Below are 67,267 nucleotides of genomic sequence, written 5' to 3'. Positions count from 1 at the left end.
TATGCATATCACAAAGATATTCATGAAAATTTGTACGTAGGGGTGCTTATATGATGGTTCGATTGGATATATATTTGCGTTCAATAATTCGACTTATCGATTATCAATTTATATATATTAATTCGAAATGAATTTAGCGAAGATAGCTTGAGTATCACGCATATTGAGATAATTAATTAAGTGAGCATCAATTTCAAAATATTTTTGTTAGAGTTTAGAAGCAGACTAACAATGATCCAATGGAGGTGACTAGTGCGGGGATTTTCATATACTACTTGGGTTAATGGTCAAATTAATATTAAAAAAAATGAGCAATATGTACCTTGCTTCGTTAAGTCGTTAATTATAACCTTATACCAATAAAACTAATTTGTAGTTGGCTTATCAATTACAGAGTAGTTTTGAACAAACATATTTATATATAATGTTCACTGATATACACAACATACAACGTGATATACACATTGCAGAAATATATGTCTTTTTACTTGAAACAAGTCCAAACCACTTTTAATGTTTCTCAAAATAATATACTCTCATCTAAGTGTTTCCAACCATATTTGTGCAATCAAGACCCTTCAATGAGTGATTCATAATTTTCCTCCTTGTGTCGAATTCAAAATGATATATTTGTGTTGGAGTTATTCAAAGGGTGATACACAATCTCTTTTGTTGACTTATCTTCAATAGAACTCTCTGCTTTCAATGTTTGGTTAAAATATTTGATGCATAATTTTTTTTGAAGGGTGTATGTTCTAACTCATGTAATAAGACGAGAATACTGAGTTTCCTATACTTAGATTATAATTGAAGATGACTATACAAACCAATTAAGTTATTATCTTCAAAACCACAACACTTAAATGATCATTAGATTCATTATATCCATTTTTAATTTATGGATCATAAGTTTCAAAATTTCTCTATTTTTTTAATTTCTTAAATTGTATGTCTAATTAAACTGAAACACATAAAATAAAAGGAAGAATGGTATAATAGTGTTATTTTCAAAAAATTGCTTACTTTCTTCGCACTATATCTTGGATTTATTTAGTAGTGTTCTGCTCCGCTCTACGTAAATTTTGTATCGCTGTTTTAAATATTTGCCTCATTATCATTATCATCACTTATCCAGACCCACGTTGTGGGATTTCACTGGGTTGTTATTGTTGTTGTATCATTATCATCACTGGGTTCAATCTTCCAAATTCAGAATATTAATGACAACGAAGTAGGTCGTATTAATAAAATATGGCATCATGAGGTCATAATATTATCTAATATTAAAAATTCCCTAACAAGTCCAAGCAGACTTTCCTATAGATATGAACTACAGATGGAAAAATAAATCGAAACCACGAGACCCATAAATTTGGAGCGGCGCTATGAAAGACGAACCTTGGATCCAATTATTTTGACTTTCGTGTCAAAGAGGTGTTACTACAAAAGGTACTACTATCATTATAGTTTTTTTTTTTGTTTTTTCACTAGGTGTTTGGAATCTACGTTGGAGTCCTGAGTTAATCTGAATCACGCATTGCAAGACTCATTCGGGGTGACAATTCCAACATATTTTTCTCCATACCCAGAACTCAAACTCGAGACATCTGGTTATGGGTGAAGCAGTCCCACACCATAACCCATATTGGTACTATCATTATAGTTATATCAACATATTGTTGTTGTTGTTGTTGCTGTAAAACAGTTATATAAATCAAGAAGCATAGTATGGCTAATCAAAATTTGTTTGGGATTGAGATATATTTCGCTCTCCGCATCGGTTGATGATGGAATGATTGTTTTCATACTTATCTTTTGAATTACTTTTTGAGATTGAATTAATTTTAGGGGGAAAACTTAGCTATACAATTTAGCCTCCCAAATTACTCATATATAATAGTAGTTTGACATTACTAACATAACAATAGAATATTTACCTAATAGAATAAAATTTTAAAACAAATCGGTAATTCCAAAATAAATAACGCACAATTCATTATTGAATTGAATTTAAATTTTTTGATTTTCTCCATTCAGCTATTTACCTTCCACAAATATCTCAATCATTATTCAACTCTTCTCTTTCATAACCTCAAAAGAACGTATTGTAATCAAAAGTAAACTCTGTATCTCCTGTTAAACTATTTTCAATGACTAAAAGCAGTAATGTGTCAATTTTAATTCAGCACGACGGAAGATGATGTAACAGGTATGTATCAGTTTTTAAATTACTTTCGAGTTTTTTTTATAAAATATAGTGTTATGTCTTCATCCCTTTAGTTATAAACTCTTTCTAGGAGTATAATCCATAGAATTTTTTTACTCATACTGGATTTTTCGAAGAAGCAAACACAAATATTTTGTTTAGTTAGAGATGAATTTTAAGGAAAAAAAAGAATGAAAATAAACAAAACCAAAGTTATTACCAGAAAAATGTGGGATGAATAGCTTCTTCCGTCTTGAAACTAATGTTTAATGTAGGAATTGATGAAAATCAACTAAATGGTCTTCCTTTCTTGAAAAGGAAAAAAAGAGAGAGAAAAGATGATCTTTAATAAAAAAATGTTTTCAAAGATAATTGTGATTTAAATTTCAAAAAGTAAACAAAATAAATCTTGACTCGCACAAAATCACAACACTAAGCCAAAAAATAGGTATAAAAACATGTATAACAGTGTAGTTTTATTAAGTTTTCGTATTTGTAATTAAAAACACAATGTTATAAATAAAAAGGAGTACATTTATATAATGTAAATTAATGTCTTAATCTTAATTTCTAGTAAATTTTTTAAATTTTATTATTTCCTTTTTCGATTATGGTATTAGGGTCAAACTCCATCTCATTTCCTTGTTTATTTCATATCGAAAACGCAAACACAACTTTTTTGTCTGATTAGAGATGAATTTGAAGAAAAAAAGAATGAAAAGAAATAAACCAAAGTTATTACCAGAAAAATGTGGGATGAATGTCTTCTTCCGCTTTGAAACTAACGTTTAATTTTGGAATTGATGAAGACCAATTAAATGGTCTTGGTTTCTTGAAAAGGAAAATAAGAGAGAGAAAATGAGATCTTTAATAAAGAAACGTATCCAAATATAATTGTGATTGAAATTCCAAAAGTAAGCAAGAGAAATTTTGACTTCCACAAAAACAGCACACTAAGCCAAAAAATAGGTATACAAATATGTATTACCTTGTAGGTTAAGCGAAAAAATAGGTATAGAAATATGTATAACCTGTTAGAGAAAATTACAAGATTACAGATTACAACTGAAAAAATTAAATGAAGAAAATAAATTATCTTTAGGCTGAAGCGCAGATATCTTGCTCTCGGAGACTCAAGCCCACTGCAACAAATCTTTTCACCTGTCCAGCAGTAGTCCTCTTGACTTGTCCCCTCCAGGACACAACAGCCTTATCACAAAGTGTAACTCAACAAACTCTAGACAAGAGTTGAGTCTAAAGCTCCACAACAAGAACACTTCCCTTCAACTAATAAGAACACTTTCCTTAATACACTATATATTTTCTTCCATTTCAAAACAAAGAAGACCTCTCTATTTATAGGAGAGGAAGGCATTAAAAACAAAAAAATAAATGGAATGCCACCATTAATATTTAGTGCACCACTTACTAGTGATAGTTAGGTTTAAAAAAACAAAATGGAATGAGTAACATATGCACTAACTCCAAATGAAGTAATGCAACACTTTGACCCAAAACTAATGCATATTAATACTATTGAAAATTAATATTAAAATGCTATAGACCAACAATGTTCCACTCATTTTAATATTATTTTAAGAGAGTCTATCAGCTGAAGAAAGATTACTATGCATAATGAAGGTATGCTCGGCATGGAACCTCCACTTAGTGAAACAATAATTTTTACTCCAGAGTCGTAGTGGCCTCAGACTTGAACTATGACTGCTTAAGAGATATAATATATTACTACTCACACATAGTAATCAAGGTGTTGACATGAGCTTTAATAACCAGCACATTACGGCCATGTGTTATCCTAGTTATATGAGTGCTTTTGAGAATAAGGTCAATTCTCATAGGAAGCGACTTACTTCCACACTCACATATGTGCAATCTTTCGAGACTGCTCCTGTAAGTTAAACACTCCACCCATATAGACTACAGATTTTCATTAAGAGTTTTGTAAACTCAACATCCACAAATCACTACAGGAAATAATGCATTCACATCATAGGGAGGGATTGAAAAATGGTGCATTTTTTTTCACAACAAGTCATCATATGATTCGTTTTTCCATTGAACTTGGTTATAGGATCTCTAGTCCCCAGATTGGGTTTTCTCATATATGACTCATGGATTTATAGGCTTCAGTCTCATCCTCCTCGATGTGCTCCAGACTTTTTCTCTTGTTAAGGCCTTAGTAAGAAGATCTGCAAGATTATCACCAGATTTGACATAATCAACATTAATTGTACCACTTGTCAAATACTATCTTAAACTACTGTGTTTTCTCCTTATAGGTATGGATTTACCGTTGTAATGACGATTTTGAACTCTATCAATTGCTTCGATTCTATCACAATGAACTAAAATAGGAGAAATTGGTTTTTCAAAATAAGGTATTTGAAATAATAAATCTCTTAACCAATTCGCTTCCTCACTAGCTGAAGCTAAAACAATTAGTTCAATCTCCATGGTAGAGTTAGCAATTATAGTTTGGTTTTTTGATTTTCAACAAACAACACCACCACCCAATATAAAAATATAACCAGTGGTAGGACAGGAATCATCTGTTAGAGACTTAGAGTGTTCCAATCTGCATCAGAAAAGCCTTCAAGAACAACAAGATATTTTTTATAGAATAAACCATAAAGTTTTGTTCCAATTAAATATCTCATATCTCTTATTATAGCATGCCAATGTTCATTACCTAGCTTACTTGTAAACCTGCTAAATACTCCTACTGTATATTCAATATCATACCTAGTGCAATCAGTCACATATCTCAAACTTCTAATTAAGCTAGCATTTTTCTTTTGATTTATCGCATCATTTTCACTTTGAACAGAAAACAAGTGTACACTTGAATCAAAAGGAGTTAAAACATGCTTGCAATCAAAAAATTTATATTTTTTCAAAATTTTCTCACCAAGATCTTTCATATCAAAATTACTTCTAAGAATATTCTTAGTATCATCAATAACATTCATATTAGAGCCAAAGATCAATAAATCATCAACATATAAGCAAATAATAACATGTGTATTATTTCAAGACTTATGATATATGCACTTATCACACTTATTTGTTTTAAAATCATGTTCAATCATGTAGGAATCAAACTTATCATACCATTGTCTTAGTGCCTGTTTCAAGCCATATAGGGATTAGTAAACTTACATACTCTGCTTTCTTGACCTGCTTCAACAGAACCCTCGGGTTGTTTCATATAAATTTCTTCATTTAGGTCTTCATTTAAAAAAGTAGTTTTAACATCTATTTAATGAATATGCAAATCAAAAATTACAGTCATAGTAATTAAAAGTCTAATGGATGTTATTTTAGTTACAGGTGAAAAAGTATCAAAAAAATTTTAGGCCTTCTAGTTGTTTAAAATCTTTAGCAACTAGTGTAGCCTTATATATATCAATAGATCCATTTGATTTTAATTTTTTTCGCAAGACCCACTTGCAACTAATTATTTTACAACCTGGTGGTAAATCAACTAACTTCCAAATTTTATTAGAAATTAGTGATTCCATTTCATCATTTACAGTCTCTTTTCAAAAAAAAGAATCATGTGAAGATAAAACTTCTTGTAAAGTGATAGGGTCATCTCCAAGATTAAAAACATAAAAATCAAGACCAAAATCTTTTTCTACTCTAGCTCTTTTACTTCTTCTTAATTCAAAATCATCAATTTCTTTATTTTTAAAGTAGAAGTAGAAGAACTAGGTAGTGACAAAATATTTTGTTCAATCCTTTGACCCCCACTATTTTTAGTATCAAAAGAAAATTTATTTTCATGAAAAATAGCATCACCTGATTCCATTATAATATTGTCTTCAAGATTAAAAAATCTATAGGTTGTACTATTTGAAGCATAACCAAGAAAAGCATAAATAGTAACTTTTTTATCCAACTTTATAATTTTGGAATCCATTAGCCTCACAAAGGCAAGACAATCTCAACTCTTAGATATCCCAAATTTGGCTTGAGACCTTTCCACAACTCAAAAGGTGTCAACTTAGTCTTTTTATGAGGCACACGATTTAACACATAACACGCACTCAAAATAGCTTCACCCCAAAAATTTAGAGGTGCATTAGTCAATAAGCATGACATTAGTTAATTCAATAAAAATTTTATTTTTCCGTTCCACTACACTATTAGACGAAGGAGAATAAGGAGGAGTAGTTTCATGAATTATTCTCAATGATCTAACAAAAGAATTAAACTCATTAAAAAGACTCATATTCACGGCTTCTATCACGTATATTTCTTTTTATTTTCTTTCCAAACTAATTTTCAACCTCATGGAGAATTTTTTAAATTTTTTTAAAAACATCACTTTTATTTTTCATTAAGTAAACATATGTAAACTTAGAAAAATCATCAATGAAAGTGATAAAATATTTATTTCCTCCATGAGTTAAAATTTCTCCAAGTTCACAAATATCAGTGTGAACTAATTCTAATAAATCTGTTTTTCTTTCAACTGAAAAATGAGGCCTTTTAGTGATTTTCTCTTTACTACAAGCCTCACACTTTTCAAAAAAAAATTTAATCACTGGGATTAATCCTAAATTACTCATGATTCCAACATAACGATTATTAATATGACACAAATGAGTATGCCAAAAATTAGTAGAAGAGAGCATGTAAACAGAAGTAGAAACTTTATTCATTTCAACATTCAACTTAAACATCCCATCACAAGCATACCCCTTTCCCATAAAAAGTACATTTTTTCACAATTACATATTGATCAGATTTAATAATTTGTTTGAAGCCTGCTTTATTAAGAAGAAAACTAGACATTAAATTTTTTCTCATGGAAGGAGTATAAAGTACATCTTTTAAAGTTAACATCCTTCCAGAGGTAAAACACAATTTCATGTCTCCCGTTTCAAGCATTTGAGTAGTATGAGAATCATCAATAATGATGGCTTTGGGATCCTTAAAAGGAGTATATTTTTTAAATCAATCTTTGTCATAACAAACATGACATTTTGCACCAGAATCAACCCACCATCCATCAACATTCTCAATCATGTTTTGTCTGTAATCATTACCACGGAAGGCTCTTCGGTAACGTTTGCATGAGGTGTAGGACCACGTTTTTGATATCTGTAAAATTGAGCAATATGCCCACTCTTTTCACAGACAAAGCACGATCCCTTATCTTGAACTTGTTGATTTTGTGCTTGGTTATTTTCACCATTATTTTTCTTGGGAGGTCTATCATTATTTTTCTTGAACTTTTTCTTCTTAGGCTTTAAAGAGGTATTTTTATTAGATTCAGGAGTAGCATTATTTGAAGTAACTAAATTTACCTTTGTTGTGATGTTGCTCTCTTCTTTTTGTAAAAGTGCATCATGGCCCCTTGCTTCCTCTTCCATGTGTATTTTCATTATCAACGTCTCAAGAGAGGTTTTCTTTTGTTTGTGGCGCATAGTTTTTTAAAACTCCTTCCAAGAAGGTGGAAGTTTATCTACTATGCCACAAACAATAAGATTATTACCAATTTTGACTTCCTCAAACCTGAGCTCTCCAACGATCATTATAAAGTCTTGAGCTTGGTCTATCACTGATTTGTCATCCATCATTTGGAAACAAAAAAATTGGCCAGTAGCATATTTTTTCGCTCCATCTTCTTCGGTATCATACTTACTCTGCAATGTTTTCCAAATTTTCTTTACACTAGAGTAAATTCTATCATAATAATTATAAAAAATTATCTGATAGATAATTAAGAATATAATACCGACACTTGTAGGAATCATTATTGTACTTTCCACTTTCTCTTGATAAGAAATAAGTTCATCATTATCAATGGAAAGGATGTCAATTTTATTAGGATTCTTCTCAATTAACACATATGAAACATTGAGAAGACTTAAGTTGAAAAATACTTTATCCTTTCATCTCTTGAAATGATTACCATTGAACCGAAATGACTTGTTAAGATCTCCTATCTTGTTATCCGTGGATTTTTCAATTGTAGCCATTTGAATCTCCTTAAAATTGTTAGAGAAAATTACAAGATTACAGATTACAACTGAAAAAAATAAATGAAGAAAATAAATTCTTTTTATGCTGAAGCGCAGATATTTCGCTCTCTTTAAGAAGATTCAAGCTCACTGCAACAAATCTTTTCACCGGTCCAACAGTAGTCCTCTTGATTTGTCCTTTTAGGATACAACAGCCTTATCACAAAGTGTAACTCAACAAACTCTAAACAAGGGTTGAGTCTAAAGCTCCACAACAAGAACACTTCCCTTCAACTAATAAGAACTCTCTTTTTTGACATACTTAATACAGTCTATATTTTCTTCCACTTCAAAACAAAGAAGACCTCCCTATTTATAGGAGAGGAAGACATTCAAAAGAAACAAAAAAACATAATGAAATGCCATTAACATTTAATGCACAATTATCATTTAGTGCACCAATTATTAGTGATAATTAGATTTAAAAAAAAACATAATGGAATGAGTAACTCCAGATGGAGTAATGCAGCACTTTGATCCAAAATTAATGCATATTAATACTATTCAAAGTTAATATTAAAATGCTAAAGACCAACATATCCGTGTAGGTTTATTAAGTTGTCATATTTGTAATTAAAAACTTAATGTTGTAAATAAAAAAGAATACATTTATATTATGTAAATTCATGTCTTAAACTCAATATTCTAGTATTTTTTTTAAAATTTTACTATTTATTTTTTTTGATTATGATATCAGAGTCAAACTTCATCTCATTTTCTTGTTTATTCAATAGCTAAGAAGCAAACACAAATTCTTTATCTGGTTAGAAATGAATTTGAAAAAAAGAAGAAAATGAAAACAAACAAATGATTACCAAGTAAATGTGGAATGAATGCCTTCTTGAGTATTTTTGTGTGTATAGATTACACAAAGGGCCTTAATTCCCATGCGATGACCGTCTATTTTTGTGCTTGTTGAGTATCCCCACTGAAAGCTCTTATTACTTCTATTATTATTGACATTTCTACCTAAAAAGCAATTACGTGTTTAAAATCAATATTGATGACATGACATTACTAAACTTCAGGAAGAACTAAGGAAGGTATATTTGTCCTATGATACTTTAAGAAGTCTCATTCTGACACGAAATAAAACGAAAAAGACTATATCTTTCATTTAGTACTACTTGTGTGCAGATAATTAAGTGACTACACTGAATCTCAGTTTGATAACTCACATGCCATGGAGATATCACAAAGTTATTGCAGCAAAATTAGTCCTGATGATTCTAGTCCTCAGCTCCATAGCTCACACTCCTTGGAGATTTCACAAGGTTCGTTGAATCAAAACTCATCTTATGTTTTGTTTGGGACCTTAGATTAATTTCAATCCACAGGCAACTTTTTCCCCAAAATTTGAATTCAGAGAATTCAGATCAAGGACGGAAGCATATTACTATGTTCCAGCTACAACCTTTACTTTGAAAAAATAAAATAATGATAGTACCTGTAGCAGTTTGCATGCACCTTGACTAATTTTACTAGTACAGCTCACCATTCTTTTGATGTTCATCAAAATGCTTAACATAGGACATTTTCCTGCTAAGTAAGTCAAATTGTTTTGTTGATGAATGATGAAGTTACATGGACTTCAGACTCATATAGTCATATTTTTTCCCCCTTGAAATCTGTGACGATGGTGAGCAGGAGAAAGAGTCCATCTTCTAGCAGTGGAAATGAATGTTATTAAAGGTGAGGCAGAAAGTAAGATTGAGGTTAGGGGACTGAACAAGGTATCAGATAAGGGTGATTCTATACTGAAGAGCGTTAGAATTGACATACCAAGAGGAGTAATTATGGGGATTATTGGCCCCAGTGGTAGCGGAAAATCAACACTTCTACGAGCAATAAATCGATTGTGGGAACCCCCTAAGAACACAGTTTTTCTTGATGGTACTGATATTTGTGATTTGGATGTGCTCTGTCTTCGTCGTAAGGTTGGCATGCTGTTCCAGCTTCCAGTTCTCTTTGAAGGTATGGTTGTTAAATTGGACTTAATATTGGTACTAGTCCATAAAGATCAAAGTAAAAACCCAGCTAATGATGCTTGATTGATGAATCTGTAGGTACAGTGGCAGATAATATACGGTACGGGCCAAAACTAAAGGGAAAGAAACTAAGTGATAATGAGGTTTACAAGTTGCTGACTTTAGCTGATCTAGACTCATCTTTCTTCAACAAGTCTGGTGGGGAACTATCTGTTGGCCAAGCACAGAGAGTTGCACTTGCTAGGACCTTAGCTAATGAACCAGAGGTGAATGAAACACAACTATAACTCTGCATATGTTTGAGATTAAATTGTTTTTTAAAGGCATAATATATATGACCCTTAACTTGGCTTCAACTGGCAATTATAACCTCTAATTTTACTAATGCACAAGTAGACACTTTAACTAGTTTTGAACAAATAGACACATTCGTCCTACATGGCAATTCTGTGTCTTACATGGCGTCCTACGTGTATTGTGACATGTGTGTCTATTTGTTCAATTTAATACAAGTTTAAGTGTTCAGCACACCCAAAGTTGGAGGTCATAAATATAAAATGAGGCAAGTTAAAGGACATTTTTATGTATTATGCCTTATTTAAAACTGGAAAGAGGACTCTGTTTAACCTTCTGTTCCAACTTTATAAGGTTCTGCTACTGGATGAGCCAACTAGTGCATTAGATCCAATATCAACACAGAATATCGAGGACGTTCTCGTAAAGCTGAAGAAGGATCAGAAGATGACAATTGTGATAGTTTCTCATAGCATCAAGCAAATGCAGAGAATAGTTGATGTAGTATGCCTGCTTGTTGATGGAGAGATTGTAGAAATTATAAAGCCCGATCAACTCTTTGAAGCTAAGCATCCCATGGCACTAAGATTTCTTCAACTCAGCTCCTAGTGTTTTTTACTCGAAAAGTTAACTCAGGGACAAGGAAAATATAGTTGTAGCAGGTAACAACTATATATTAAAGGGGTTGTCGAATACTTCATGGCACGAACTAGCGGAGAAGCATGATAATGGGTAGCAAATGAGATTCAAGTTCACCAAAATATGAAAGAATCTCAACCCATTCGAGTGACGCAGTGTCAACTCAGGTTAATTTAGCTACTTAAACTACGTGTATAAATACATTTTAATGAATAAGTATTTCAAATTGCAAAGACCACCACCTCCCACTACATTCTTTCCGATGGCTCAACCAAGAAAAACGGAGCAAATTCTTGTAAAGGTTTTAAATAGAAATATGAATTAATATCACCACGGATGATATTCTCTAAACTTCAACATGTACACGAATCAGCCAAGCAAAACAAGAATAAGCAGAAACAAGTTACAAAAAAAGAAAAAGGCAACCCTAGTGCTGGGGTGCAACTCAGTTGGAGAGCTGCACATACCTTCACCCTAAAAGTGGGATGAAATTTAAATCTGTCAACTCTGGTATCTCATTTACAAAGTCAGCTATCTCCTACACTTTGATGTAGACTACGCACAAATTTATGTCACTTTGGGCTTTTATTTTCTGTTTTATATTTTTGAAGCTCTTCCTGGGCACGCTCGAGCCTACATGTCAAGGAAACAGACGTTTCAAGACCACTAGTTATAATTTCCGAAATAAACATGCAAAGATTAATGTATAATCATAATACCTCGACCGTAAATCAGCAATTTCACGATGTAAATCCTTTTCCCTGTCAAGAGCTGCCTCCAACTACGGAGAAAGAGAGAAGGATGTCATATAGTATGTTGGATCCCCCAAAAATGAAGAAACGAGAGAAACTATAAAACAGTAATTCCTGGTTATGGTTGAATTTGAGGAGGATGTCGCAACAAGATTAGTAGAAATCCATACCAGTGATTTCTCTACTCCAGCTGAATTTGATGGAATACATCCTGCATCCATGGCAAGGTTAGCTGAACAGATGAAGTTAGACCTTTTGATAAGATACACATAAATTCAAGAGGCATTAATTGCTGCACCTGTGGAGTCAGTCACTTGCCTCATTGCACTAAGAATACTCTCCTGTTAGATGAAAATCAGTTTAACAAAGTTTCTAAGCAGGACAGAAAATCTTAGAAAGTCATAATTTTAGATCCATTCTTACTCTTCCAATAATAGTTGCCTGTAAAGCGTTTTGCAACACAGGAAATATGGACTGGGAAGAATGATTTGCTGGTGTAGGATCAGGTGGCAATGGTTGAGTAGCAGTCAGATTTTCTGGAGTCGCCTGCATAATCCATAAATTCTTTTGATAAATACAATTAAAAAATGGAAAAAAAAGAAACTGAAGATAAGATCAGTGGTTTACTGGACTTTAGGAATTAGCAACTTGGTTTACATTTATAGCCCTTTACCTATCTGTTTCTGATTCATCATACATTACCAAACAATTTGCATACCCTACCACTGCATTAATAACTCAATCCCAAAGCGAAAATTCCAAAATATTAAACAATTTGATGCAATGAGATTAATTAAACAGCCCTGAAGAATGAATTAAATGTTATAATATCAGTGGAAATTCGTGAAGAGACATAGTTGTCACTGATGAGAATGACATGCATACTCCAGAGCTCGAATGATATGCTTAAAACTTAATCTAGCAACACAGTCCTTATCAATGATGAGAACAACATTAGCCACTGCAAAACTAAAGAGATTCTTGAATACTTCAAACATCGACTAAAGCAGAGATACCAAATGAGATACTTATATCATATCTGTTTACCAGCTAAGAAAACTACTTCTTAGAGAGAGAACAAAAGACAGAGGGGGAGAGGGTCCAGGGGGAGGGAATGAGGTAAAAAACCACCTCCATGCTGTTGCTCTTTTGGAAATGAATTACCTGCAGAAACATGTAAGAAACGATTCCCCAGTTCAAGGGAGATTCAGCATTATTATTAAAGATAAAAGTTAAGTGCTATACATTCACCTTTTCCAAGTCAACATTCTCAGAGGTAACTTTAAATCGTCCTCTCTGCTGAACAACTTGATACTTAGTCTTCTCCTCAAAATCTTCACTGCTACCGGCTAAATACAGTCTTTATTTAGCAAGCAAAAATTAAACCAATAAACGCCAGAATGTACTAAGATGAAAGTGTGTTTATAAGATCAATAAAACATGCTGTATCATTATAACTTGCCTGAAGTTCTTGAATGTTTACTTAATACTTCAGCTGGCAAATCATCTGCTGTTTGAGGAAAAGTCACATTGCAACTGGATACATTTTGGGATGAACTTTTATCACTAAATACAGAAAACAAAAGACAATTTTAGAAACTCTGCAGAAAAAAAGTGGTACCACAGAAAATGGTTGCTTATCAAACTAAAGAAATAAGCACATAGAAAATGACTTCAAGTAAAGGGAATTAAGAAATCAATGTACTTAATTTGTATACTAACAAGAATTTCGCAGTTCACAAAAGCATATCAAAATAAATTGATTAAAGAAAATTGTAAACAAATTGTCCCAGGCATTTCACTCTTTTACCTATTTAATTTCCTAAAAATCGGTAATTTCGCAAAGAAACTAGCTTTAATCCAATGAAAATCACTCTGGAAAGTAGTCCGAGTTTCATTCTAACAAGTGAAGACAATTTCAACTGAAAATTTTCTAATCATTTAAGCGTTTGGTAATGGCCTCCAATTTGCTACCTAATCATTACAGAAGTAGATAAATAATTGGTATAACCTTCTTTTTCATTATTCACAATATCCAAGGCTTGATGATGTTAGAGACTTAGATGTGCTCGAGGCTCACAAGCATTACAAAGAGTTGGTGGTAAGACATTGTTGCAAGAGGGATATGCAACGTGGTACGAAATCCACAAGTCAGCCATACACTGAAGACTTTCCCGATGTTGGAGAAAGCAATTTGGAAACCATATTTTATTTCCTTATCTAACAGGGAATGGAAACCCAATAGTCACTTGTATCCTCTTTTACAAAAATTGAGTCAGGGTACAATATCCCTGTCAATTTAAATGTATTAAGAAGAGAGCAGAATCCCAGTCAAAGTATTCACTTTTGGAGAAACAAAGAGCTGATACTTAATAAGTCAAGAAATATAAAATGCTGAAGATAATAGATGCTACAACGTAAGGTTTAAAATTTCACATGGAAAATGTTTAGCATCCTCGAACAGGAGATAGACCACCTAGGAGAAATAGTCAAGGGAGTTTTGAAATGATTAATGTCATACCTATGACAAGAATTTATGGGAATTCCCTCAAATGTTTCTGCATGAGTCCCTTCTTCACCTTTTCCCACAAAATTCATCTCCTCTTGGCATGGAGAAGAATTTTGTGAAATTTGAGCTTCATGGAATGAACTAGCAATGCTTAAATCATCATCAAACTTCTCATTTTTAGGTCTGAAAAGTAGAAACAGGTATAGTTGAGCATCTCAAAAGTAATAACGCGACCGTATAATATAAATTTGGTAGGTCCTTTGAATTAGGAAAAAACATGACACAAGAGCAGCTGGTTAGAGTCTCAACATAAGATTGTTTACCTGCTATAATCCATGGTGCGGTCGGCAGGCGAAGGAGGAGCAGATGGATTGTTACCATCCTGTTAGGAGATGTATAATTAGGAGGAGAGACCCAAAATTGCTCCCTATCATATAAAACCAAAGGGAACATCTACATACAAATCCTGTAACATCTGAATTTTGACTTCCAAAGGAGACTTGATGCTGAAGCTTTGGAAGTTTTAGCGAAGATAACTGATATTGAAGCCGGTTTCCTTGGTTGTCAAGCCCTGGGAGCGCATCTGAACTCCCACCATGGTCATTCTCACCAATAATTTCCTCATCTGGAATCTAAAAGTAAAAAGGGGGACAAAAGATATTGGTTGCAAACTTGCATTCATATCCCTTGCTTTTAGGGAAAAATCCAAAAAGGATAATCCATATGTGAAATCGTCTTGTAGCAAGTTGAGAAGGTGAACCATTAATTTTTAAAAGACTGACAAATTTATGCTTGAGAAAACCTGAGCACCACTATGCCCTCTTCACATCACATGCATTTCTCATCGAAAATCAAAGGCTAAAGCACATGTATAAAAAATTTATTGGTACAAGTGCAATAAAATATAGGTTCAACTACCAAGTTAGCCTGTGCCTTCAAATCTTCAACGTTAAAGCTCCAGCAGCTAATCCCACGTTTATATTCATTCTGCACATGTTGTTGAAGCAGAGTAAAGTTCAAATTATTATGTTAAAAGGGACTTTCAAATCATTTACCTTAACTATAGGCCAGAAAACGAGAAAAATGGCAGGGAACAATTACAGTTTAAGTTCGTTTCTTTGCTTTGCTTTTAAGCATAATTCTTCATATTTCTTGTATCAGAGATAGTTAAGTTCATTTCTATTTTACTATCAACTAGAAGTTGTATTCTTAGAGCTATAATCTGTCTGGGTTGAATTATCAAACAGTAACCTCCAAGTTAAGAAAAGGCTTTTCCTGTAAGTGGCAATCCTAAAATTCTCATGAAGATTTTTGCTGGGAAAACATAGGTGCGGTATTGTTTAAATTCCTAGAAGTACATCTACTGGAGCTGTGTGGAAAATGATGTCATATTAGGTATAAAGCATAGCAAAATAATATGTATGCCAAACTAAATAAAATCCCTCGATCTCTTTTCCCAGCAAACTGCCAGTATCCTGTTTTAAGTCTAAGCCACTAAAAAGTAGTATTACATAATATTCATCTGCTATATCAAATCTCCTTTTACTGTTTCTGTTACATATTTGCTAGTATTAAGAACTTTAAATTGAAAAGGAACCATCTACTTGTCAAATGCAAGCCTAGCATATATATATACATATATGTGGGTGTGTATAAAAACAAGCAGGATACTGAATACCACACCTATATTATTGCTCATGCATGTCTAAGAATCCTTATGATTATTCTAATATATTATATCATAGTATACATATATCAAACCATCAGAGCCTTCAACTAGTGATGTGGCTATGGTTATGGGGCACCAACCTGTGACATTTCTTCTTTCTGGCCATCTGGTATCTTCTTTTGTGCTAGCATTTCTTCTTCTTTTCTCTACAATTAAGAAAAGGTTTTGTTTCCATAGAAATACTGAGGCTATGTTGTCATCTAGAAGGAACATATATGTCCTCAAAAAGAAGGGAATTATGAATCTTATTGTGGAATGGCAACAGACCTTCAATTCTTTCATGCAATCACCAAGAGGTGGCAAGCCTTCCAACAATGTTCTTGCTACATAATCATTAGACCTAGCTTTTTTAAAGAAAGAACGCTTCAACAACTTTTTGGCTGAAGGCCTTTTTGAAGGATCTTTTACCAAGCAACTAGCAATCATTTCCCTAAAGGACTGAGAAGGAAAAAAGAATTGCATAGATGTTAATAAAATAATTGAAGGATAAACAATAATAGTTTGATATATACCTTCGAGAACTTCTTGTCCCTCTCAGAATCAAGGCGTGGAGGTTCATTTTTCAATGTCATTAACAACACCTGCAAAGTGAAAAATATGAAATGCCTTTGTGGTCAGAAAGGTTCCACAAGGAAAGGATATACAGGGTGTGACTTTCAGTACCTTCATTGGAGGGTATTTTGAGAAAGGAGCATGTCCATGAGCAAGCTCTAAAGCAGTTATGCCAAAAGACCAAATATCAGCTCTGTGGGGAACCATTGCAAAATATATATTTTTTTAGAACAAAATATTTCCAATATATAAAGTAAACATATAGGAAAATCAGAATATTCAAATACACAGAAATAATACTTGAAATCATAACCATGCACTTGCTCCATGACCTCCGGTGCCATCCTGTAAAAGAAATCTAAAATTATGGAGAAACAACATGTATTTTGAATCTGAACTTATCAATATTTTTAATGTCTAAGTTTCTGAATGTGCACAATGTAAACACATCTATTGCAACATATCCTCATTGTTATGTATAAACAAACCAATGTTCAATGCTTATCAACTATTATATGCATTACATAAGCTAAAATGGAGAAAAAGACAGAAGCAATCTCTGAATTAAAGCATACCAACAAGGAGTTCCAGCAAATGTATTCCGCATATGCTGCCTGTCACCTGAATCAAACATGTAGGCCGATACACCAAAATCTCCCAACTTTATTCCACCACGTGAATCAATGAGAATATTTCCAGCCTACAATAACCATACAAGTATGGCGACCTCAAGTTCCAAATGTTCCAGAAAAGCTATCGTCCTGAACAGCTTAGTGATGTTAAACTGTCCATGTGGTTGCTAAACTACCACCAGTGGTAAAGAATTTGTCCTTTTTTATATTTGCATGAGATGTAAAACTCAACAGGCATCCTAAATATTCTTCTTTGATTCCATATCCAAACTCCAAAGAGATCCTCAAATGAAATTAATTAACAAGTTGCAATAGAAGTCCAATAGACACCCTATGTAATGCAGCAGAAGAATTCTAACACTGAAACCTCATGCTTGAAGATGTAATCTCATCAAACTCTTAAAAACAGCTGATGAAAAGAAACTAGTAATGAATTTATGTAACAGATGGACTTACTTTGACATCCCGATGAATGTAGCCATGATCATGAAGGTATTCCAAACCCTTTAGCACTTCACGTAGAATTGTTGCAATGACGACCTCTCCAAAACCATCTGGATAAGCAGACTTCAGTATGTGGAGACAGGAACCTTGAGCCATGTAAGGCATGACAACCCATAGATTGTAATCACAGACAAAGGAGCAGTATGATTTAAGAACATTGGGATGATCAACTAGGACCATTATTTGTGCTTCCCGTGAGACAGAGTTCTGGATATAAATGTGAAAAATGAATTCAACCAATTTGTTTCATCATATAATCAAATTATCCTTAAACCATAATGCAAACAACTAATAATAACTATTTGATAAGATTATTCATCCAAAGATAAAAGAAAATACATTACATTCAATCTTGAGAACTCTATAATTTTAGATTCACAAGCTTGGATTCACATGAAAACGCAAAAATCAAGGAGATCTTATCCAAGGTGATAATTTCAAAACAGAGTTTTTTGATAGCACAACTTATTCCTTAGCATTGGTCTCCATACTAACTAAGGCAGACCTCTTCCTTAGCTGCTTCTACTAGGTAGGATAAGTCATAAGTCCTGCCTCATCAATCCTTCTTTTGAAAAGCAAAAACACTATTTTGTAGTAATTCAATGGAAAAGCTTATATGCCTCCAAACCATTAATATAATAAGACCTTTATGAGTAGCTATTTCAGTATTGAAAACACCGGCTGCCAAAGCTCAGTAAAACTTCAGAAATCAAAAGACTGCTTTTAATTTGTCCATCCATAGACTGATAGACAATTTCAAGGTGCATCTGAAATGTTGTGATCAAAGTATTCTGGACATAAAAAATGGAACTTGGTGACCGAATTATAAGAAAAAGTAACACGCATCCCAGTACTTCATATTGAGGCAATAAGTAGACCAAAAAAAAAGCTGAAAATTTGTACCAGATCACATTTATCGCGCTCGAAATCCAGTATTTTGATGGCAACGATCTCATTGAGAGGAATACAAAGAGCGCGATGAACCAAAGCGCTAACTCCTTTCCCTATTTCCTCAAAGACTGTATACTGGTCGGATCCAATCGGATATTGTGTTCGCTTTTCGCTTGGTATCTTCGGTAGATTTGCTTTCTTCTCCATTATTCAAAAACTCTGTTCTTCACTTGACCTATTGTACGTCAAAAACACAAAATTACAGCTTGCATGAAATGCACAAATCCCAGATTCTACGTATATAAAAGAGCTTCAAATCCAATGCAGAGAAATTGAACTTTCAAGCACTACAAGTAATCAAAATCGAATACATAATGAGGAAAAAAAGTTGCGGCGTTTTGGTTCATATCAGTAGACTCCATTATATATTATCCTCTGCGCCCCAATTTTTGCTTAAGGTTTCTCCGTATACGTGTTGTGTGTATGATGTATCCCATCTCAATAGGTATAGTTTTTAATATTTTTTTAAAAAAAAATCAAGTAAATATAATTAAGGAAAAGGGTACAGTATATCACTCGTTATGAAAGTGACTCATATATATTCTTATTATTACACAAATGACATTTAATATATTGCCACTTAATTAGTAGTACAATAAGTTATCCCTCCCTTTGGATGATATAGTAATCCTAGGATAAAATAGGTAAAAAGACTAAAATATCTCTTTAAATCTTTTTTATATATCACTTGTCATATTCATGTATATTCACACTATTTTTAATATCATGTGTAATAACATTTACAACCTTTACTACTCATTTTTTGTATTAAAAAAAATTATACTATGTAAGAATAATTTTTATTTATGAATTTATTTGACTAATTTTTATGTTTATTTATATTTTGATTTCGCTACTACTAAATTATATATTTTCAATCATATATTCTTTTAGTCACTTTAAAGCTTGTATTTTATATATTGATTAAAATGAAAACTTTAACATTTTATAATTTAAAAGTGAGATGTGCTTAAATGAAGTGATATAAGTAATACATCTCTTTTACTTTACCAAATTTAAGATGGAAGTTTTATTTTTAAGCTAAATAAGATGAAAGTTTTATTTTTAATATGGTACCATCATGGGGAATGCATACACAAAAATATTTAATCTAAATAAAATGAAAATTTTATTTTTAAAAATGAATAACTAAAGCTTGCAAAGAAAATATTTTTAAAAAAGACTAAATAAAGTAAAGTGTATTTTTTGTACTTAAACAATTTGTTCTTAAAATTTATCGAATACATGTTATTTTGAATACAAAAAAATAAATAGTCATTACAAAATAATCTCAAACCCATCATAACTAATTTCAACATAACGTATCACCTCATAATTAATCACATCATAACTTGTATTCAAACCAAACGATTTCTAAGTGTATCATTTAACTTGATCTTACCTGCAGGGTCGTCTCGACCAAAAGACCACTAAAGCAATCGCTTGGGGCCCCCATTTTCTCCCAAATATGTATTTATCTATCTATCTATCTATCTATCTATATCTCTCTCTCTCTCTCTCTATATATATATATATATGTATGTATATATATTGTTAAACAAATCTCATAAAATAGCCTAAAACCCCTCAATCTATACCCGAAATTCCAATTACACACTCCAACTACACGGGTGTCCTATCACCCCCATGAACATTTTTTTTTATCTATTTTATACACCCCTAAAATGTCATAACCAGTTAGGTATCTTGGGGTGTAATACACACGCACGCCACGTCAACACCACGTCATGCCACATCAGCGCCACATAATAAATAAAAAAAATTATAATTATTTTTACTACGTTTTTCTCTTTTCTTTTATTTTATATCCATTACAAAACCTCTATTATAAAAAGTCATCATCATCTCCAAATTCAACCCATAAAACTCGTGAGATTGAGGGATGATGTGTCCACCGACGGTGGCGGTGGCTGTGTCATAGTTCCGGCCACCAACGTTGTTGTCGTAACGGTGGTGAAAATAGGTGGTCCGAGTAGAAGTGGGGGTTCCATGTGAATCTATAAAGTGAAGAAAGGAGAAGGAGAGATAAATTGAAAGGTGAAACCCATTGAAGAAGAAAGGGTATAAATACATAGATGAGAGAGATATTACCGTTATAAGTCAAGTGTGATGCCATATCAGATTAAAAACAACTTCTATGCGCCTCAGACTGGTAAAAAGTGTCAACATGACACATCAGACCCTTACATAAGATGTCTAAAATGAACATTTCCTGATTTAGGTGTCTAAGTGAAAGTTGATGCCAACTTTAAGGGGTCACCGATGGGTTTCGCCTAAATTGAAAAGATGATTTTTTTAGGTTCTATTTTGAAGATACCCAATTTATGGTTAAGAAATTTAAGAATGAGACATATTTTCTGGTGCATAATCACAAGTTGAGCTTTAGAATTTAGAAATTATTAGTGAACCCAATTAGTAAAATTAATAATGCTTGCTCATCTGATTATATTACTTTTGGATCTTGATTTGTATTTTGTTTTAGAACTTTAATTGAAAAATAAAAATTAAATAGTTTAAGTGTTACAATTGATGAAGAAATTTTGCAGAGGAATGTGAAGAAGAAAAAGATGAAATGTGGGGTGGGTTTGGGGGAGGGGGGGGGATTATTTATATTTAATTAAAGAGAGGTAAAAAAAATAAGGAGAAGAGAGATTATTAAAATAAAGTTTTAATATTTAATTTTGGTGTTCACTCTCTCAAAGAGAATGAAATACACTCACTTCGCCAATAAGCATTAGGGTGAAATTAATTACAATTTTAAATAGTTCAGGGGGTTATAGGACACTCGTATAATTGGAGTGTGTAGCTAGAATTTCGGGTATAGATTGAAGGGCTATTTGGCTATTTTCTCTCTCATGTATTGATAACTTTGAAAAAAAAAATTTAGTAGAAAATATAATAATTTTTTACCTCATTTAACATAGGAATCGTTGTAATAATTGAGAAATGGAATAGTGTTTAGTTAATTGTAGCATCCTTTCTTATGTGATCGACTATCTATTTTGTTACCACATTTATATTCTGACGATTACCATGAACCAACATTATTATTCTTATATATTTTTATTTCCCTTTCACTATTTTTATTCTATTATTACTGAATATATATTCTAAAGTTTCTCAAACGGTCAAACCTTAAATATTATTCAAAATCTATTGTTGTGTGTTTATAAAAAGATCAAATTTGGTATCTCTTTTAAATTTCAAGCACTAAAACTAATCAAAATATTTTAACACCATTATATCAACATATCAAATTCAGCGCAACACTATTTTGATAATATTTATTAACTTTTTAAATTTTTGAGTCAAGTTTTATTATTCTAACTTTATATTATATATTTCTCATTGAAAATTTACATTGTTTACATTCTTACTTCATAATATTCGTGTATACCCTACCTCTCTAGAGCTCATTTATAGTATTATACTGAATATGTTATAATTATTTAATTTATATATGTCAATTAAAAAAAATTGAGGCATCTCTATGAAGTTTGACTTTAGATCCCCAAACTTGTTGAGACTGCCCTGTTTACCTGATATTTATTTGGGTGTATACAAGTATGCACTTAAACTTGTATAAAATTGAATAAACAAAAACCCATGCATCCTACATGGCAATTCGCGTCTGACATGGTATTGTATATATTACATGTATTATGCCACATAAATACATGTGTCTTGTTCAACTTTATACAAGTGTTTATTTGTGCACAACTAAAATTGAAGGACATATATATTAGTTTAAGCCAAGTTAAGAGCACATCTATATATTATGCTTAATTAAAAATTGTGTTTTATATGGAAAAATTTAAGTACTAGAGAAGATTATTGTCAACTTTTATATAGCCAACTCAATAAAGGAAGAAATACTATCTAGTAATAAGTCCTCAATAATCTCGGACGATATATTCAACTTTAAATATGTTCTAGTTTTATAATTTATTAACTTAAAATGTGTTCAAGTTTTATAAAAGGAAAAAAATTGTTTCCTCCTATGCAGACTCATTTATGAAGGTGAATTTGTCCCAACTGAGAACTCGAATATAAGATCTTTGATTAAAAATGATGAATTTGATAATTTTATTACAATCCATATTGGTAAGCTTTATAATTTATTACTTCAGTATCATAAAAAATTGCCTATCATCTCAAATAGTTATTATAAATGATAATTACCTATTATATAGCTATATATCGCGAATAAGGCTCAAACTGTAATCATCTTTGAAAATTTTTTTTAATTGTACTATCAAGTATTTCTTTTTGTGAACAGTTAAAAAAAGGCATAACAAAAAGTAAGACATTTATTCCATCCATTTCAATTTATATATCTTAATTTGACAAAGCATGAACTGAATTTATTAAACAACATATAGAGGAAGAAGGAAGGAGATTTCTTATCAAAATTTATCATATTTCTATTGACACTAGATATGGAACCCGTGCCAGCACAGGCCTTATATATGCTAGTTCCTCTGTTCCATATTATTTGTTCATTTTTTATTTTGTACGGAACTTAAGAAATTATATATAAGAAGATGATTTTACTAATTCACTCTTTAAAAAACTTGGAAATTTTACAAATATGTGAACACTTTTTCAAAAAATTAATTGTAAAGGTAATATAGAAAAAAATTAATTAATACTTTCTTGATTTAGTAAGGTGGACAACTAATATGTGACAACTATTTTTAGCATAATGATCAACTAATATGAGACCGAGAGAGTATTTTGTTGGCTCAATTAATGTGATACAAATGTAACTTCAGAAGTTATTCAAATTTTAACGGACCCAATAGCTATTACTCTCTCCATCCCTTTTTAGTTGTCATAATAAGATTTTTTGTACAACCCTTAAGAAAACATTAATAACTAAATTAATGATTTTAGATTTCCTACATCAAAATATATTTGTAAAGTTATTATTCTCTACTATTTTCACTTGTATAAATAAATATTAGTGTTTTGATTATTATTAATAAAATTAATTTTTCTCATTATGCTAATTTACTTCTTTATAAAATATCATTAGCTTCAATACTTAATTAGTATTTTTTACTTTTTTCGTCCAAAAGATAATGTTTATGATTTTATGAAAAAATTGTTATATGAATTAAAAAAAATGAAAATATCATGATTTTTAAGGAAGTACAAAAAGTTGATAATAAAAGAATATAATAGATATTTTATAGATTTAATTAGGATAAAGGAGGAGTTTGATTATTATTCAAAATTGAGGGGGGAGTTTGATTTTAAAAGCGAAATTGAGAGCAAAAATAATTTTCATCCTTTTTTTAATTTACAAAAGTTAAATTGTGAATATGGAGTTTATAAAGAGAAAGAAAAAATATATGCATGAATATGAATAAGGACGTGAGACCAAATAAAAAAAAGGACTTGGCCGGCATACTCTCTCACATCACTACTTTTGCCTCTCTAAATAGAATCATCATCTAATTTTTTAACTTTTACAAAAATACCTTCGGGCAACTATGTAATAAAGATTAAAATCAAGACAAAATTGAAACGACAATTCATGGGCGCCTATTAGAATTAAGCAAAAAGCAATCGAGTTTTGTGTCAAATGCTCAAAATATCCAACAATCATTCATGTATTGTACAACATGTCATAGCAAAATTATAATCTTATCCGAAAATGCTCTTATGTAAATAGTAGTAAAATATACTTTTTAGGCTGGATTACACCTAGTATAGACAAATAAAAGCATGTCGATGAGTACTGATACAAAATGTACGTCACAGTGAAAAAATATGAGTACATATGTATTCAATCAAATCCAGTTGTTCTAAAATTTACATAAAAACGTATGAAATCAGAAAAAGAATCAAGAAAGTACATAAAAAAAACTTTCAAATCTTATAATCTTAAATTAAAAATATGTATAATATTCTTGAATACACTGTGAATCTTATAGTCTTGAACTTTGATATTAGAATTAAAGAGTAATTCAATATTATTATAACGAATGATTGTCGTAACGAAATTTAATTATACTACTCTTGTTACTCACGAACTTCTAGTTAATTTGTACCGTTGAGAGTGCTTAATTAGTTTTGTTTGCAAAATGGCCAAGAGCTTTTCATCGGGTAAAGTAATTGGTTGTCACAATACAATTATTATTATTATTTTGGCTTTACGATCAAATCTTCTAGAGATTTTTTTATAATTTACTCATCAAAAATTTAAAAATAAGAAAAAGATCTTAACAATATATATCATATTTGTTAATTCAAGCTGTAAAGAGTTATGTTAAAAGATACATAAATTAATTGAAAACGGAATTAAGATGACAATTGAAACTAGGCAGGGAGTGATCCCTATTAATTTCATTAGGCCAGGAGTGGTGTGAATGGGGTTGCTCCTCTTTGATTAGAGATTTCGGGTTCGAGCGCTAGATATGAAATTTTTTTGACAGATATTGCTTCCACCAAATGAAGTCCTATCGGCGTGAAGAAATTACATATATGTTCATAATAATCAAGATATTAGCTGCAAGCCATTGAAGAAATCCATCAACATATATATACATCGATAGTCGGACTAAGAGTATATATACACATAATTATTATATGTACCTTCATTATCTTTTCAACTACGACCACTATGTAAATTTTATTTGCACACCCGACAAGCTAAGCTTCCCTTCAAACTAAGGTTTCACACCATCCACCTCATGGACTTATCTGGCTTAACTGTGTGTCACCAGCCCCCATTAGTTAAGAATTTATGGCCACCAAAGCTACGGATAAAAGTAATAAATCAGCCATTTTTTCGAAAGGTCTCACATCATTAATAGTATCACTATGCCTTATATATAAGAGTATCAAATGTGTAAACTTTAATTTGTTCGCATACTTAACTGCTAGCTCCCCCGAACTAAGTTTTTACACATCACTCATCACCTTATATTATAAACTTGTCTGGAGATTAATTTCGTGTCACCTCGGCCCATCAATCAAATATTTATGGTCATCATTGCTATGCATAAAAGTATTAAACCATCGGTTTCCTAAAATATGTCTCATACCACTAAGAGCACCCAACACCCACAACTAGATCTTGTTTAAGAAATTAGGACAAAACATTGTCCACATCACGTCACTGATGATGCTTCATTAATATAACCTAATTAATGCCTCCACAAATTATAGTAAGTATTAATTACTAGTAGTCATGGAATACAGAACCAACATTGGAAAGAAAAATGAGGCGAAAGTAAAACTAAGGAAAAGAAAGAAAGAAAAAAAGAAGCTTATTAGGATTAATATTCGAGAACACGTAGTTCTTACAAAAAGCAATTACTCTACAAAATTGATGACAAAGCCTAATTATGAAAAACACAACAACAGAGAACAGACTATATACATCCTCCTGGCTTCTGCAGTACTTATATACCTTTAGTTCTTCATGAATCTCCAAGTAATTTCATGTAGGCGCTGAATGACTCATCTGGCGGCGGCATGTTGAGTATGTCCCATAGATCACCACCACTAATTAGTTCTCCAAGATCAGGACTATTTTCTTGAGTTTTCACCGATGCCTGATCACTGGGATTTTGGTAAACAGTCGTCGAGGCCTGATCACTGGAACCCCCAGGCACCACAATATCATCATGAGGTGATGACGAAATAGTAGTGTTTGACGATTGGCCAATCTCGTAATTGGTTATCATATTACCCAATATTGCTGCAGCTTGTAATTCCTGACTATCACATAGATAATTCGCTGTATAATGTGGGTGATCACACGGGAATATTAGGGTTTCTGTATTGGGCTCGATTTCTCGCTCTATTGATGGTTGTGCTTCTCCATTGCTATCATTAGTCGTGACGGGATTGGGATTGGGATTGGGTCCAATCAAAGAATTTATCAACGTCTTTATCTCTTGGGTTTCTTGTCTGTTCTTATTACTTTCCGGCTTCTCATAAATTCTGCAGGCTACGACATCATTGTACTGCAAGCAACACAAATTAGTGAATCATGTGACAACAAAGAATATAAAAATGAAAGTAAGAAAAACAAATTAAATTATCAGAGGATACGTACGTGATCGTTTTGAGGTAGGGCAGATGATGTTGAGGGAGAGACCAGGTTGTTAGCAATTACAAACTCATGCATAATCCAATTTGTCTTGATATCATTTTGATCACCTGGTGCTTTAACATAGTAAACAAGTGTGTTCTTTTTACCCAAGTACAAGTTGGAGGGATCTTGAGCGAATACTTGAGTTAATTTACTTGTTGATTTCCAATGTCCTTTTTTGTCTCTTGTAACCCTAGCAGTCTTTGATCCATTCACATATTTTCGTCCTCTCTCCGTGAAGAAGTACGTATACTCCCCATTCGTATCAATTCCTGCAGTAGTAGTTAGTTAGTTGTCATTGGAAACCATTCAATACAACTATACATACACATGGAAGAAGCTCAAGTCATGATACCTGGAAGGTGATAAGGGTTACTTTCGTAGACGTCGACTTCACGTATTATTCCGGGCAGGATAAACTGTCCGGTCACATGACTAAGAAGATAATGTTGTAGTATCTCTACGTCAGTGGGACAAAACCTGAAGCCCGGTGGGATTTGTACCTTCCATTCTTCACCATGAATCCCTTCTTCTTTTTCTCTAGACATTACGTATGTTTTTTTTAATCTCTCTCCGATAAATTTGCCCTAACTAGATAGTTGGCAATTTGTAATATATATTATACTATCTTTTTTTTGGCTTAGCTTTCTATTTCTTTGATAATCTATTAGCTGGTTCTCTTTTTATAGATAGCAGGGTAAACTTTAGACAATTATGTGTTTTACTAGAATTAGAATTCCTAGTTCTGATATATTTGAGTTCTAAATTTGTCCTTGTTTTAGATGGTTTAGATAATAAATATCTTTCACCTATCCGAGAGTGATAAGGCCGGGTTATTACCACTGTAAGACTACATTTATTTTTTTTAATATACTCCTCCGTCTCAATTATTTCTTAAGGGTAAAAATACAATTTTAAAATCAAATTATTTTAATCATGGAAAAGTAACGGTTTTTTGAGATGGACTGGAAAAAGAAAAGAGAGTGAGTATATAGTAAATTTACTTAACCTTTTAAACTCTATCTCTAATTCCTCTTTTACCTTATAATAATAATAATTTTAAAAAAGAGGATGATAATCAAACGGAATTTTTAGGGCTAAATAACGACCTCAAATGTTATGGATCGATTGTAATATTTTTAAAATGAAAAGAAACTACAAAAATATTTTAGAAATCTAGTAACTTTCTGTTTCAATTTTTGAAGCAATATGTCTTTAACATTTTGAAATCCCTTGAGCTAACACTTGTAGAGATTTTCAAAATTTTAATATTGTTAGAATTATGTTCATACCTATAAATTATTTTGATAATATAATGATATTGATGAAGTAGTTTCAAATAATTGACCAAGACATTGTAAAAGTGATATGAGAAATAAAAGAAATCATTGAAACAACAATTTACTAGTTAAATAAAATTTTAATAATTATAGTCAAATTAGTCACCCCTAAAAAGGAAATGAAGCTCTGAAGTTAAAAAAAAATAAAGTTAAAGAAGTGAAAAGGGGAGGTATATATTTCCAATTTTTATGAAATCTACTATTGGCACAAATAGGATGATTATTTGGGGCCATAATTCATATTTTGTCAGGTGGGGTATAATATTATTCGTATAATCATTATTGATTTATCTATTTTATTAAATTATTTATAAAACTTTATCAAATTGACAAAATCTTGCCTTAATTTATAAATCATGAGGAGTGGGGCGTAACTTTTGGCACTATATATCTTTATTTTGGCTAGGAAGGCCGACGATTATATAAGCTAAAAGACTATGATTATATTAAGATTGGCTGGAAGCAATTTGCTTTCGAGTTTTTTCAATTAACAAAAATCATGTCTTATTTACAAACTATAATGAATGAGGCAAAACTTTTGGTGCGATCTTCATTTTATCAATTTTATTTAATTGTTCACAAGTCTTGTCGGATTGACCAAAAGTTATGTTGGGCAGATCATAACTTTGGTACTGTATATTTTCTTTCTACGAACCCATTTCGTTAAATTGTTCACAAATCTTATCACATTGAAAAATCTTACGTTATATTCCAAATTATAATATACCGCATGACTGAAAGTATCTATTATCTTCATTTTACTTATCTTGTTTAGTTGTTCACAAACTTTATTAGATCAACAAATTAATCATGCATGTGTTAAAAAAAAGAAAAAATTCGTGCATGTGTTGTTAAGTTGATCACAGACTTTGTTAGACTAGCAAGACTTGATACTATATATCTTCATTTATTTATCTTGTTAAATTAGCAAATCTTACCTGTATTACTTCTGAAATTGGTTTAGAAGATTTAGCAAACCTTCTTTTTTTTTTCTTTTGCCTTGTAAGGCATTATTAAACACTATCATCCCAAATTATTCGTACAGTGTCAGCAAAATTGCTTTAAATATTGATATGCAGTATATATTAATGTGTTATTAACTAAATAAGAAATCACCAACAAACAAAGTCGTTGTAGTATAGTGGTAAGTATTCCCGCCTGTCACGCGGGTGACCCGGGTTCGATCCCCGGCAACGGCGTAGCCTTTTTTTTTTGCTTCTTACATTTTTCAACAACTATCAACACTGAAATACTGAATTACTGATCAAGAAAAAATTAGTTTTGAAATTATTTTGATATATACTAGGGAAAAGAAACTGAAATAACACTGCATATCTGGACAATTCCGATTCAGAAGCATGCAATCTCTCGTTAGCTTAAATGAAATCCCACGTATAGTCACTTAGACCATAGATATCTTATTCAGTGATTGAATGGCAGGGATGATGCTTTCACACAGAATAAACAAATTATCCAGTTATGATGTTTTGATGCTCCTACCACCTAAAATGAACATATCATGTTCATTATTTGGGATGCTCAAAACTCCCTTTCTGGAAAGAGAATCGGAGCCACTTGAGGCCAGATAAACAAAGCAGCAGTCGCCCAACCGGTCACAATTCTGACCCAAACAGATGGCCATTCAACATCAACCAATTTCCCGCTCTCTCCCACAGAGGTAGACCAACCTGTAAGAAGCATCGCTGAATACATACTAGCAAGAGAGAAGATAATGTGGAAGAAAGAATAGGAGTACGCCACTGTCTGAGCTGTCTCCTTTTCTTCCTCCTGATCAGCCTTGTCCAATGGTAGCAAAGGTTTCCCAGAACCTTCAACCAAAAAAAAAACACAACTTTTTAGAAGTCTCTGGTAATTATGGCACCATGTGTTTCGATCAGCTGAGGTGTAACAGGAGAAAAGCAGCCCAACAGTGGAAATAGTACTGGAGATCTAGCGGTAATATGAGTTGACAGATGACTGTGCGCTCTGCCTAATCAAGTTCAAGGTAGAGCTGCTATGCCTATACAATTAAATTATACACCTATTATTTGCTTTAGATTGATTGATTACTAAACTAGCAGAATAAATCCAAGTTAACTCACTTAGCAGGAGCAGGATCACTAACTGAATGAAATCTAGAACAAGTAACGAACAACCAAGAAATAGAATCACACTGGAATGGACAAAACTAGTTTAATATACTAAAAACAATTAAATGGTTCACCTAGAGTGTCTTTCTATTGAATGGCAGCTGATGTGCTGTGATCCACACAAATGTTAATAACATCATAAGGTCTTGCAGGCAAATTTAGCGGAACAAAAGGCACAATTCTACCAAGTGTGAAAAAAAAAAACATAAAGTTTTACACTTTGTAACACTCCAGAAATACGAAATCTAATCTGCACGTGGTGAGCTCAGAGGGGAAAGTAGAGTTGTAGAAGATCCAGCACGAACAGCAGAGTAGACAACAGAGAGTACTGTTGTAAGCAGTCCAACTGTAAGTGTACCAGTGGAAACAGCTTTGGAATGATGTAGACCGTTGCATTCGTAATCCCTAGGCTCACTTGCAAGTGCACTGTAGCAGAGGTACGTACAGTCCAAGGATAAAACTGACGCTGGAAATATGCTTCCATTCACCTGCATATGTAGGAAAAAAAATTGTGAGAAGAATTTCACCAGCTATGATTTCTCTTAATAGTTTTACATATGTGTGCACTGAGAACAATTTGATGCCAATGAACAAGAAGATTTAGTGAAAATCTCCTATAATACAAATTCAAATAAAAGCATTGATCTCTCTATGAGTGAGAAAGAGACCCCTAGTCTTGGTAGATCATTGTGCAGCAAGCTATAATTTCCAAATAAGCGGGTTGTGACCACATATCAATGCAATGCTAAGATGGTCCAAGGCTGCCACACTTTGATTAATTTGCCACCAAAGTACTAGTAAAGAATCAATGTTTTCTTCGGAAGGTATTTTCCTTGAAAAATATTAAGGCTTTCATGATGATCTTTTTGTAAAGATATGACACCTTTACTTAACTCAACCCCAAAAGCTAGCTCATGAGGGGAGAATTGCCCAAGTCCATACAAGGAGGCCATCGGTCAATTCTCCAACAATGTGGACTTTTTATCCACTCTAACACCCCCTTCACGCCCAGACCCAATTGGAGCGTGGACCGGGAGCCTAAACGAGGATGGACCTGACAATGATACCATGTAAAGATATGACACCTGAGCCTAACTCAACCCCAAAAGCTAGCTCATGAGGGGAGGATTTTTCAAGTCTATATAAGGAGACCACCAGTCAATTCTCCAACAATGTGAGACTTTTTATCCTCTCTAAAAAACTAGTATGAGTTTATTGTTAATATAACTAGTATGGGTCTTTATTGTTGTTTATCTAGTATGAGTTTTATTGTTATTTTAACTAGTATGGGCTTTTATTGTTGTTTATCTTTTATATTTATATATATAGACGTGAAGATTGTAGAGGGTAAATCATCAAAGAAAAAAATCAAAAAAAAATCTGTCTTCATTTTTATACTTTCTTCATGGTATCAGAGCAGCAGTAAGATCCAAATCTTTTCTTTATTTTTGTCCTTTCAATCCAAATGAAAAACACATCACAATCATCTGAGGGAAACTCTTCTTCATCTGCAGTAATGGATTCTAGCAGTCCATATTATCTTCATCCCTCAGATTCTCCAGGAATGAATCTTGTAAATTTCATTTTCGATGGAACTGGTTTTGCTACGTGGAAAAGGTCCATCATTATTTCTCTATCAGCTAAGAACAAGATGAGTTTTATTGATGGTTCTATCGAAATACCATCTGCTGATACACCTGAGTTCAAGTTTTGGACTAGGTGCAATAACATGGTGATTTCTTGATTACTTAACTCTCTTTCAAAAGAAATTGCAGGGAGTGTGATATACTCTAAATATGCTAAAGATCTCTAGACTGATCTTCATGACAGGTTTGGTAAGTCCAATGGAGCTCAACTCTATCACCTTCAAAAAGGTCTCACAGATCTGATGCAAGGAACAACTGTTGTAGCAGGATATTTCACAAGAATCAAGAGGATTTGGGATGAGCTGGATGCTCTTTCCAGCGGAGAAATATGTTCTTGAAACTGCACCTATGGAGGAAAGAAGAAAATAGTCAAATCCAAGCAGGACGAAAGATTGATCCAATTTCTAATGGGACTTAATGATGTTTATGTAGCAGTAAGAAGCAACATACTCATGATGTCACCTCTCCCAAATGTGAATCATGCATACTCTCTCCTCATTCAAGATGAGAAACAGAGAGAGGCATATGTTAATCCTAACTTTTCAGGTGACACATCTTCATTTGTTGCAACACATCAGAATTTCTCAGGTCAGAGGTACAACAATACTAATTTTAGAGCAAGAAAGAACAACAACAATAACTACAACAACAATCTGTATTGCATAAATTATAAGAAATCAGGGCACTCAATTGCAAAATGCTACAAAATAATAGGTTATCCACCTGATTTTAAGTTCACCAAGGGGTCAAAATCACAACCAAACAACAAAGGGAACTCTATGGCTAATGAAGTGACAACAGTTGGATACTCAGGTTACGCAACAAATGGAAAACAAGCAAATGGATCTGTTGCTCAGGAGAACTATGATGGTTTGGAAGAAAAGTTTCAGATCAATGCACAGATTGGAGATATGCCATTTGCAGGAAGTGGGGTTTCAGCTAACATGGTGCACTGCTTTTCTGGTAACACTTTCAGTGATCCAAGACTATATCAAACTCATGCTAACTCTAGCTACTAGATATTAGATTCAGGAGCGTCTGCTCATATGTCTTTTGACCCTACTTTCTTTACTACTCTTACACTTTTGTCTTCTCCTATTTATGTCAAGCTCCCAAATTCTTTCAGGGTAAGGGTGACACATGGAGGAACTGTCACTGTCCCTCATAATTTGCTACTAAAGAATGTTTTTCTTGTCCCTTTTTTTAAAATTAATTTGATATCAGTTCATCAATTCTGCAAACAATTCTATTGCACACTAAATTTTTCTTCCATTTGTTGTGTTATGCAGGGCCATTCAATGAGGACCCCTCTGGTTATTGGTGAAGCAAAGGTTGAGATCTATATCATGAACACTACTTCAGGTCTACAAAGTCTTGTCAAGTCTAGTTCTAAATCTGATGTTTTACTCTCCAGTTGTAGTTCTTTTCCCAGCTCTTTTTCTATTCCAGTAAACAATAGGGATGATGTAAAATTATGGCACATTAGATTGGGCCACATGCCTTTTGATTCATTAAAAAACATCAGTTCCTCTTCTTCTTTTTCTCATTTTGATCACAAATGTGATATATGCCTTGTTTCTAGACAAGCTAAACTGCCATTCCCTTCTAGTTGCATCAAAACTAAGGCAATTTTTGAGTTAATTCATGTGGACACTTGGGGACCCTATAAATCATTTACCTACAATGGATACAAGTATTTTCTTACTATTGTAGATGATTTTAGTAGAGCAACTTGGACTTACCTCTTGAGTACTAAAAGCAATGTTTTTCCTACACTAAAGAACTACCTAACTTACACTGAAAGACAATTTGGGACTAAGATAAAAATGATAAGGTCAGATAATGCTCTTGAGTTAGGCAGTGGAGTGATTCTTTCAGAATATTTTCTCTCAAGAAGAATCATCCACCAAACTTCTTGCACTGCCTCTCCACAACAGAATGGAGTTGTGGAAAGGAAACACAGACGCCTTTTGGAGACTTCTAGAGCTTTATTACACCAATCTAAAGTGCCTATTTGCTACTGGTGTGATTGTTTATTGACCGCAACTTTTCTAATAAATAGGTTTCTCTCATCTGTGCTCAAAGAAAAAACACCTTTTGAATTGATTTTTGGAACTTCTCCTTCATACAAGTTTTTGAGAAGTTTTGGATGTTTATGTTTTGTTTCAAACCCTTCACATAACAGACCCAAATTTTCTCCTAGGGCAGTCCCTTGTATATTTTTTGGATATCCTGTAGGGAAGAAAGGGTATAAAGTCATGAAAATGAATTTTAAGAAAATCATCGTTTCAAGGGATGTAGTTTTTCATGAAACTACATTTCCTTTTCACACTCAAACTCCTTCTCCTCCTATTTTCACTACAACCACAGCTGATTCAGGACTATTTATTTCTTCTTCTCATACCCTATCTCCATTGGTTTCTACCCCTGATGAATCTGATTCCTTAGGGTCCATTCCTAGTGATTCTAGCTCACTTCCTTCATCTAGCTCATCTATTGATGTTCCTCCACCTTTCCTAAGTCTATCTTCCTCATTTAATAGTCTTCCAACTCATGATGTGGATCCCGTCTCTGTTGCACCTGAAAGAAGATCAGAGAGGGTTCCTAAAAGGCCTGTGTATCTAGATGAGTATGTTTGCAACTCAGTTTATCTCACTGATCTTTCTACTTCATGTTTTACTGATCCTATTGATCCTCCTATTTTCTCCTTTGCTGCTTTATCTATCTCTAATCAGCAGGTCTTGAATGCAATTTCAAGTATAAGTGAGCCAAAGAATTATTCCCAGGCAACTATGGATCCTGGTTGGTTAAAAGCTATGGACACTGAATTTGAGGCATTAAATTCCAACAACACTTGAGAAATTGTGAGTCTACCTCCAAATAAGAAAGCTTTACCCTGTAAATGGATTTACAAAGTAAAGCACAAAGCAGATGGATCTATAGAGAGATTAAAGGCAAGATTGGTGGTAAGGGAAGACATCCAAAAAGAAGGCATCGACTTCAATGAAACGTATTCTCCTGTTGTCAAAATGACAACAATAAGATGCTTACTTGCAGTAGCAGTCAAGAGAGGTTGAATATATCTCAACTAGATGTCAATAATGCCTTCTTGCATGGTGAATTGCAAGAAGAGGTGCATATGAAATTTCCTCCGAGTATGAAATCTTCTAATCCTAACTTAGTTTGCAAACTAAATAAATCTTTGTATGGATTAAGACAAGCCTCAAGACAATGGTATGCAAAATTAGGGACTGCTCTTAATTTCAAAGGCTATGTTTCATCTCTAAATGATAGCTCTTTATTCTACAAGCATTCAGGTCACTCAGTTTCTTTAGTTGCAGTCTATGTTGACAATATAATTATTATTGGGAATGATTCTACAGAGTTGTCTAACCTCAAGCAATTTTTGGACACTGAATTTAAGATAAAAGACCTAGGAAGCTTACATTATTTCCTTGGATTGGAGGTGGTATGATAAGACCATGGTCTGATAGTGAATCAGAGGAAATTCACTCTTGAACTTCTGTCTGTGTACAACTGTGATGACTTAGCTGAAGTACATTTTCCACTTGATCCTTCGCAAAAACTCTCTGCTGATGAAGGGACACCACTCACAGATCCTTTTTTCTATCAAAGATTGATCGAAAAACTCAACTATTTAACTCACACTCGTCCAGATTTAGCCTTTGCGGTTCAGCATTTGTCACACTATATGCAGTCCCCAAGGTTACCTCATTACTATGCTGCAATTCGTGTTCTTCGATATCTTCGAAAATCTCCAGGTCAAGAATTGTTCTTCAGTAGCAATCCTTTTTTTCCATTCTTGCTTTCTGCTATGCTGATTGGGCCTCATGTTTGGATACAAGAAGATCTGTCAGCGGGTATTTTATAAGCATGGGTGGCTCTCTGATTTCTTGGAAATCCAAGAAACAAATTTCAGTATCACTTTCATCTGCGGAAGCAGAATATAGATCAATGCGACGAGTTATTGTTGAAGTCACATGGTTGAATCGTCTTCTTCGAGATCTATCAGCTCCGCCTAAGCTACCAATCCCGGTCCATTCCGATAGTCAATCGGCACTCCACATTGCTAGAAACCCTGTGTTTCATGAACGCACAAAGCACGTCAAACTTGACTGCCACTTTGTGCACCAACAGTTCACCGCATGTCTCATTTCTCTAAATTTCGTTCCATTTGCATCTCAAGTTGCAGATATCTTCACAAAGCCTTTATCCTCAGCTCACAATACCATTCTTCACAAGTTGAGGGTTAATTCTCTCCCCTCCAACTTGAGGGGGGATGTTGGAATAAAGAGAAGAGAAGACAAAAAGAAGCAACTTGCTGAAAATTATACAAACTAGTATGAGTTTATTGTTAATATAACTAGTATGGGTCTTTATTGTTGTTTATCTAGTATGAGTTTTATTGTTATTTTAACTAGTATGGGCTTTTATTGTTGTTTATCTTTTATATTTGTATATATAGACGTGAAGATTGTAGAGGGTAAATCATCAAAGAAAAAATTCAAAAAAAAATCTGTCTTCATTTTTATACTTTCTTCAACATGTCATCTACAATTCAACTAACCAGAACTGCTCATCGTATCTGACCCACTTGTCATTCCAACTATTCACAAAATCCAACAAGAGTACAACTTGCACAAGGAGAAATAGCCCAGAACCGAACTTCGAAATCGTCTCTGTATACACAAACAACGTTCAGGTACAAATACAGTTTACTACTCTGCGAACAATGATTCAAACACATTTTAAAAAAGGATTCTTGTGAATGGATATACTAGTCTATGTATCATATCATATCAACTCATTGAACATAGCGCTTAGACCAGATAAACTAGTTACCCAAGCACAAAAAGAACAACTAATTCAGCTAACAGAGTACAACTACAAATATGCTCCAAATAAAGGGATGACACTGGAACAGATATAAAGAATGGTAGCACATTTGTGATCCAAATCAAAGGGACAAAGTCGTGGAGCCAGATTCCTCCAAGGCACAAAGCATGAAGACAAGATTCAAGGTTTACTTTGTAGGTCATACACACACAATTATATGGTTCTTTTCTTCTTTCTATATTGTTATGGAGACACAAATATGGAAGTAAAGAAACTGCGCAAATACCTTAGGAAGGATATTGCTTACCATAGAAGCTGATGATCCCATTTGGAAGGAAAAACATAAATATTACCAAGATACTCCAGCAAATAATTTTCATCATCCAACCATCATGGTGCACGCCATCACGTGGTTCTTTCTGGCTCTTTACACCAATCATCAAGATTGCCAAAATAGTGAAAAAGAGAAAGTTCCCCAGGCTAACTCGCAGTACAGGATCTGTTTCAAACCACTCTCTGCTTGGTGTTGTGTGAAAGCTATCAATCTCTGAAATAAAATTGATATGTCAAGCCATCTTACGAGTAAAAATGTACCTCTTCATTAAAGAAAAGTTAGTAGCGAGATCAAGGTGAAGGTTCTGCACAATCATCTTGATTCGATTTGTAAGAGAATAACATAAAGGGCTGTTATTCTTTTGCTATTAAACCAAAGCCCTAGGGGCAAGTATTTCAGCTTTATCAAAACTTATAATTGAAGATTCCAATTACAGGGCTGCTCAGAAGAGCGAACCCAGAAAAACAACAAAATAAAAACAATGCAGGGAAAATAATTTTCAATAAGCAACGGAAACCGAAAAGATAAAGAATAAAAGGCAAATTAATAAGCCAAATCTAATACTTCTTGCAATCATCCTGATTCTATATTGGACTATGTATTTAAGAAAATAATGAACGTTTCAGAGTGAATTCACTTGGCTGAAAGGGAAAACATAGAGAAATCAAAAGATATATAGAAATCCTTGTCAAGGCTTTTCATCACTAAAATCCAACAAACATAACTGAAAGTCTAACAAAGGCAAACCCAGATAGCAAGGAAAATAACGATCGATAAACAAGTGCAATCAAAGGAGATTTAGAAATCCTTGACAGTAAAAAAAAAAAAAATCTTACATGGGATTTTCTCCATGAGAGGAGCTGCAACCTCTCTAAGAATCCATGACACAATGAGTGAGAGAGAAAAAAGACCACAGTATGCAATTCTAGCTGAACGCCGGGTGATCCCTAACACCACCGTCCGGCAAGCGTCACAAGCGCACGCCGCACAGCATGAAGCTGCCCACATCCTTAATTGAGTCCCACCTCAATTGCTAACTCGAACTCTAAATTCCAAAAATTAAACCTTTAGCTCACTTTTGACTCCCCTTCAATAAAAATAAATCAAAAATTGAAAACATATAGATGGCCAGCCAATTGCAATGCAGAAAGAGAATGAGGATGATCTGTGATTACCAAAATAGAAAACTCCCTCTTTGAATCAGCGAGACAGGTGACAAAACTTGTCAGAATCCATGCATACACAGGAAAAATATTCTTATTTGCTGTTCTTTCTCACAGAAGATTATTGTTTTTGTTTTTTTTTGGGTTAAGAAAAATAATAAATATGGCATATGATCGACCATATTAAATACTAAGATATATAATATAATAATTTATGTTGTGTTATTTTTATGAAATAGAATGTGAAATATATGTATATATGAAATAAATATATATTAGCAATGTAAAATTAAATTACTTTGTCCATTCTAATTTTATGTGATACTTTTCGTTTTTTCAAAATTCAATTTGACTAATTTTTGAAGTTAAAATTTAGGCATTATAAGAAAATATATCTTTTAATTTGGTCTTAACTGACATTTATGTCATTCAATTTTAGGTGTGCAAAAATTACTTAAACTTGTATAGAGTTGAACAAATAGACATACGCATCATAGTGACATAATACAAATTAGACGCAACGTAGGATGTCATAGGACGTGAATTGCCATTAGAATGTCAAGTAGGTTGTGTGTCTGCTTGTTCAACTTTATACAAATTTAAGTGTTTACTTGTGCACACTCAAATAGGAGGCATAAATATCAGACGAGGCCAAGTTAAAAGATATATTATGCCTAAAATTTAATTAGATTAATTAACTCAATATTTAAAATTAAAATTTACATATGCAAAAATTGTATAATGAATTACAATTTATCTCATGTTAATAAAAAATTATATTTTGAAATGTCGATCAAAATTGATTTGATCTCGAAACGAAAAGTGTCCTAAAATATAATATGAAGTATTAATTAAGTACAGAAATGTAGTAAGTACTAATTACTAGCTAATTAGTTAACTCCTAAACTCTACAGACTACATGAACGTCATTCATCTGAAGAAAAACAAATTACTAAGAAACATAAATAATACTCTATACCTTTTATTTCTCTCCTCTCTTGTAATTATAAACAATAGTTAATTCTTCAAAAAATCAAAACTAAGAAACAATTAATTCCTCATGTAATCAATATGAATTCTGGTGTTCTTTCACCTATACTAAATGTGTGACAATTATTGTTCATTCATGCCTCTACGTTACCTATCAAGGTCGTGACATTCAAACATCATAGGCAACACAAATGACTCTAAATCTCCAAAAATAATATGACTATCCTCCACAAAGCTACTCGAATCTTGACAGTCAAAGTATGTTTGTATGTCATCGGGGAAAATACTCGTCCGACATTTCTCGACCTCCGGTGGTGTTTCAGGGCAGTCTACGACCGATGTTTTATCTTCACCGTTGGTGTTACTCATGGGATTCATGTCATTAGGGTTGCTTATAGGGTTTGGAACTACAGAGTTGATGTAACGGCTGAGGTCAAAGTTTGTAACAGCGTTTCGTCCTCGATACTCTATTGCTGCCATATCATATGCCATTGCTGCTTCCTCTTCACTACCTACAATGTGCATATGCTAATTATTATTATTTACTTAACTATCATATAATGTTAAAAAGTAATTAAAAATAAATGAGTGATTCAAGCTTGTTTGATGGAGTAATACTTTGCGTGATCAATCATATTTTCTGTTTATCCTGTGCAAAAGATATATATATATATATATATATATATTTTCTATTTTAGGTCTATAGTCTACACATATTTGTATAATGTATATAGTATATTGCATAATTTGTGTGAAACATCGATCCCCTCATAATACATAGGCGACCCCTTAAACTTTATATGATATTCCATTTAAACACTCGAACTAAGTCTTGTTATTCTAATTCAACACCCCAACTCTTAATAAAGTAATCTAATTATATACACTTTCGATTCAAATTTTGAAAAAACTATTGCGTATATTTTCATTTGTCTATTACATAATTAAGTTAACCAGATAAAATATGTTTATCTTCTTTAATTATAAACATCAATCTCAATTATTATAAACAATTAATAAATTGAGCAGGACAAAATTGATGTTCATGGCTCATAGCCTCATGGACAGTGTTAAATAGCAGACCTAGCAGTTCAAAGTTGGTGATCTATATACCCAACCACCAACTAATATATAATTAACCCAACTTCTTACCTGTTCGATCTTCTCTAATTTGACTTTAGTTTCTGTTTACATTTCTATCTTTGGATTCTTTTGGGTCTTTTAACATTAAATATATATTCGTCCTTAATTGGTAACTGTACCCATTTGGTATTATATAAACACAACTATAATAAGCTCTAGCTCCATGCATGTTGGCTGTTGCAATCAAATATAATACATATAGACTTCATTTTCTAATTGCATTTAAGAATAATATCACTAGAGACTTGCATTAATCATTCTAATTAGGGATATATGGACATAAATCAATCACTTGAATTATCGAAATTGAACTTTAAAAATATAGAATCAAATACCATATACGTCCACTCTTAGTTCTACCTGCCTATTGTGTCCTAAATATATGAATTTTATCTTTTGTTTTTTGTTTTTATTACATTCTACTAGTTATTTGACATGTGACAATGGAATAAAAATTAATCCAACAGATAAAAAGCAGAAAAATATATACAATTTTTTGTACGGATATAGTACGTACGTACCATATGTTCCAAGGTAGAGATACTTGTTACCGAACACCCTGCCAATGCGAGCCTCCCATCGTCCATTGTGGTGGTGTCTACAAATATGAGTATAATATACAAAATTTGGTTACACAAAGAATTGGCGTAGGTAATAAAAAATACATTAAAAATATATAAAAGAAAGAAATATAAATTAAATGGAAATTTTTTTCGGTAATTAACAAATGGATTTTTCATGTTGATGAAAATTAATCTTAATCTTTTTAACTTTATATGTGGTGAAACTGGAAGCACATGTTCAAAAGAGGCGTGAAACATTGTATAAAAAAGTTCAAAGTCAAGATCAGGATGACATATCAAATGGCACAGGAGTTAATGGGAAGGACTGATGGGCATGTTAGCTGCAAGTTTGAAAAATTATATAGGCTTTCTTATACACGTCCAGAGTTTCAAGCTTCATTTTATCACTGCATCCCCAAAGGACAAAGTTAAATGGTCTGAAGGGAGTTCAAATGTTCAACATGATGAATTCTTTTCTTCTTGAAAATTATAATGAGAAAGTAAGTTAAGAGCAAAACTTTTTACATATAATAAACATAAAACCTTTTATTGAATCCCCTTGACACAAACAAAAACTTCTAGTTTGGTGGCAAAACTGAATCAAATAATTGCTTTATGATATAGAATCGGATATAAATTGGGAAATTTTATACTCACTTCGTTTTGTCCACTTTATTTGTTGAGTCTAGTTTATTATTTTATGCTTATTTTACTCGTTCTATTCATTTTCCAACGTTTAGATAACTTATAATAATTAGAAATGATATAGTAAAATTATCATTTTATACTATACTAGTATTTTGACAGAGCTCCTCCAAGACCCTCCTAGATGGCTGGCCAAAGCAACTCAATGATCCTTCACTTTCATTTTCATTTTTAAGGGTGGGCCAGTGGCTTTAATGAAAGGATGCAGCACTTTTAGACTACCACAAGTCAACTTTTTGAGGCAAAGTTTCAAGTGCCAAATATTTGGTTAGATACGGTGCATAATATACTGTACTTTCGTTTAATTGGTTGTATTATTTTTCTTTTTTTATCCGTTTACGGAGAATATTTTTAATTTTTTTGACAATTTTTTGAATTCTGACAAATTAAAACGAAGAGTATTTTGATACTAGTTGGAGGAGGACATGGGGATTCACTCACAATCAACTCTAGCCAAGAAAATGTTATAATGTATGACGGCAAATTAAAAAAACATTTTTTATTTTTTTCCCCGAGATATTGATTAATTAATTACGTACCTAGCTACGCCTCTGTATCTCGAAACTCCTCTTGAAAATCCGCTACTTTTCCTGCAAAATAAAACTCTCATTATTTACTTAAATTAGTACAAATATAAAGGAAAGGCTGGAAGTTTTGTTTCTATATATGGACCTTCTCAAAGAACCAATATATTCATCTCTTGATTGACCTTCCATTTCTTTTATCTCTTTTTCATACGTCGACACCTACATGATGATTCATAACCAAAGGAAAAACAAATAAGAATTTGGAGATTATTGTTAAAACATAAATTTGCACTAATATATATATTGAGTAAATAGAAGCTGGAAGATTAAATTACAGAGAAATTAAGGATTGTGTTTTGACCCCAATACTTCAATGCTGCCAAGTCATATGCACGTGCGGCTGCTTCTTCCTCATCGTAGGCCCCTTTCAAAAAATAAGATAAGATCAACTTATTGTAGCAATAGCACCAATATGTTTACTTTCTTTTAAACAATTTGAACTTAATTCCCCTTTTAGAAATGGAAAATCGGAATAGATATGCAAGAAGGTTTTTCATAATGAAATATTTCTTAATAATTCCAAAACACAAAATAAAATTTTATTTGAATGATAGTGATAGAAAACTTACCCAAATATACTGCATTTTAATAGGATGTCATCACAACCACCATTTACGCAAGAGCAACCAAACAGAAAGAAAAACTTCCAATCAGATGCGTTGAACAACATCATAACAAAATAATAATGATCACTATATAGGAAACCAAAAAAATATTTACCAAAAAGAAAATAGGAAACAAATAACAAATTAAAAAAGAGTTAAAGCTAAATACATCACATTGAAATTTTGTATAACTCTACGAGACAAGTCACATTTCAGTTTGGATTTCTTAGAGGCTACTCTATTCTAAATCCTATTCATGCCTATATACTGGAAAAGACATCTCGAAAATTCCACAAAATTCATGGAATATTCATAAAAAGATCAAAATATGCTAAAGTATTCTTGATAATCAAATACTTCAAGAAGATCCACAAATTCTTTCGTGGAGATCAAGTTCAAATCATCCTAGCTAGTTCAAGAAATACTCCACCAACGGCCCTTGAATCACGATGGAGGTCAAATCTATGTCATATACACTACTAATGACTCTCGAATAAAGGAGAAAATTCAGAAATAACAATCAATTGAACAAACAAATTTGTACTCACATTTTATTCATCAATAATATTCTTATTTCTTCAGCTTTTATTTATAATTCATTTATTTAAATTTTTTTTGCAAACATCATCATATCAAATTATCAACATAAAGAAAATTTTACACGATCTCCTTTTACTGCTGGTAGCAGGTAAGCTTTCTTATTTTCACTATTACAACTCCCATTAGGAAATTAAAGAGAGAAAAAAAAAGAAGGTGAACCTTGTCTTCCTTTTTTAGTGTGCGACTCATTCCAGCAATTTTTATCCCATAAATGAGCTTCATATCGACCCGTCCACCGGTGCCTAATATTCGTACACATCCAGCAGATAAAAATACTACCAACTTATCATCTTATAAAACGAATATTAATCAAATTATAATGGAAATGAAGATACATATACCTGGTGACACCTCTGTAGATTGAACTACGTCGTTGAGGCAGGGAGGCTTTGGAGGCGGCTTTTCGCTTCCTCGTCCCTTTAGAAATGCCATTATCGGTACTGCTGTTGCTTAAACAAGTGTTTTGTTTACTCGGGTTTGAGGTTTTTGCCATATTATTTATATGAAAGTTTGCCCAAATGTGTGGAATCTTGATTGCTAATTTAGTAGTGAAGTAAATAGGCAAAAGTACTATATAGAAAGTGGACTAAATATAGTGGGGTTTATATTTGTATATATATAATATGTATGGTCCGACCTTCGATCAATGTTCGTACGTTTATTTGTTTTTCTCTCTCTTTGAAAATAAAATATTACTTACTATAATTATGATGACATGGTGATATAAACTTTAGTGTCAACTTTCAAGGCTTGATCTCTAAAACAAGGTTTTACACGTTTCCGACTTTGTTGCAGACATTTTTTCGAAAAACACTCACTTCCAAAAAATTATATAAGGTAGAAAATGAAGAATATGATATGTTGAAAGAGATGGTAAAAGAGGGGAGGAAAAGATAAGGACTAAATTGGAGAGCTGAATATATAAATAGTAAGGATCCACTAAAGAGTTAGGGCTTGTGGCGTATTTGTCGATGCAAATAAAATTAAAGTGGGAGAATCTACTTGACAAGTCGTCACTCCACTTCTCCATTGGCCATTATTGACTCATCCTTGTCCTCAATTATTTAAATTTTACTAATGACTTTGCACATGTCTTTCACATTATGTTGGGTCCTAGTCCTATATCCTGAGCCATGGTACATACAGGGTGTATTCGGTATAAATAAATATATAATTTAGAAAAATATTATATGACATGGTATGAAGGTAGGGGTATGGGGTGGTGAGGATGGGGGCTAAGGGAGTGGGAAGTGAAGATAAAGTATGTTAGAGGATATATAGGAGGACACATGTCACTTGTTCAACTTGTTTTTTTTATAAAAAATATTCTCTTTATTCTATATTAATTAAATTTCTAAGATAATACACACATATTAAGAAAAATATTTAAGGAAAAAAATTTGAATCATATTTTCTTCTATTATCCTTTTGTTTAATCAACCTCATAAAGATGATTAAATGTGAAATCAGAAATACAAATAATCACTTATTGGAGTATAACTTTGTAAATAGCATAGTTTAGCTCTTAGAAAATTATAAAACTTCATTAATGGAAAAGATAAACATGAAAAAAGATTCAAATATTTCTCTTGAACTTTGAACAATTTAACTATTTTATACAATAAAAAATGCTCTAAAAATTTAGTTAATATGGAATAAAGGGAGAATTTTCTAAAAGCTGATGAAACGAAAATGAAAAACTCCAAAAATAATTTTGAAAAATATGTTCCTCCCTACCGACCACACTCATAATATCGGCGTAAAAGACAGGTGTTTTAGTTAAATATGTACTTCGTTTTCCTTTAACTACAGCTAAACCGGTCAATTGGACAAAATGTAATTGGGCAAGCTAATTTTCCAGGATGACTGGGACAATTCCTTGCCAGAACCTCTAACCGGCGGGACCAGTACATGGTGGGCCAACCAATCTAACCTAGTCATCTTTATTAAAATTGCATGGGAAAATAAATACTGAAAAGAAAAAGCTCAAAAGTATTAGTATTTTCTTGACCTGTAAATTGTAATTTGGGGTCTAGAAAAATTTGGACTTCAAAATGCTAGAATTGGCCCAGCCCATCGCTTTGGTTCATGGGCCTCCCAGCTTGTTTCCAACCAATACCTGACTCAGCCCAGAGTGTGTCACAGAGCAAGAATGCAAGGAGTCCTCAATTCTAGAGATTTATCATTTTTAGGAGATTTGATGAGGATTTCAAGATAGAAAATCAAAGTCATGGTGAAAGTTTAACTATTTAACTAACTCAACTACTAAGATTTTTGTATACTCAAAAAAGATGTAACAACCATCCAAACAAGAGTATATGAGAAAAAGTTGGCAAAGGTAGAGCAAACAATGCAGAAAATCAGAAAAGAAATTGAAGTATGTCAAAAATTAAAATAGATTAAATACAGTTGGAACCTTTTTAATTGAGCTAAAAGCTTACCTTTGGATACGAAATCGCTGCTTTTAAAGTGATACTTTTGTAGGCGAATTTGAATTTAGGCTCAAAAAAGCTTTTACCATTCAAGTCTAACACATCGATTTGTTCGGTTGTTCGGCCCGCTTTTTTGTTGGTCATCGTATTTCCCATTCCGTCAAATTGACTTCACCGGTCTCCATCACCCAGTGTACCCGAATTCAGTTCATCATGTTTCTCGAATACCGAATCCTCCTTTGATCACACTATAATCCTACAGTACTGCGCAGAGACTAAATTTTCAGATCTGAATCTCGTCTGTTGTCATCGGAACCACTTCAATAATGGGCCAAGAAGGTGCACTTTCATTTGAGGGTCAACTTCACAGAGACAAGAAGCCGAAAGATAGAATCTTAGGTCTGATTCTGCGGCAATTTTATTGGTTAAGGAAGCTAAATGAGGAGTTACACTGGAGTTTTGTTTCGTCTGTGGTTATTTTGTATGGAATAAATCAGGGTATGAGTTTGGGGCTGAGCCGAATTAGTACGCAGTATTATATGAAAGATGAACAGAAGTTACAGCCATCTGAAGCTCAAGTTTATTTTGGAATTATTCAATTGCCTTGGGTTGTAAAACCTCTTTGGGGACTTTTAACCGATACTCTTCCTATTTTAGGATATAGGAGGCGCCCATACTTCATTCTTGGTGGTAAGTTCATCATTTGCAAATGAAATCTGTTTTAACTTTTAGCTTAAATAAGTCAATTTTGTGCTTTATGCTTCTGCAACAGCTAATGCCCGCTGGCACTGTTCATTTAGAAGAGATGAAACTTTGGATAAAGCATGATTAATTTTCAATATTAGTACTAAGCCTAAATAGTTTCAGTTCTGTTTGTATATATATATATATATATATATATATATATAATTTTTCATGTTCTTTGTTACAAGTGTCTTAATTAATCTTCAATTTTGACCATGCAATCAGTTTTTTTTCTTGTGATCCCTTTTCAAGATTTTAGTTGTGAATGCTTGGGGTTTGTTTGCTTAGATGAACGCCTTCCAAATCAAGGAAGAATCACAATTTAATTTGAATCTGTTTTTCTCAGTTTTGTTTCTTCTTTATGATACAACTATGATTTTATCCTTTGTAAAGCGTTGATAATATGGTAACGCTGAAGTGTATTTCACCATTAAGCATTAGTAAAGCCATCAAATTAAGATCAATCGTGAAGACCAGCTTGGGGTTTATATCTGCATTACAAATATGACTTGACTAATCCTTTGTCTTTGTTAAATATCCTGTATCTATGATATGCCAAGGAACTCCAATCTTGTCCCAAGCTGCCATTTTGTGATATGAGTTGTTTATACTAGCTGTAGAATAGTAACGATAGTTTTCAGAAGCTGGTCCCTCTCAGGAATCCATAGTAATGATGATTCTTCAATACCTCATTAATATGATGTCACTGGGAGATGGAGGAATATTTATGTGTTTTCCCGATAGTGACCTCTCATTGCCTTCTTATTGTGTTTCTCTCACCAATAAGAAAAATAGTGTGAGAGAGAAGTAACCATGGTCTCTGCTCCTTGTTCAAGAAATTCTAAAGGATGGTTAAGAAGCTATCTCTTTACCTATGTTCTGTTGTCCAGATCAAGGAGACCTTTAAAAAAATTGAATGCTAAAGAATTTGATCTCTCACTGAGGTCATACCGACTCTAGTATTATGGAGCTTGCTCATGGCAGTTTTGAACTTCAAAAAATAAGAATATTTTTTCAATTCATATGCTCTTTGGGATGATATGAAGAGTAAAGATTACAATTGAAGGTCTTCCTTCTTAATGAAGACTAGAGGCAAAGACTTTATCTGCAATTAGAAGGAACAAGGGGGTAAAACAATTAATGAAGAGTACAGGCAAAGACTTTAGACAGTGGGAAAAGAATAGGGGAGGAAAGAAGATAAAGTGAATATGTACCTTGGTTTGATTCCTGAGTCTGGAATGAGTTTGCTATTCACTAACTGACCTAAAATACAATTCAATGGGTGTAGCTTCTTTACATCATACATTAATATATCTTAAGATATAGACTGTTTGAAAGGCTAGTAGAGAACATTATTAAGAAAGAAAATTGAGTTCACATTTTTCTTAATTTGAGTTTTCCTTAGAATCATAAATTGCTATTACATTTTAAACCAAAAGAATTACAACTTGGATTGCTAAAATTGTAGCAATACCAACTGCCACTTGTAATGTTTGTCTATATAAATGACTTGATGAGCCTGATTCACAAAGGCCGGGAGGTTAGTGCATCATGGTAACTGTGATAAACTTTTGGTGCTTGAAGAGTAATATAGTTACAAGAAGAAAACATTAACACCAGAAAGCGGGAGAGAAGTTATTGGCTCATGGCTCAAAGTAGTTCAATCCCTTCTTGTCAAGAGTTATTTTCCTCTCTTTCTTTACACCACTTTCTGCTTAATTGGCTTGTGAAAATTGGGTTCAGCTATTCAAATTTGCCAATATCTAAACTTAGCTTTTGGTTCTGTGTAAGGGTAATGCTTCTGATACATTTGCAACTAACAAATTAATGTATCTCCCAAATACAAAATGCGGGTGATATAAGTTCATATCGGGGTGTTTAAATGCTTTGTCAGACATAAGTAGACTTCATTAGATTACATTCCACAAAACAGTCTTGAACAGCGAAGATATGCAAAAGTTTCTGAGGCCATTCATTATGACGAAGATATTTGATATTTCTCCATTTGGTTTAATTTACCATAGAAACGAGAGTTAAAGTTCCAAATCTTTAGTTTCTGACAAATCAGCTGAGGGACTGTGACCATCACAAAAATAGGTAGTGAGGTCTCAACATTGAATTATCTATTTGCTGTTAAAGAAAATCAGTCACACTATGTGTGGGTAGGTAGTAAATTATATTTTTCAAATTGTCGTATGTTGGATGCTGTCTTTCCAGCAAAACAGCCTTGCAGCTGTAAATTACACTGGGAGAATGAGGAACTCTTAATTATGTGAAGTCTCCAAAGCATGAAAGGGAACCACTCAAGAGTCAAGTCATTAATCCAGTTACTTTATTGTCAAATTATGTAAAGCCAAGTGTGAAGGATGAAATTGATAAGACAAAGAACCATATTTACATTTTTTCGTCTTATGCATGGAATCAAAAGAGAACATATCCTTGGTGCTTTTTCTAGTTTTTGTCCTGGTCTTAATTTGATGTAATTTGTTTAGCCACTTAAGAATTCAATAGTCTCCAACTTCCAGATGCTGTAATGGAAAACAGAAAATAATTCTTATGACTTACCTCCCTTTGTTCTTTAGGTTTCATTGGTGTTGTCGCTATGCTTAGTCTGTCAATCAACCAGAACTTACACCTCGCATTTGCTTTGTTGTGCCTAATGGCTGGCAGTGCGGGAGTGGCAATAGCAGATGTGACTATTGATGCTTGTGTGACGGAGAACAGCATAAGCCATCCTTCTCTTGCTAGTGACATGCAAAGCTTGTGTGGTCTGAGCTCATCAGTGGGGCAACTGATTGGGTATGCAATCAGTGGGTTTTTGGTGCATCGAGTTGGATCCAAGGTTCGTTGACTGAGTTCTTTGTTATCTTTACTTTGTTCTGTATGTAGTATTCTTTCGTCTTTTCATTGAGGTTTGAAATTGGTCAAATCATTTGTCAAGCCTGAGACTCTTACATTAAATTAGGGCAGTGCTATCTCAATAAATTTTATTACTTCCTGAATCATATCGGCAACTTAAACTACTCTAGATTACTTTTTGATCATACTGAACCATTCTGCTGCATGATTAGCTGACTGTTCAAATACCAGTCACTGTTTTACTGTGACTGGTATATTTCCTTGTTTACTAATAATAATGTTACTCTGGCCAGGGGGTATTTGGAATTTTAAGCATCCCTGCTGCACTGGTCATTTTGGTAGGAATGCTGACACGTGAAGCTCATGTACACAATGTTGCACATAAGCGTGTAAGTAGCCTTTGCTCACCTTAGAAATCTTTCATCTTTCGTATTTGTCTCGGAGGCGGATCTAGTGGTATTGTTAAAATTATGGGTTCAGATCTAATATTTCTTGATATTTTAGTAGGATTTTTTAAAACATATATACATACTCCGTATCGGCATTTATGAGTTCAGATGAACCCATGGCCAAAGGGCTACATCTGCCCCCGATTTGTCTCATCTATTTATGTTTCTGTGGCAGGCAAGTCAAAAGTTCGTGGATGCTGGTAAGGCTATGTGGATGGCACTGAAATGTGAGAATATTTGGAGGCCATGTATATACATGTACATTTCTCTAGCATTGAGTTTGCATATTCATGAGGGAATGTTTTACTGGTATACAGATGCAAAGGATGGCCCATCATTCTCAAAGGTATTTGTATTATATCTCTACAACCTATTGTTGACAACTTTGAAAATGATTCAAGGCCTAACTTCCAGCTCATTATTTGAAAATTGGCCATTATCTTATTTTCGAGTTGGAAAAGATCATCTTAACACGAGTGTGAATTGTATTGCTATGCATGTGCAGGAGATGGTAGGGTCCATATCTTCTGTTGGTGCAGTGGGCTCTCTTCTTGGTGTTCTCCTCTACCAGAATGCCTTTAAAAACCATCCTTTTCGTGGTGTACTTTTCTGGACTCAGTTACTGTATGGTGCTTCGGGGCTGGTAGATTTAATATTGGTCTCACGTGTAAACTTAAAATTTGGTATCCCTGATTATGTTGTTGTTGTAAGCGATGCAGCATTCTCTCACATGATTGGGCGTCTCAAATGGATGCCTCTCCTTGTACTCAGTTCAAAACTTTGCCCCTCAGGCATTGAAGGAACTTTTTTTGCTTTGCTAATGTCAATTGATCATATTGGTATGCTCACAGCATCCTGGGGTGGCGGCCTCTTACTTCATGCCTTCAATGTTACAAGGACGCAATTTGACAACCTTTGGATAGTGATAGTGATTCGGAGCATTTTAAGAATACTTCCAGTTTGCATTCTGTTTTTGATACCCAGCAGTGATCCAAATGCTTCTATTCTCCCAACCGAGATGTTGAAGAGTAAAAAGGGTGACGATATGTTGGAAAATCAGAACATGGAAATGGCTCCTCTTGTGAGGAGTGTCGATCAGCATTTAGTGGATACATGACCACAAATAGCAAAATATACAAGATGGAAGTACCAAGTTGAGTTGACTGAGCTAAGTTATTCATCCGGTAAGGCTTAGATTTGTTGTGTACTTGTATCCCTTCATAACACTTTAGGAAAAATTAACCTTGTGAAATTGTATGTAGCAGTATTTTGTAGTTTCTTGGAATCTTTTTGCTAGTATGGCTGTGTTCTTACTGTTATAAAGAGGAGCAGAAGGAATCTTTTTGTGGCTGGTGGGTGGGCTTAAGATTAACCATTAGTGCTTTGTACTTTAAAAGGGGACAGATAACATTTTCTTCCCCACAGCCCAAGGGCCATGTACTCAGAAAACAAAAGGAAAAAAAAAAAAAGGACAACTGGCTCAATTATCGAGACATTCCAGTGTTGGCATAATGCATGTTTTTATATGCTTGTAAAACTGTAGAGTATGCCAAATTGTGACTTAGCAAACATTTCTGAATCAAACAAAAAAGAATTTCATCATCTTTTTGTCATTAGGACTAGTATTGTACAGTATAAAAGATGTCTTGGCAACAAAAATTCTAATTGTGAAAACATATCATATGACTCATAAGAATTACTTAAAGGTAACTGTAAAATATATCGTTCCATTGAAACGTTTTAAAACCTGTTTATATTAGGACAGGCTTCAAAGCAAGTCTTAACTTTACCATGTAAAATCTTGTCTAATATATTGTTTTCGTGTTTAGAGGAAGGAGTTGATCTCCAGTCTGCATTACAGAAGTTTACAAGAAATATCACAATTGAACAGGGATAAAGCTCTACTTTTTCTCTACATTCAGAAAAATAATCACTCTTGAAATTTCATTGGCAAAAAGTCACACTACTAACTTCCTTTTGAGAGGGTGAAATTTTAGGTCATATTAACTGTCTTATCTGCATGATGAAACTCAGAAACTACATGTCTCTTTTGCAAATCCAACTTGTGAGTGGTTTATGTCATATATGACCCTAGTGTTCTTCTGCTGATAATTTCCAATAATTCCTATCTCATCATCATATTGGAGGCTCGCTAGAGCCAAACACACTTGTGATGCATCACTCTTTGCAATATAAAGAACCCCAGTAACATCAACTTCCATCTCACCACCACCCTCAAACTGCATTTTAACAGTGGGAATGTTCACTTCTTCATATGCTGAGAGATCAAAACAAGTATCAAGAATTGAAATTCCTGGGATTAAAGGGTACCCTGAAAATTGTTTCAAGAACTCTGCCTTAACAGCTTTGTATATTGTTGCAGGAAACCTTGTGATAACTGTACCAGAATCAATGATCATCCCACTTTTCCCAAATGCTGAATCTTGAATAGCCACCCCACCGATAGTAACCCCGGTTAGATTGAGAAAATAGAAGCTAAAAAGCTGTGGATATGCTAACATTCTAGTGTAAGAAATAGGTGTAGAGTTCTTGAAAATTGAAGTGTTACTGTCACCCCCTAATACTAATGAGCCAGAGGACTTGGCTTCAGCTGAAGGCAAACAATAGGAGAAAACACCACCAAAAGTCTCAAATGTTTGAGACATCAAAGAAAGATCACTTCTTCCAAGTCCCATAAGCCCTGATGCTAAACCAAATAGACCTTTATTATTCCTCCCACAACCAAAGACAAAATTCTCAACTGATGTACTTCCAAGAACCAAATGATCTTGACCAAGTTCGCCTCGAGTGTAGGATCCATCTCCATAACTGACAACATAATTACATTCTTGTAAATCAGTCCCACATAATCCTGAATTTCCAGTTGCAGACTGAAGAGTTTGACAAGCCGACGAGTTGCATACAACTTTGTGATAAGTAGGAGAAACAGAGGGGTTAAACAGAGGTTCTGGTTGATTGTAACATAATTTACAAGGTTGGCACTGAACCCATGTGAGATCACTTCCTGTGTCCACAATTACTGTCTTGTTTCGACCACCTAATGTTACTGTGACAATGTAGTTTAGACTATGCAGTTTGACACCAGAAGAAATAGGAATTTGGGTTTGTGATAAAGATTCAATTTTTCCAGAAATGATGTTTTTTATACTGGCTTGTATTGACCGAACTCGAATATCATCAGCTACTAGTTGTTTCTGCACTTTTTTGTTCATGTCACTAATTGATCCAGAGCAGTAATCTTTGTGCTGCATTTCCAATATTGTTGCTCCATTTTCACTTTCTGAAGAATAAAAGGAAGATGTTTCTAATTGACAACACAGTTCAAATTGGTATTCTATGTGTTAGGGAAGATCAAACACTATAAAATTATGCTATACCAACAAAAAGTTATTACTTTAGTACAGAGTTCTAAGAACCTAAAGCTTGGCTTATATAGCAACATCCACATATTCATGTGTTAATATGATCACATAGAAAACATTGTAAATACTCCCTCCATTCACTTTTGCTTGTCCAGTTTGGACTATGCACTCCCCCTTAAGAAACAAAAGTATTTTTTCCATAATACTCATGTTAATTGATGTTTAATCTTAGGTCTTAGGAAGTGATTTGGAGAATAAGTAACTAATATTAAAGATAAACATGAAACGAGCATGTTTTTCTCTTGATATGCTAAAAGTGACAAGTAGAAGTGAAAATATATATTTTTTTAGTATAATGGACAGATAAAAGTGAACATTACTTGATATTCCACAAACTATCTTTAAGCCTAGTGAAGAATAAATTAAAGTGGAGATGGTGGGGTGTGGAAGGTGACACGCATTATAAAAGCATGAAAAGAAGCAAAACTATTAGGAGATCCCCATAAAAGTGTTGAAAGAAAAACTAAAGTCCTCTAATAATAAATTAATGATGAATGACTATCTAGCTAGCTAGCTCTACAATCTTGTTATGCAAAAACTCACTTGACTTTTGAGAATAACAACTTGGGCTATTGCTCTGCTGTGCTCTTTGAAGTCTTTTGGGGTGAAGAATTTTTTCATTGTTTGCATTATTTCTGGATGCGCCATTTCTTGAAGTGAGCAGAATGAAAAGAAGAAGAAAAACTGAATATGGACAAAAAGACATTGTTTATTAAAGCTTGCAACTTTTGAAGATGGAATTTGAAGGTATTTAGGAATGAAGGGAAAATAAGAAAAGATGGGAAGAATGAGAAAAGAGAATGGAGAGAGAGAGAGTGGAGTGTGGATGAGATTCTTAGGAGTTGGAATTAAGCATGAGAACAAAAAGAGAGGCTGGTGAGTACTGAGGCAAAGTTAAAATTTAAAGTTTATGAATTATTAGCTTGCTACGAATCCATAATTCATTTTAGTTACTGCTTTTGGGATTTATTACTAATACGTATTGAATGGATTTGCTAATACAAATATGTAGTATCTCGAATTGGTTAATATTATTTAGGAGATTTACAGATCTACAATGATCGCAATTCGTGTCACCAATGAGAATTCTCACAAAATGAATGAACACCGATCCCTTTAGTCACAACCTAGATATCCTCAAAAAATGTAGTGTGTTTTCTCTATTGTAAACCCTAACCATCATACTAACATGGAAAATTCTTGTTCTTCCAACCCTCATAATAGTGTATATTTATACATATAGGCTAGGATTTAGGAGGAGTACAAACTAACGGGCTAATTAACACTCATTATGGATGGACTCAATCCATTTAATATTTCCAACATAATATATGATCTAAGCAAAAACTACTGAATTCGTCCAATATCTAATACGACTGACAAAGATATAGGACCCACAAATGCATGAAAAATTATTGGGAGGTTCACGTGCAGATACTGGGGAAGAGAAAGTTGATTGTATATATAGTTGTACTCTCACTGTCCCTTCACGGAATCAACTGTGACAATACACAAACTACCAAAGTGAAGAATGCAGTGTGGAGTTTTGAAACAAAACAAAAAGAGGCACTGCTATACTGGAGATACTTATGTTGGTGTTGTCAATTTTGTGTCTCTTAATTTGTCCTTTCCCTATATGTCCACAACATGTAGGCCAGCCACACCAACAGTCTTTGGTAATTTTTCAACAAGTTTTTTTGGAAATAGCCACTTAACATTTTTCAATAATGATTTTTTAATAGTGACTGAATTTTATCAATGAGTGATTACTTGAGGATTTTCTATCGGAGCAGATCCCAACTGAATGATTAAGATAGTAGCAAGTTGACAAGTCTATGTCGCTGAAAGCAACTTGCCATATATAAAACCAAAAAGAGGAACATGCAGGATCACATCAAGCTTCTACCTCTAATTCACATCAAAATTCATCTACACTTGTCTCTCCGTTTTATATTATTATCTGACCCTGGTTCACCTGACATTAAAAATTTTAATTTTGGAGGTCTATTTATCCTCTCTGTTCTATTTTACTTATCTACTTAAAAGCAATGATTAATATAAGAAGTTTACCACAATATTCATATTATTTGATGTATAGCCTTACATCTTAACAAATGCTTTGGGAATGTGTAATTAATATTGAGGGTGAAACATGAAGAAAAAAAATATATTTTTATCTTGATATACTAAAAGTGAAATAATATTTTTAGTATAGCAGACAATTAAAAGTGAACAAAGGGAGTACTAAATTAACCTTATTAATAGTGTTTTGATACTCCTAATTTGATTACTATTAGAGATATAGATAGTTATTTAATACTAATAATAGTATGGAAGAAAACAACTCTCTTAATTTGTTAAAATAAAATATTAATTTTTTACATTAATATCAAATAAAATGAAACGATGAAATAACTTGATTCTTTAAAAGTAAAATATGACAATTATTTTGGGAATGGAGGAACATATACGTATTCCCTCCTAAAGGAACTGACGGAATTTGGTGAGCATTACACAAAAAATTATATGTGAATTAAGAGTTTTATTTTTAATTATCTTGAAATAAGCTTACATGTTTTACACTTACTAGTTAAATGTACGTGTTTTATACATGTGCATTGTGCTAATTAATAATAAATATATATTTAAAAAGATCATTATGAGCATGTTATATTATTAAATATAAAACTTTTTAAAGAAGATAGCAAATGTTTTTAAGGTAAAAAGTGTACTTAAAGATGAATATGATAATTGAAATATATATATATATATATATATATATATATATATATATATATATATATATATATATATATATATATATATTTACATGTACTTACCTACTTATTGTTATTTTTAGTAGTCTAATATTAGGATAAATTTATTTTCATATAAATTTTTACATTGCTACTGATCTGTAGCTTTTCTCTACAAACTATTAAAGTAGTTTTATGATATTTTTAGTATATCTATTCTAACAATAAAAAATTGTAATGAATGAATGAAAAATTGGAAGAAAAAAAATGATACCCTTACATATATTTACCTACTTATTGTTATTTTAGGAGTCTAATATTAGGAATAAAAATTTATTTTCTGAAAATTGTTGGTTTATTGTGCAATCAGCTTCCGATCATAGGTTAGTTCTAAGTGAAAATAATAAATTGATATTGAATGTTGCTTACCCTCTTTAAGCATCAATGTTATTTTGAACGAATGTCTTCTGTTTTTTGTGTGTTACTTTCTTACCGTCTTTGAATTAAATGTATAAAATTAGATAGATAAATTAATTGTTGACAGAAAATTTAAGTATGGTTACTAAAAACATTAAATTACTTGTAGTAAGGTGCATGTGAATATTTCAATGATAAATATGACTAATTCAAATAGAATATAAAAAAATGAATGACATTACTCACCAGTAAGACATTGAAAATTTGTTGTAGCTTTTGGTAACACGACAAAAATAAAAAATGTGAGATATAATACAGAGGTAAAAGCTTCAAAAGAAAAATAGAGCAAATCACCTAACAATAAACCATATTCAAGGTTTTCTTATTTTTTATTTTTATTTTTATAAAGGCCTCCCTTAGAACACATGATAAATTAAGATTCTTTTTGCCGTGGTCTACTATAATTATTTTTTCATACAAATAAGAAAATAATTAATACACAATATTTAATTTTTTTTAAAATTCTAAATATTAGAAAAAGAAAAAATAAATTACTATTCCTAAATATATTAAAGAATTCAGTATTTTTATTTGTTACTTAACATATATATATCTACAGAATACTATTTAAAATATATTTAAAACCCGATAATTAGTGATTAAAATTTTCTTTTGAAAAAATAATAATCCCGTAGGTGTTTGCTAATTAAAAGGAATGAAAAGTGATCATATGGTTTAAATAGGGAAGAATTTAATATATAAAATCTAATTGATTTTGAAGCATATTCTTCCCATATATTTTAGGAGTTTCGTAAAAGAAAACTATTGAATTTTTCTTCTCATATATTTTAGGAGTCTAGACAATCTTATAAAAATAATTAAATAGTAATTTGAAAAAAATGGTGAAAAGACTATTTTATCTAAAGAGAGTTTTTTAAAGAAGGGCAAAAAATTCAATCAACATTATATAATTAAACATATTTTTTAATTTCTTTTTTTTTTGTTGAAAGAACCACAGTTTAAGAAAAGTTATTTGACTTGCCAAACAATAATATTAGTGAATGAGTAGTTTTCCATATCAGGACCACTTACAATCACATACCAACTCAATAACCTCTGGTGTCCAAACACAATATTTGTAGACATAGGATTATTATAATGATTGTGTCTGTTATAAAATAAATTATTATAATGATTGTGTCTGTTATAAAATAAACTAATTTAGCAAAATAAAAAGAAGAGAGTAAGAGAAAATAGAAAGGAGTAGATTGAGAAAGGGAAAGAGAGTGCAGATTGCAGTATATGTATCTTACATTTTCATTGTCACATAAGGACAATTTATAACAAGAAAAGGAATGCAACTTGCCCTAGTGGAACATCCACTCATCCATTTTCAAAACATGCCTTAGTGGAACATCCACTCATCCATTTTCAAAATACTCCCCCTTGGATATCCACGTATAATAAAAAAAACTTTACAAGAAACAATATACAAAATTATCCTGAATATCCATAGATATTGTGCCTCGTTAAAACCTTACTAGGAAAAATTCAGTGGGAAAAAGCTTAGTGAAGGAAAAAGAGTACACACATCTGGTAATATGTTTTGAGTGTTGCCTCATTAAAAACCTTATCAGGAAAATTCAGTGGGACAAAACCTTGGCTAAGAGAAAAAGAGAACAACGCATATTTTATACCCCCTGATGAAAATATCACTTAATATCTTGAAGGTGACACATTTCAATTTTGTATATCATTTTCTCAAAGATTGAAGTCGGCAATGCCTTAGTAAGCATATCTGCTAAATTGTCACTTGAACGAACTTGTTGAATATCTATTTCACCCTTCTTTTGAAAATCATGAATAAAAGAGAACTTTGGTGAAATATGTTTTGTTCTATCTATCCTTCCTTCAGTTGAGCTATACATCCAGCATTGTCTTCATACAATATTGTTGGAACGTCTCTTTTCAAAGAAAGGCCACATATTTTTTGAATGTGTTGAGTTATTGATCTTAACCAAATGCATTCTCGACTTGCTTCATGAATGACTATTATTTTTGCATGATTTGAGAAAGTGACAATCATAGTTTGCTTTGTTGAACGCCATGATATAGATGTCTTACCACATGTAAATAAATATTTTATCTGCGATCGATCTTTATGGGGATCAGAAAAATACCCGCATCTGCATAACCAATCAATTGTGACATAGATTCATTTGAGTAAAACAATCACATATCAATGGTACCTCGGAGGTATCTAAATATATGCTTAATTCTATTCCGGTGTCTTCGTGTTGAAAAAGAACTAAATCTTGATAACAAACTTACAGAGAAAGCTATATCTGATCTAGAATTGTTGGCAAAATACATTAATGCACCAATTGCACTAAGATATGGTATTTCAGCACAAATAAGCTCTTCATCATTTTCATGAGGTTAAAACGGATCATTATTAATATCAAGAGATCTCACAACCATTGGGGTACTCAATGGATGTGCTTTATCCATATAAAATATCTTTAAAATATTTTCAGTATATGTTGACTGATGTACAAATATCTCATTTGCAAAATATTCAATTTGTAGACTAAGACAAAATTTTGTCTTTCCGAGGTCTTTCATTTCAAATTCTTTTTTCAGACATTTTACTGCCTTGGGAAGTTCTTCTGGAGTTCCAATAATATTCAAATCATCAACATATACTGCTATTATGACAAATTCAGATCCAGACCTTTTCATAAAGACACAAGGGCAAATTGGATCATTTTTATATCCTTCTTTTAGCAAATATTCGCTAAGACGATTATACCACATACACCCTGATTGTTTCAACCCATATAAGGATTTCTAAAGCTTTATTGAGCAAGTTTCTCTAGAATCCTTGTATGTTTCAGGCAATTTGAACCCTTTGGGAATTTTTATAATGGTCCAATGAGCCATATAAATAGACAGTGACCACGTTCATTAGGTGCATTTCAAACTTTTCATGAGTTGGCAAATTCATTAGATAAAGGTAATTGCATCCAATATAGGAGAATATATTTCTATATAGTCAATGCCAGGCCTTTGCGAAAAATCTTGGGCTACAAGTTGTACTTTATATCTTATGACTTCACCTTTTTTATTTTGTTTACGCACAAAAACTCATTTGTACCCTACTGGCTTGACACCTTCAGGTGTTCGAATTATTAATTCGAAAACTTCACGTTTTTCAAGTGAAGTTAACTCTGCTTGAATTACATTTTTCTATTTTGGCCAATCATTTCTCTGTCTACATTCATCGACAGATTTTGGTTCAAGATCCTTATCTTATTGAATTATTTCAATGGCAACATTATAAGAAAAAATATTATCGACCACAATATCATTTTGGTTTCATGTTTTCCTGTCGAGACATAACTTATTGAGATTTCTTCATTTTCATTATTTTTAAGTACTTGGATCTCCTCGGTGGTATCACCATTTATTGTGTCTCTAAGCTCTTCTTGAGCAATTGCCTCCAAATTATGATCATTTTGATAATTTATTCTTTTTCTTTTTTGAGGATTTTATCTTTGGAACCAATTGGTTTTCAATGTTTTAAGCGTGGCCTAGACTCATTTGTCTGAACAAGTTGTCCTATCGGGACATCAACTCAAACTTGATCATTTGCAGCTGGGATATGCGATTTAGCAACCCGTGGAAGGTTAGTAAATGCATTCGGCAGTTGATTTGGAATATTCTGCAAAAAAATTATCTTTTGAACTTCTTGCTCACATTGATTTATTCGAAAATCTAAATGAGATAGTGATAATGAATTCCAATCTATCTCATTTTCCAATTACTTATGTTCTCCCCCTAATATTGGGTATACTGATTCATCAAAATGACAATTAGTGAATCTTGCCATAAATAAATCTCCAGTCATAAGTTCTAAATATTTTATAATAGAAGAAGATTCATACCCAACATATATTCCCAACTTTTTTTTGGGACTCATCTTTGTGCGGTCCAGTGGAGCAATTGGGACATATACCGCACACCCAAATATTCTAAGATGAGTTTTTTTTGACTCCCTTCCAAAAGCCAACTGTAATAGGGAAAATTCATGAAAATACTTTGGCATTATGCACACAAGTACTGTTGCATGCAAAATAGCATGCCCATATACCGAAAGAGAAAGTTTTGTCCTCATTAGCAATGGTCTAGCTATCAATTGGAGACGTTTAATCAATGATTCTGCTAGATTATTTTGAGTATGAACATGAGCGACCGGATGCTCAACTTTTATTCCAACTGACATACAATAATCATTAAGGAATTGAGATTTAAATTCATCAGCATTATCAAGATAAATTGTTTTTATTGAATAATCTGGAAATTGTGTTCTTAACCTTTAACAATCTCGCAAAAGCTATGTTGCGAGTTGATAATAAGCACACATGTAACCATCTTGTAGATGCATCTATCAAGACCATATAATATTTAAATGGTCCATATGAAAGGTGAATTGACTCACATATATCACCCTGTATATTTTCCAGAAATACAGGGGATTCAATCCCAACCTTAGTTGCTGATGGCTTAATAATTAGTTTTCCTTGGGAACAAACAACACAAGAGAATTCCTTAGATTGAAGAATTTTCTGATTCTTCAAAGTGTGCCATGTAAATTCTCAATAATTCTGCGCATCATATTATAACCGAGATGGCCCAATCGGTCATGTCAAATGATAAATTCATTATGATCAAAAAATCTTTTATTTACCATGGCATATGATTCAACCACATCAATACTTGTGTGGTATAACTCAGAAGAAAGTGCAGGTAATTTTTCATGCACAAATCTTTTTCTTGCTTTTATTGTAGTAATATAAAGGTCCTCAACCTTTCTTTCATTAGCAGTCTCAATATGATAGCCCAATCGGTCATGCCAAATGATAAATTCATTATGGTCAATAAATCTTTTATTTATCATGGCATGTGATTCAACCACATCAATACTTGTGTGGTATAACCCAGAAGAAAATGCAGGTAATTTTTCCTGCATAAATCTTTTTCCTGCTTTTATTGTAGTAATATAAAGGTCTTCAATCTTTTTCATTAGCAGTTTCAATATGATAGCCATTTTGGCGAATAACCTTGAAACTTAATAAGTTTCTTTGAAACTTACTACAATATAAAGCATTATTAATAGCCAATATTGTTCCCCTAGGTAGTGATAAGACTGCTCTTTCAGATTCCTCAATTATTTTCGTACTATCGGATATTGTATTAACATTAGCCCTTTTCATAACCAAATGAGAGAAATATTTCTCTTCTCTTAATATAATGTGCGTTGTAGCACTATCCAAAAGGCACATATCTCCATTATTCATCTTGGATCCAATTGAAGACTAAAAATTTTATTTATCTTCATAAAATAAAAATACATTATAAGAGATAAAATAAGTAACAATATTGCTAGAAAAACATAAGTCCCCTTTTTTCTTCATTTCTTTTAAATAGATAAACATAAAAATATGATAATCAAAAATACATAAAAAAGACAACATATTGTAAATCATAAAATAAAATTAAACATCAATTATAATCTCTAAAAAAATCTTCAACCTCCAAATAAGTAATATCATTGAGTTCATTAAAATCGTCATTCTTCAAAGCCAGATTTGCTTCAATACTTGCCTCAACATTATTTTTCAAATGTCAAGTGTGACTTTATCCGAGCATTAGAAGAAGAGACACCATCTCTATTTACCTTTCTTTTGAAGGAATTTTGGTAAAGCCTTACAAAATGCTCAGGCATCCGATATTCATGTCACAACGATGATAGTTACTTTTTGAAGAGACGCTTTGAGAACTCATATTGTTCTCCCTTTTATGTTGACCACCACTACGTTGATTATTATATCGTCTTCTGTCATTGTCACGTTCACGCAGATTATTATGGCTTTGAGTTTTATTTTGTCTTCTTTCAGACTGGCTATGTGCTTCTCTTTGCTTCCGGTAATGGAGCAGTTCCAAGGGAACATGCTTCATGATTTTTCATTAAAAGAGCATTATGTTGCTCAACCACCAGAAGACATGAGATCAATTTAGAGTATTTTTGAAAACCTTTTTCACGATATTGCTGATGTAATATCACATTAGAGGCATAAAAAGTTGTTACTGTCTTTTTCAACATGTCCTCATCATTTATAATTTCCCCACATAATTTTAATTGGGAAGTTATTCTAAATACAGCAAAATTATACTCAATTACAGTTTTAAAATCTTGAAATCGTAAGTGCATTCATTCATAACGAGCCCTTGGCAATACCGTTCCCCTAAGGTGGTCATACCTCCCTTTTTAAATCTTTCCATAATGCAAGTGGATCTTTCACTATCAATTATTCAACCTTCAGGCTTTCATCTAGATGATAACGAAGGAAAATAATAGCCTTCGCTTTATCCTGACTTGATGTTTTATTTCCTTGCGATTATAGCATCACCAAGACCCTTAGCGGTAAGGTGGATTTCAGCATCAAGTATCCATGACAAATAATTTTTGTCAGAAATATCAAGTGCCACGAACTTCAATTTTGACATGATGAAAATTAATTTAAAAATAACAAAGACAACTAAAATTAAATTTCTTTAGTAGATTACCTGATATAGAAGTTAATTTTCTGGAAAAAAAATTAGAGTTTCATGCTGATAACGTGTTATAAAATAAACTAACTTAGCAAAATAAAAAGAAGAGAGTAAGAGAAAATAGAAAGGGGCGGATTGAGAAAGAGAGAGAGTGTTGATTGCAGTGTATGTATCTTACATTTTCATTGCCACAGAATGACAATTTATAACAAGAAAGGGAATGGATGGTGGGCAACATGCCCTAGTGGAACATCCACTCATCCATTTTCAAAACATGCCTTAGTGGAACATCTACTCATCTATTTTCAAAACAGTGTCATGTCTTTATTACAATTTTTATTTTCTTATCTTGTTAGAGTATTCACAAGTCTAGTTGGATTGAAAAAACTTGTAAGTGTTCAATTGTTCATATGTTATTACTTATTAGTTAGCGACGTACCATTAATTTTGGTACAATTTTTACTCCTATTTTATTAATTGGGTTTATCAGTTATCGAATTGTAAATATGTTAAATGGATAGTTGAAATAATGAAATACGTATCAATTAATTGATTAGTGATTTTTAATAATTTATTTTTGAATTTAATCGATAAAAAAAATGTCTTTTGGAGTCAACGACCAACCTGCTCCAATAGATATTTCTTCTTTTCCTTTTATGTTTTCATTTGTTAATATGCAATTTCTTCAATAATAGTAACTTCTGTGCCAAATGAATTATCTTCGACATTCACATTAACGTGTGTTACTACAATAAACAACTAGGAATAAAGATTCTAATTCTAATGAAACATAGAAAAGTAAACTCGAAAATTAGGAATAAAGCTTCTAATTCTAATGAAACATAGAAAAGGAAACTGGAAAATTAGGAATACAGCTTCTAATTCTAAAGCCATTTTTGTATAAAAAAAAAATGTAACTTTAATAGAACCTAATTGAATTATCGCTTTAACTACTAAGTAAATTCAAAAAATTAATAAGCGAGCTAACATGTCAGTTTTTGAAAATATAAAATCGTTTGAATATTACTAATCTAATAACCCAATGCCGGAAATTTAACATTATTTTTTCCACTTCAATTTATTGATTTCGTCTGCCAGCAAACTCCATCAATAAATTTGAAAAAAAGAAAAGAATACGTTGAAGAACACATAGGATGCGAATTGTCATATAAGATGCATATGTGTATTTGTTCAACTTTACAACAACAACAACAACATACCCAGTGTAATCCACTAAGTGGAGTCTAGCTATTTGTTCAACTTAATACAAGTTAAAGTGTTTATTATTATGCACATCTAAAATTAGAGAGCATAGATGTCAGTTAATATCAAATTAAATAACATATTTATATATCATGGCGAAAAACAATATACTATTATCTTTTTCTTTATTTTCAATGTTTTTCGTCAGTGTCTTCTCGTTCTAAGAGGACATCATTCATCTCCTCAACAATTATTTCAAACAATAGTATTTTAGTACATTTATAAATATAGTCCGACATATTTGGTCCTAATTTTGCTGACACATTAGTCTTACCAGTACGTAACATATATATACAAGCAACTTGTACATCATTAATTCACTTTTATCTAATTTCTATATTAGATGACATTATATATAGGTGTTGACTCTTTTGGAGCAGCCTCAATCAATTTGCTGACATTTCTTCTCCAAGAAAAATGTCAACACATGGAAACAAGCAATTGCGAATAAAGAAAAAACTTTATTTTGTATCTTACGTAATTGATATTAATGAGTAAAAAATCTTTTGTCTCAAAAATTGATGGATCCAAATCCTATATTTTTAGGTCCACAAACTTTGAATTTACTAAATTGTGAGATCTAAATAAATCTCTTATAAGTTTAGACATGAAAAAAAAAATCACAATACAAATACTACTAAGCTGATAATGTGTTACTATTGATTCACCTTTACGACTTGATATTTCGAATTTTGGAAAAGTTAAATTTATAAATTAAAGAACTTGTATAAACTAAAGTCCCTAATATATCGTGTAGTTTAATGTGTTAATGGTATAGAAAAATATGTTGCACCAAAACAAGAAAATGTGACTTGTGTCCTTGTAGGCCTAAGTTGCTGAATCTTAATTACCATTATCCAATTAGCTATTCTTACTCATTTCATTTACTTCAACGAAATCTATTGTCAATCTTAATGATATAGTAATTATTACCAAAACACAACATCATTCACACATACTTTTATTAGTGTAAAACTTATGTTTGATGTCGGACATATTTAATTATGCTTTAATGTCAAATTCCTAAAATTTTACCCTCCTTGAATGTGTTTTGAGTGATTAATATGCATGCGATATATCCAAATGAGTTTACAGTGTTGATTGATTGAGTTTGATTACTAAAGAGCATTTTGAACCAAAATTTGAAGAAAAGATGCAATAGGTCAAGGAATAGAGAATAAAAAAGATTAGTAGAGAACTTCGACCATGCAAGACAATTTAGGATCAAAGCTAAAAGGCGCAACATTAACTTAATATCTCAGATGATCATTCAATTAAAAATTTTTGTTTAGAAAAAATTATATAATTTTTCTTTTTATAATTCAAAAGTGAACGCTTAACTAAGTTAATTCGCTTAGAAAATTATTTAATTTTATTTTATAATTAAAAAATCACCCATAAAAATAATTTTCTTAGAAAGTTGTTCAACTTTATTTTACAACTTAAAAATGAACACTCAAATAAAGAGAATAATCCTCTTAAAAAATCAATAAATTTTATTTTACAACTCTAAAAGTCCCTCAACTGAGAAAATTATTCTTAGTTGACCATTTGAAATATTATGTGACGTTAATTATTTTATACGAAACTTGTATTCAAAGAGATAAGAAGTGTGAAATCACTCATGATGGGTCCCTACAGAGAGACAGCGCGTGTTTTTTTAGCCGGCGGAATTTTTATCAGGAAAAGATGGACGCGACAAAAACATCAATCATCCAAATATTATCCACAAACGCAGCCCGTCTGAAGCATCCAAACCAGCCTCTTACCGCGAGATCTTTCTACGTGTCTTAATCACAGCCGTTCTAAGTAGCCGAAAAATCGTACAATACATGAACCTTTTCGGATCTGTGGGTGCCCACGCATTTTATCCGTAACTGTCACGTGACTACACCTTACTTCTCACGATTTATGGGCCCTGATGCACGTTAGAATCCATAATGATACATCTTTGTACTTGCACGGCTTAAAATTAGGAAACTTGTAGAAATTTCTACTGGAAGCCAATTGAAGGAGAGTAGGTAGGTCACACCTACGTGGGTCAATCGGATCTATAAGAAATTAGATATATAATTATATATTAATAAATATTAAGTAAAAAGATATATTTATTTGAATGAAAAAGACATAATTATTTGAATAGTTGAATCTCTCTTTAGGCTTATAAAAGATTTCTTTTGAAAAGAAGCAAGATATTTTTTTATCACTAAATCAGAAAGAAAAAGTTGCTTCTTTCTTCTTCTTCTTCAATTCTCGTAAAGTTTCAAGTGAAGATTTCTTCTGTGAAAAGCGTTGGAACTATTTTGTGACAAGATACGATTCATAGACTGTAATTATTTGGTGTAGTTCGTGTCTATATACATGTGATTACACTAGTGAAATAAATTCAATGATCCTGCAAATATGTATTTGATTAGATTCTTCGTTAATATCAGAATGAGGGTTTTATTATTTCGTAGTTAGTTTTTCTTGATGAATATTGTCATGGTTGTTACTATTTTTTTCAAAAAAAATAATTTCGAAACAAGAGTAAGCCGCATCAATGGTGGCCGATGTAAAGAAAGTGCATTTTTTTTCTTGTTTCTGTGACGAGTACCACAACACTGTTTCGTGGTAACTTTAAAAAAACAAATCCACCACTTTAAGACTAGTCAAAATCTTGTCTT

The 67,267-nt window shown here is 32.5% G+C and overlaps 6 protein-coding genes, 1 non-coding gene and 1 pseudogene across 10 annotated transcripts; 3 read left to right on the top strand and 5 right to left on the bottom strand.

Moving 5' to 3' along the window:
• The first annotated feature begins 9,350 nt into the window (after window positions 1–9,350).
• On the top strand, window positions 9,351–11,413 carry LOC129899079 (ABC transporter I family member 17-like). The gene is made up of 4 exons (XM_055973874.1): window positions 9,351–9,533; window positions 9,907–10,233; window positions 10,326–10,513; window positions 10,896–11,413. Exons 1-4 carry the CDS (start codon window positions 9,443–9,445, stop codon window positions 11,148–11,150), a joined length of 861 nt encoding a protein of 286 aa, XP_055829849.1. The 5' UTR covers window positions 9,351–9,442; the 3' UTR covers window positions 11,151–11,413.
• Window positions 11,414–11,548: 135 nt separating this feature from the next.
• On the bottom strand, window positions 11,549–19,210 carry LOC129899077 (uncharacterized). 3 transcript variants are annotated; one of them, XM_055973873.1, is made up of 20 exons: window positions 19,121–19,210; window positions 18,762–18,984; window positions 17,811–18,065; window positions 17,298–17,422; window positions 17,023–17,067; window positions 16,834–16,915; window positions 16,683–16,751; window positions 16,438–16,608; window positions 16,251–16,316; window positions 15,360–15,428; window positions 14,903–15,073; window positions 14,765–14,823; window positions 14,454–14,624; window positions 13,395–13,498; window positions 13,184–13,281; window positions 12,356–12,478; window positions 12,231–12,273; window positions 12,103–12,143; window positions 11,900–11,961; window positions 11,549–11,813 (listed from the first exon to the last, which is right to left on the bottom strand). In XM_055973873.1, the coding sequence occupies exons 2-20, from the start codon at window positions 18,954–18,956 to the stop codon at window positions 11,753–11,755; spliced, it is 2,010 nt and encodes a 669-aa protein (XP_055829848.1). In that variant the 5' UTR covers window positions 18,957–18,984; window positions 19,121–19,210; the 3' UTR covers window positions 11,549–11,752. The 3 variants fall into 3 exon arrangements, 2 of the variants coding, with proteins under 2 accessions (XP_055829848.1, XP_055829847.1); XM_055973872.1 differs by lacking the exon at window positions 19,121–19,210 and having other exon boundaries at window positions 18,762–19,097; XR_008769473.1 differs by lacking the exons at window positions 11,549–11,813; window positions 11,900–11,961; window positions 12,103–12,143; window positions 19,121–19,210 and having other exon boundaries at window positions 13,184–13,271; window positions 18,762–19,097.
• A 6,894-nt stretch (window positions 19,211–26,104) lies between these two features.
• On the bottom strand, window positions 26,105–27,581 carry LOC129901218 (NAC domain-containing protein 2-like). Its single transcript, XM_055976345.1, has 3 exons — window positions 27,296–27,581; window positions 26,905–27,212; window positions 26,105–26,812 (listed from the first exon to the last, which is right to left on the bottom strand). Exons 1-3 carry the CDS (start codon window positions 27,486–27,488, stop codon window positions 26,264–26,266), a joined length of 1,050 nt encoding a protein of 349 aa, XP_055832320.1. The 5' UTR covers window positions 27,489–27,581; the 3' UTR covers window positions 26,105–26,263.
• A 1,826-nt stretch (window positions 27,582–29,407) lies between these two features.
• Window positions 29,408–29,479, top strand: TRNAD-GUC (transfer RNA aspartic acid (anticodon GUC)). The gene has a single exon. It is a non-coding gene; the product is annotated as a tRNA-Asp (tRNA).
• A 340-nt stretch (window positions 29,480–29,819) lies between these two features.
• On the bottom strand, window positions 29,820–38,571 carry LOC129900131 (uncharacterized; annotated as a pseudogene).
• An 821-nt stretch (window positions 38,572–39,392) lies between these two features.
• Window positions 39,393–44,394, bottom strand: LOC129898732 (AP2-like ethylene-responsive transcription factor At1g16060). The gene is made up of 8 exons (XM_055973380.1): window positions 43,965–44,394; window positions 43,783–43,865; window positions 42,988–42,996; window positions 42,694–42,782; window positions 42,504–42,577; window positions 42,371–42,421; window positions 41,085–41,161; window positions 39,393–39,932 (listed from the first exon to the last, which is right to left on the bottom strand). The coding sequence occupies exons 1-8, from the start codon at window positions 44,114–44,116 to the stop codon at window positions 39,568–39,570; spliced, it is 900 nt and encodes a 299-aa protein (XP_055829355.1). The 5' UTR covers window positions 44,117–44,394; the 3' UTR covers window positions 39,393–39,567.
• Window positions 44,395–46,049: 1,655 nt separating this feature from the next.
• LOC129898729 (probable folate-biopterin transporter 3) lies at window positions 46,050–52,576 on the top strand. 2 transcript variants are annotated; one of them, XR_008769436.1, is made up of 6 exons: window positions 46,050–46,745; window positions 49,382–49,641; window positions 49,952–50,047; window positions 50,283–50,453; window positions 50,613–51,291; window positions 52,491–52,576. XR_008769436.1 is itself a non-coding variant. In XM_055973378.1 (5 exons), exons 1-5 carry the CDS (start codon window positions 46,382–46,384, stop codon window positions 51,222–51,224), a joined length of 1,503 nt encoding a protein of 500 aa, XP_055829353.1. In that variant the 5' UTR covers window positions 46,050–46,381; the 3' UTR covers window positions 51,225–51,613. The 2 variants fall into 2 exon arrangements, 1 of the variants encoding a protein (XP_055829353.1); XM_055973378.1 differs by lacking the exon at window positions 52,491–52,576 and having other exon boundaries at window positions 50,613–51,613.
• Window positions 51,991–54,506, bottom strand: LOC129898731 (aspartyl protease family protein At5g10770-like). Its single transcript, XM_055973379.1, has 2 exons — window positions 54,094–54,506; window positions 51,991–53,408 (listed from the first exon to the last, which is right to left on the bottom strand). The coding sequence occupies exons 1-2, from the start codon at window positions 54,254–54,256 to the stop codon at window positions 52,138–52,140; spliced, it is 1,434 nt and encodes a 477-aa protein (XP_055829354.1). The 5' UTR covers window positions 54,257–54,506; the 3' UTR covers window positions 51,991–52,137.
• Between the last annotated feature and the right edge of the window lie 12,761 nt (window positions 54,507–67,267).

This window comes from Solanum dulcamara, chromosome 8, assembly GCF_947179165.1.
Source record: "Solanum dulcamara chromosome 8, daSolDulc1.2, whole genome shotgun sequence".
NCBI classification, from domain to species: domain Eukaryota; kingdom Viridiplantae; phylum Streptophyta; class Magnoliopsida; order Solanales; family Solanaceae; genus Solanum; species Solanum dulcamara.
The sequence above is the reverse complement of the archived record's forward strand: the minus strand, read 5'-3'. Positions and strand labels throughout refer to the sequence as shown.

Bases quoted from the DNA above. Each gene is read 5' to 3' on its own strand.
- LOC129899079 (XM_055973874.1), top strand. From the start codon at position 9,443: ATGGAGATATCACAAAGTTATTGCAGCAAAATTAGTCCTGATGATTCT. The intron at 10,234-10,325 runs GTATGGTTGTTA...ATGAATCTGTAG, and splicing joins GCTTCCAGTTCTCTTTGAAG to GTACAGTGGCAGATAATATA. The intron at 10,514-10,895 runs GTGAATGAAACA...CAACTTTATAAG, and splicing joins CCTTAGCTAATGAACCAGAG to GTTCTGCTACTGGATGAGCC.
- LOC129899077 (XM_055973873.1), bottom strand. From the start codon at position 18,956: ATGGAGAAGAAAGCAAATCTACCGAAGATACCAAGCGAAAAGCGAACA. The intron at 18,066-18,761 runs GTACAAATTTTC...ATTTATATCCAG, and splicing joins AGCGCGATAAATGTGATCTG to AACTCTGTCTCACGGGAAGC. The intron at 16,916-17,022 runs GTATTATTTCTG...GGTTCCCCACAG, and splicing joins GTGCATGGTTATGATTTCAA to AGCTGATATTTGGTCTTTTG.
- LOC129901218 (XM_055976345.1), bottom strand. From the start codon at position 27,488: ATGTCTAGAGAAAAAGAAGAAGGGATTCATGGTGAAGAATGGAAGGTA. The intron at 27,213-27,295 runs GTATCATGACTT...CTACTACTGCAG, and splicing joins TAACCCTTATCACCTTCCAG to GAATTGATACGAATGGGGAG. The intron at 26,813-26,904 runs GTACGTATCCTC...TGTTGCTTGCAG, and splicing joins CCCTACCTCAAAACGATCAC to TACAATGATGTCGTAGCCTG.
- LOC129898732 (XM_055973380.1), bottom strand. From the start codon at position 44,116: ATGGCAAAAACCTCAAACCCGAGTAAACAAAACACTTGTTTAAGCAAC. The intron at 43,866-43,964 runs GTATATGTATCT...TACGAATATTAG, and splicing joins ATCTACAGAGGTGTCACCAG to GCACCGGTGGACGGGTCGAT. The intron at 42,578-42,693 runs GTAATTTAATCT...ATCATCATGTAG, and splicing joins ACACAATCCTTAATTTCTCT to GTGTCGACGTATGAAAAAGA.
- LOC129898729 (XM_055973378.1), top strand. From the start codon at position 46,382: ATGGGCCAAGAAGGTGCACTTTCATTTGAGGGTCAACTTCACAGAGAC. The intron at 46,746-49,381 runs GTAAGTTCATCA...TTTGTTCTTTAG, and splicing joins CCCATACTTCATTCTTGGTG to GTTTCATTGGTGTTGTCGCT. The intron at 49,642-49,951 runs GTTCGTTGACTG...TACTCTGGCCAG, and splicing joins TGCATCGAGTTGGATCCAAG to GGGGTATTTGGAATTTTAAG.
- LOC129898731 (XM_055973379.1), bottom strand. From the start codon at position 54,256: ATGTCTTTTTGTCCATATTCAGTTTTTCTTCTTCTTTTCATTCTGCTC. The intron at 53,409-54,093 runs GTGAGTTTTTGC...TTTATTCTTCAG, and splicing joins TTGTTATTCTCAAAAGTCAA to AAAGTGAAAATGGAGCAACA.